The sequence below is a fragment of the Euphorbia lathyris genome, chromosome 2 (genome assembly GCF_963576675.1).
Source record: "Euphorbia lathyris chromosome 2, ddEupLath1.1, whole genome shotgun sequence".
In the NCBI taxonomy this organism is placed as follows: domain Eukaryota; kingdom Viridiplantae; phylum Streptophyta; class Magnoliopsida; order Malpighiales; family Euphorbiaceae; genus Euphorbia; species Euphorbia lathyris.
In genome coordinates this window covers 69,784,212-69,856,300 of record NC_088911.1, presented here as the reverse complement: position 1 = coordinate 69,856,300, position 72,089 = coordinate 69,784,212, and the positions used below count along the sequence as shown (strand labels likewise).

Here is a 72,089-nt window from a genome sequence, read left to right as displayed (position 1 = left end):
ATGGCTTGCAAACCTCTCTTATAGAGCTTGCAAATATGCTCGAGATAGTCGAGCCCAATATGAAGGAAAACGAGGGAATACCGGCCCTTGCTATTGAAGGATCAAAGAAGAGGAAAGGGAACTTCCCCAATCCAATCCATCCTGAGAAAGGCAAGGGAGCCATGCTCGCCGAAACAAAGGGAAAGGAAGTAAAGAAGCCCAAAGGAGAGTGCCACTATTGTGGTGAAGATGGGCATTGGAAAAGAAACTGTTTGGTATACCTAGCTGCCCTCAAGAAGGGAAAAGCCGGGACTTCAACATCTGGTATGTTTTATATTAAAATAAATACAAGTTCACAGTCTGAATCTTGGGTATTAGATACCGGATGTGGATCTCATATTTGTATGAACATTCAGGGACTCAGACGGACTAAGAAATTAAAGAAAGGAAGCATGAACTTGCGAGTAGGAAATGGAGCAAGAGTTGCCGCCCTCGCTGTTGGAGATTATGTTTTAAGTTTGCCCTCTGGGCTTGTAATAGAATTAGGGAACTGTTTGTATGTTCCAGAAATGTCCAGAAACATTATTTCTATTAGCCGTCTTGTTGACGACGGTTTTCATATTTCAATAAAAGACAAACATTGCGAGTTTAATAGAGATGTGATTTTCTATTTTTCAGGAATATCACAAAATGGGATTTATGTGCTAGATGACAAAATTTCTGTATTCGCAATTGATACCAAAAGACATAAGCTAGATAATTCGACTTACTTGTGGCATTGTCGTTTAGGCCATATAAACAAAAGACGCATGCTTAAGCTACACCAAGATGGGCTTATAGATTCAATTGATTTTGAAACATTGGAAACATGCGAAGCATGTTTAAAAGGTAAAATGACAAAGACACCCTTTAGCAATAAAGGTGAGCGTGTATCAGACACTCTAGGATTAATACATTCAGATGTATGCGGTCCTATGTCAGTCCAAGCGAGAGGAGGATTCAGATACTTCATAAGCTTCATAGACGACCATTCTAGATATGGTTATGTTTACTTAATGAAGCACAAGTCCGAAGCATTTGAGAAATTCAAATGCTTCAAGAATGAAGTGGAAAATCAATTAGGAAAGAAAATAAAGATACTTCGATCCGATCGAGGTGGCGAATATCTTTCAGATGATTTTCTGAATTATCTAACTGGATGTGGGATATGCTCACAATGGACACCTCCCTATACACCGCAACACAATGGTGTATCCGAAAGGAGGAACCGTACCTTACTAGATATGGCACTATCTATGATGAGCATAGCATTACTTCCAAAGACATTCTGGGGCTATGCCTTAGAAACTGCCCTCTTCACCCTAAATCGAGTACCAACTAAATCCGCTAGTTCCACACCATATGAATTGTTCGTTGGTAGGAAACCCACATTCTCATTCATGAGAGTATGGGGTTGTTCATCATTTGTCAAACGCATAGCGTCAGACAAACTAGATTCTAAATCTGATAAGTGTTTCTTCATTGGATACCCTAAGGAAACTATGGGGTATTACTTCTATCATCCAGATGATCAGAAAGTAATAGTATCCAAGCACGCAACCTTCTTAGAGAAAGAGTTTCTCGAAGAAACAGAAAAGGGAAGCATGATTGAACTTGATGAAGTTCAAGAACAAGAAACACCGACTGAAACAACAGAGGCAGTTGAGGAACCCGAAGCAGTCCCATTAGATGAGACTCTAGTGCCACCCATTCATAGATCACAAAGAGTTCGTGAACTCCCAATTAGATATGGTTTTCTAGTGGGAGATAATGATGAGGTTCCCGTGTTAGACGATGAACCCGAAAACTATGAATAGGCTCTTTGATGGTTGTCGAATCCACCAAAAATAAATATAACTTCACAGCCCTTAGGCTTGCACAAGGGTAAGCAAAGGTCGTACCCAAAGGACTAATACTGATCTAATTTGTAAATATAACCAAACAAATGAATAAAAAGTAAAAAGGGGGGATTGGAATAGATGATTGCTAAATTAACAAAAGTAATGAAGTTGAGTTGAAATTGAATAAAATGATTAATTAGAATTTCAGCTAAGGGATTCTTAGGCAAGGAATTTAGTTAGTCTTGATCATTGACAGAAATGATATTTCTTCTAAATTGCATATCAGACTAGTTTGGTATATTCTTCCTAAATAATAAATTAACCAAGTAAGACTGTAGTTAACTCCTAATTAACGAATAACCTTACCTCAGCGGCTAAGATTCAACCCGTTAACAACGTTAGGAATTAGAAGAACCTAATCTAAGCCAACCGATTCTCAGCGATATCGATTCAGAAACTTAATTACTCATTCACTTGATGTGATAAAGTCGAAAATAGATGTATTAATGTCATATGGAGAGTTCTCAATTGTCAATATGATTATCCCCAAATACAATCTAGATTTCAACTTTATAGCATCAATTGCTACTAACTCAGATTCAACTAAATAATGACTCGTTGATTATCTAGTTTAATCAGACAGCTATATGCCAGTTTAGTCAAATGAACAATCGGCCATATCATTCAAAAGCAAACTAACAATTGAGATAAAATCCCTAAACACAGTGAATAAACAAATGATATGAATAAAGAAAAAATACTAGAAGAGATACGATCTCACAATACTTGAAGATTCATGCCTTTGAATTATCCCTTAACCGAAATAAAGGGTTTAGCTATGAATAGCCATAAAGAACAAAATAAATGTTTCTGAGTTTTCCAGTCTGAAGAACGATACGTTCTCTGCCAAAAATGTAAAAAGTCTAAGAGAGAAGAGAGAGAGATAATCTAATCTAAAACCTAATATTTTGTAGAGAAAATATATCCCTAAAAATTAGCTAAGAAAATAATATCTTTCCCAATCACAAATCTTTTCTAATCTTCTCATATCCCTTATTTTCTGCCTTCTTCTTTGAGTAGGAAAGAGTCCTGATCAATCTAAACATCATCAGTTCGGAGGTCTTAGTCTTGGGCAAGACTAACTCCAGTTCGTTTCAGCTCTTTTGATTCAGCTCATCTTGGGCAAGACTAACTCCAATTTCGTTTCAAGTCCAAAGTTTCTTCAAATTAAGTCCAATTCTGCTCCTTTTAATCATTTGAGTCCTGTGAAGACAAATCATACCAAAACAAGCAATAATATCCGAAATAACACTAAATTAATTAAATAACCTAGCACTAAAGTGGTCATTTGAACGTTGAATTGGACACTTATCAAAACACCCCACATTTACCCAATGCTTGTCCCTAAGCATATCAGATCATGTCAACAGCTCTTTACTCTTATGATTTCGTGTTTACCAACCTTTCCCGATCCCCCCTCATAATGTAAAGATTATCAACCATCAACTCTCAAAGCCAATACATTATTCATGTTTAAACATACAATGTAACCACTTGAAAAATCTCGGCAAACAAGCTTTTGACCATGTACATAAGGTATGAATTAAAATCAACAACACCCTCACAAAAATCAATCATTGCACTCAAGTGTTTAGGCTATAATTAATTTCAAGAAATCACTCAAGTCACAACCTAGAATGAAATTACCATAAGCTTGCCAATATATCAAATCCCCACCACTTAGTATGAATTCAAGACACTAAATCAAAGGGACTTAAAACATGGTGTAGCGTAGGCTGGGGTTAAGGTTTGGAAAGGAAATGAGGAAGAAAGGGAAATCGAGAGTAATAAAAATGTACATTTACTCTGAAAATGGCCAAAATGGAATCAAGACACGATTATTTACAAACGACTCACAATTCTTAAACTTCTGAATGAATGAATGAATGTTTAAGACAAACTTAAACAACTATAGACATACTGAAATGAATAAGTTAACGAAACATTTTTTTCTTTTTGCTTCTGTTTTTTTTTTCTTTTTTTTTTGTGCCTTTGATTTTTTTCTTTTTCTCTTTTTTTTTCTTTGAGGTTTTTTTTTCTTTCTTTTTTTTTCTAAAGATAATATTTCAAACTAGAATAAGAAAACTACTACTTTCCAAGCTAATGTCCATTTAGACACCTTTTGAAGTACAACCACATATAAGCAAAAGGCTTGTGCTAAATCCTCATACTTTGATGAGCTTGTGGTTAATTCGAATATGGAGATTGCTTAAAGCAATAGCTAAACACATAAATAAGCGAGAGAATGTACAGACTCTGATGGCTAGAACATCCCTGGCCAAGGGATTTGAATAGGGGTATGTCAAGAATGGGGAAAGGCTCAAATGTGGCTAACTAAGGGCTGGTACTGTTATTTTTTTGTTAGTCCTGGACAAGACTAAGGGTGCAAAGTTTATTTTGAAATGGCTAACAGAAAAAAAAAAACCTACTGCCCTTATCATTTTTAATACTCGAATAGATCAATGTGGTCTCGAAATGCATAACATGGCAAGTTCTAGAATTTCAAACTAGAATTGGACAACACTCAGAAAAATATAGAACAAAGTGTAATATTTTGTTCTTGCATTTAGGCTCAAAATCTTTCCAAAAATTGGGGTGAAGTTGGTGTTGTTTCATTCAAAACGGCTGTCATGTAATGGGAAATTAGTTAAGTGGTTCATATGCATGCTCAAGACAATTGTGCAACCCTGACCTTTTGAAATCGACAGCTTTACTGAAAACAAGACTTAGAGGTTTCACTACTAAGTTGGCAACCTAGTTTCAACCGAGTGCAAAACTGAGAGCTAGCATTGTTATTTCTAGGGACAAAACAAAGGGTGGACACCCCACACTATTGCAGACAAAAATAGACAGAAATTCTGGAAAGAACAGGCATAAAATGAGGCAATGTAACAGTATATCTCCATGAAAGTTAGACAAAATCAAAACAAACAAACAAAACACACTTCTATATCAAAAACCCCTCCCCCACTTTCTCCTCGCACTGTCTCAGTGCGAAATTCACAAAATTAGGGGCGAAGGGCAGCAAACAGGAGAAAAATAAAGTGAAAGAGAAATTGTGCTTACTGTCCTTTTTGGAGGAGGTATTGTATGGCTTTCTGGTACGGCTGAAGTTTCTGCCGGTGTAACAACAGAGGAGTTCGATGGTGCTTGTGGCTATGGTGTTGTAAGCGGTGGCGCTGTATGCAATTGAAGTGGGAAATTGAAGGAAGTGGGTGGTGTTGTGGTGAAGAAAAGAATTAATAAAATCAAAAATCAAAAATTGAAGGAAGTGAAAGTGGAAGGTGGTGATGGTAGGAAAGAAATTGAAATTGAAAAAGTGGGTATTCAAATTTTTGAAAGAAAAGAAAAATAAAAAGATGAAGGAAGGAAGTAGTGAGTGGGTCGAATTTGTAAGAAGGAAGAGGAAAGTGGGAAATTGAAGGAAGTTGTGAGGGAGAAGAGAAAAGAAAACAAATAAACAAATAAAAATTGAGGAAGTGGATGTAGATAGGAGAGAGTGGTGGTGGTGCTCATGGTTCTAATTTGTGAGAAATTGAAGGGAGGAAGTGGAAGAAAAGCGGTGATGCTGTGAAGAAAGCGGAACAACGGCAGTGTGAGAGAGTGAAATTGAAGTCGAAATTGAGTGGTGAGGGGTGGGTTCGAATTTTTAAGGAGAAGGAAAGTGGAGTGAGTGGTGGCTGGTGATTGAAGTTGAAGAAAATTGGTGAGGGCTGTCGTAGTCTCAATCCGGCACTTCATAGAAGGTCTTTTCATGGTATTCCTTCCTCACGGGTATTCTGTGAGTTGGCGGAATGAAGTGGAGCTAGGGTAAAAATTGTGATTTAACAAAAATTGAAAAATTAAAACAATTGTCAAATCATTTTTTTCCTTTTTAACCCCTCTTATTCAACGTATTGGGTCATTCTTCTTCTTTTTTCACTTCCTTGGGCTTCTATTCCTCCATTCTTTCTTTCCTTCACACCTGTAAATCAAAACCTAGAAATTTAAGCCATTTGGAGAAGATGATGTTAGTTAAGTTAGTTATTGCACATAAAAACAAATCAAATGAAAATGAAATCATGAACATTAGCCTTGGGCAAGACAAAAAATGGGCTGCCTTCCAATAGCGCCTCTAGTTAGCATCTATGGCCAGACGTTCTTGAGCTCTAAGGCTAGTCTCCTGGGTCAAGATATTGCACTTCTTCGAGGACTCCAATTGGGATATTCTCATAAAACGGCTTAAGTCGATGGTCGTTTACTTTTTGCACATTCACATTCTCCGAGCTCTGAGTTTCCACTGCACCATCAATATTCATGTCACACTGCTTAATCGACCATAAGGCTCTGTGTTCTGGTTTTGGTGCCTGCAAAATGGAAGGTGAAAGGCGTTGAGTGGTGCATGAAATTGTCTTAACATTAGAATTCTTCGGTTTTAATTTCAGAGCTGTCATCTCTTGCATAACTTCCTGCACATCTTCTCTAAGCTCCACGCCCTTCTTCTTTATTTTGCTGTTCATATCTAAGCTTTCTTCCATCACTACCGGCAACTTGTCTTCCCTACATACTTCAAAAGCTTGTTGTGTTATTGGTTCGATAACATCTATGCCATAAACAAAATGCACTTCATTAGGAAATTTCATGGTATTATAAACATCAAATTGAACAATTTTACCATCAAACTCCATAGTCAGTGTTCCTTTGTGAACATCGATTTTTGTTCGAGCTGTTGTTGGGAATGGTCTACCTAACAGGATTTCTGATGAATCTGAAGGGTGATCTTCATCTTCCATGTCAATAACAAAGAAGTCAGCTGGAAAAATTAATCCATCAACATGCACTAAAACATCTTCCAACAGCCCTTCAGGGTAAATAATAGATCGATTAGAAAGTTGAAGTACTACTCCTATTTCCTCAAGAGGTCCAGCATTTAAAGACAAATAAATAGACATAGGCATGATATTTATAGAAGCTCCTAAATCACACATTGCCCTCTTAATACTAGTGTTCCCAATTTGACAAGAAATAGCAAACATACCTTTATCCTTACACTTTTGGGGCATTTTCCCTTGGAGTACAGCAGACACATTCTCACCTATGGTAATCTTTTCATACCCAATTTTTTTAATCTTGTTAGCACATAATTCTTTAAGGAATTTAGCATATCGAGGTATTTGTCTAATAACATCAAGCAATGGAATATTTACCTCAACCTTATGAAATACCTCAAAGATGTCTTTCTCCTCCTTTTCTTTCTTTGATTTGGCTAAACGACCAGGGAAAGGTGGTCTAATTACCAAAGGTGTGTGTTGATTTGTGGCTTTCTCTCCAGATGACTTACCAGCTGAACCTTCTGTCTCATTTTCGAATACCTCCTCTTTGCTTACAAATTTCTCTAACACAGGCTGTTCTAATTCGGAAGTAGATTTAGTCTTGGGAAAGACTAATTATTTTCCGCTACGAAGCGAGATTGCACTCATATTTTGCCTCGGATTCGTCTCAGTTTGCGAAGGTAACTTCCCCTGGGACTGTATTGCACTCAGAGTGGTTGCTATCTGACTCATTTGTTTTTCTAAGTTTTGGAAGTTTGCTTGAACATTGGCATTGACCTTGCCTTGTTCTTCCTGAAATTTCAACAAGTTAGACACAACAGACTGATCAATAAAACTAGACGCCATACCTGAATTTAGATCCGTTTGAACGGGACTATATTGTTGAGGTCTTTGGTACTGTTGGGGAATATTCGGTTGAAGCACATTATTTTGCTGCTTGTAGCTGAGGTATGGATGATCCCGCAGTCCAGGATTATATGTATTCGAGTATGGATCATACTTCCTTGGGGGATGTCCCTGATATCCGAGGACGACATTGATCTGTTCCGGTGTACCTTCATGCAATGTGGGACATTCATCTGTGGCATGTCCAGTAACTATACAGATCCCGCATGCCTTAGCTTGAACCGCTATCCCTACAACCAAATTTTGAACAAGAGACGTCAAAGCATTTAGTTTTTCCTCAATGGAAGAAGTACTTACCTCATAAGTTTTCCTTCGAGCATCTTGTTGCTTCCCAAATTGTTGGGAAGTTGCTGCCATACTTTTGATCAGCTCTTTAGCTGCAGTTGTTGTTTTATCAAAGAGGCTTCCCCCACTAGCAGCATCTATCATCTTTCTTTCCATGCCTAACATTCCCTCATAAAAATATTGAATAAGAGAATGTTCAGTTATCCCATGTTGGGGACAGCTTGCACACAGTCTCTTAAACCTCTCCCAATAGTCATGGAGTGTCTCAATATCCTTCTGCCTTATACCACTGATCTCCCTACAGATCATTGCTGCACGTGAGGCTGGAAAATACTTTTCTAAGAATGCTTCAGCCATGCCGGTCCATGTTGTGATGGATCCAGAGGGTGGGTTGAGAAACCAGTCTTTAGCTGCATCCTGCAAAGAAAAAGGAAAAGCTCTCAATTTAACTTGTTCCTCAGTAATTCCTTGTGGGCTCATACCTAAACAGACAGCATGAAACTCTTTTAGATGATTGTGTGGGTTTTCACATTCCATCCCATGGAATTTAGGCAAGTAATGGATCAGCCCTGACTTAAGTTCGAATGCCGCATCTAGGTTTGGATATGTGACGCACAAGGGTTGCTGATCAGCTTGAGGTGCATGAAGTTGCCTCAATGTTCGTTCCGCCATCATTTCTACTTCGGATGATTCACTTTCCTCACTGGAAATTTCCTCTTCTTCACTAGAACTGGAAGTTTCAGCACCTTGTAATTTTTGCAACCTCACTTCTTTACGAAGTCTTCTTGCTAGCAATTCTAGTTCTAATTCAAAAAGCAGTTGTTTTGAAATTTCAGACCTGGTCATAAATGGCTTTAAATCAAGTTAGATTAGTCCCCGGCAACGGCGCCAAAATTTGATGGTTGTCGAATCCACCAAAAATAAATATAACTTCACAGCCCTTAGGCTTGCACAAGGGTAAGCAAAGGTCGTACCCAAAGGACTAATACTGATCTAATTTGTAAATATAACCAAACAAATGAATAAAAAGTAAAAAGGGGGGATTGGAATAGATGATTGCTAAATTAACAAAAGTAATGAAGTTGAGTTGAAATTGAATAAAATGATTAATTAGAATTTCAGCTAAGGGATTCTCAGGCAAGGAATTTAGTTAGTCTTGATCATTGACAGAAATGATATTTCTTCTAAATTGCATATCAGACTAGTTTGGTATATTCTTCCTAAATAATGAATTAACCAAGTAAGACTGTAGTTAACTCCTAATTAACGAATAACCTTACCTCAGCGGCTAAGATTCAACCCGTTAACAACGTTAGGAATTAGAAGAACCTAATCTAAGCCAACCGATTCTCAGCGATATCGATTCAGAAACTTAATTACTCATTCACTTGATGTGATAAAGTCGAAAATAGATGTATTAATGTCATATGGAGAGTTCTCAATTGTCAATATGATTATCCCCAAATACAATCTAGATTTCAACTTTATAGCATCAATTGCTACTAACTCAGATTCAACTAAATAATGACTCGTTGATTATCTAGTTTAATCAGACAGCTATATGCTAGTTTAATCAAATGAACAATCGGCCGTATCATTCAAAAGCATACTAACAATTGAGATAAAATCCCTAAACACAGTGAATAAACAAATGATATGAATAAAGAAAAAATACTAGAAGAGATACGATCTCACAATACTTGAAGATTCCTGCCTTTGAATTATCCCTTAACCGAAATAAAGGGTTTAGCTATGAATAGCCATAAAGAACAAAATAAATGTTTCTGAGTCTTCCAATCACAAATTAGCTAACAAAATAATATCGTTCCCAATCACAAATCTTTTCTAATCTTCTCATATCCCTTATTTTCTGCCTTCTTCTTTAAGTAGGAAAGAGTCCTGATCAATCTAAACATCATCAGTTCGGAGGTCTTAGTCTTGGGCAAGACTAACTCCAATTCGTTTCAGCTCTTTTGATTTAGCTCATCTTGGGCAAGACTAACTCCAATTTCGTTTCAAGTCCAAAGTTTCTTCAAATTAAGTCCAGTTCTGCTCCTTTTAATCATTTGAGTCCTGTGGAGACAAATCATACCAAAACAAGCAATAATATCTGAAATAACACTAAATTAATTAAATAACCTAGCACTAAAGTGGACATTTGAACATTGAATTGGACACTTATCACTCTTACCAGTCCAGATTCTAAAGCATGGCTCGAGGCCATGGATTCTGAAATGGATTCCATGTACACCAACCAAGTTTGGACTTTGGTTGATCCACCCGAAGGGATAAAACCCATTGGGTGCAGGTGGATCTTCAAAAAGAAGACTGATATGGATGGAAAGCTTAGCACCTAAAAATCTAGGTTAGTTGCGAAAGGATATCGTCAGAAACAAGGAATTGATTATGACGAAACTTTCTCTCATGTGGCTATGTCCAAATCAATCAGAATAATGCTCACTATTGCCGCTCACTACGATTACGAGATTTGGCAAATGGATGTGAAAACAGTTTTCCTAAATGGAAACCTGCTTGAGGATGTATATATGATGCAACCTGAAGGTTTCATATCAAAGGATGCAAACAAGGTTTGCAAACTTCAGAGATCCATTTATGGACTCAAGCAAGCATCAAGAAGCTGGAACAAGCGTTTTGACGAAACCATAAAACAATTTGGTTTCGAACAGAATTGCGAAGAAGCTTGCATTTACAAGAAAGCAAGTGGGAGCTCAGTAGAATTTCTAATATTATATATGGATGATATATTATTAATGGGAAATGACATAGCTCTACTACAGTCGGTAAAAGTATGGTTATCAGTTAACTTCTCCATAAAAGACCTTGGTGAAGCAGCTTATATACTTGGTATAAAGATTTACAGAGATAGATCAAGAAGACTGCTTGGTCTTTCACAGGCTACATACATTGAAAAGGTGCTAAAGCGGTTTAGCATGCTTGAATCGAAACGAGGTAACTTACCCATGGTACATGGAGTAAAGTTAAGCAATCATCAATGTCCTAAAACCGAAGATGATAAGAAGCGCATGGCTGTAATCCCGTACGCCAGCGCAATCGGTTCGATTATGTATGCTATGCTTTGCACTAGACCTGACGTAGCGTTCACGTTAAGTATAACGAGTCGTTATCAAGGTAATCCAGGAGACGAGCACTGGAATGCCGTCAAGAACATTCTTAAGTACTTGAGAAGGACTAAAGACATGTTCCTAGTGTACAGAGAAGGGGATCTGAAAATAGAAGGATTTTCAGACGCCAGTCATCTCACAGATGAGAACGATTTTAGATCCCAATCAGGATACGTCTTTATCTTGAATGGGGGCGCGGTCAGTTGGAAGAGTTCCAAGCAGGGAAGCATAGCTTTCTCTATGACCGAGTCAGAGTACATCGCTGCTGTGGAAGCAGTAAAGGAAGCAGTTTGGATTAAGAAGTTCATTTCTGAACTTGGTGTGGTGCCTGACATTGTAAATCCTATTACACTGTACTGTGATAACAATGGAGCCATTGCGCAAGCAAAGGAACCACAGTCTCATAATGCATCCAAGCATTACCTAAAGCGATACCACATTGTAAGAGAGATTGTGGCAAGAGGAGATGTGAGAATAGAAAGGGTACCTACTGAGGACAACGTTGCAGATCCGTTGACAAAGCCCTTAGCCCAGAAAGTACATGATCGTCATCTAACTTCTACTGGGATAAGTTGTAGAAACAATTGGCTTTAGTCCAAGTGGGAGTATGTTGGGGTTTAGTGTCCTATAGACAATTGTTCTAGGATATAAACTAAATATGAATGAAGTGTTCTTTATGTCATTTGTTTTAATAAGATATGGTGTCATAACTATATAAAGGCAAACCCCTTTTAAAGAACTAAATAAGTCTAATAAAAGGAAATCCCTAAGTTTGTTTAAAGTGATTGTAAAGTGTTCATACAAGCATGAAGTGAGACGAAACTTTATAATAAACTAATAAACTTAAAACCACCCCAAGTCAAGTAATATGTTTAGGATTGACATATCACTGTTGAGACTTGCATGTAACAATGTCTTCTGTCAAGATAAAGAGCTGATCTCACAAGCTTCAGATATACAAATAATCTGGACAGTTGCATGGATCCAATGAAAGGGAGTTCATTAGGATTGGGGACCCGACTTGAGATAACAGGATGGGTAGATTCATCCTTGTCACTTGTTCATCTCATTGGTATTAATAGGTATAAGTAATCCTCAGACTCAAAGGAATGTTAATTGGTGATTCTGGATTATGGAATGTGATGCTTTGATCCTGTTGTAACACGATCCATAACAGAGATGACTTTGGGGTGTGAACGGCAGACGTTGGGTATCACAGGAAGTAATTGCAGGATAATTATACATTGGATTGAGCATTTGTCACTCCCGATAAATGGGAGATACGTCCAAGGATCGCTTGTGGAAGACTTGACTCTAAATCCTTGCAAGGTGATAGCTTAAGACTTGAAATATAGATTTCACTTAACCTATCTAATTGGAGTTGACTCGGCCTATACAAGTAAAACGAACGTCTCGCTATATGTGACTTGACATTATCCATAGTCATAAGATTCAGTTCAAAGATGTAGTTGATAAAGGATCGAATTATACTGTAACTAATACGGAAAGGTCAACGACAGAATCAACCTGTCTTCTTATAGCTCTGGGGGAATGTTTCAGATTTGCTAATCACATTTCGCGTACTCATTCCGTTATGCAAAGATTAAATATAATTCTTTGAAAATTAATTTAATAGTTGCATACGGCTAGAAGCAATAAGAACCTAATGGGTCACACATAAGACTTGGAGCCCAAAAGAGAAACATATGTTAATTAATTGATGGAAGCCCAACTGAGTCCACTAAGGCCCAGTTAGTGGGGGGCGATTTTTATGTATGATAAATACATAAATATTTAATTTGATTTTAACAATTCTAATTAGATTCTAATTGTGAATTAAATTAATTAAAGGATAAATAAGTTAGGAGTTTTAATGAGATTAAATTGCTCCTATTATTATCCTATAAGGTTATTATTATTATCTGTATATTTAAGATATAATTGTAAATAATAAATAAGAATTATATTCCGAATTAAATTCTTATTCAGTAACCTAATTCTATCTAACTAGGGTTTAGATACAAAAGAATATAAATACCTCCCTACATGTAATTTTCGAGATATACATACACAACCCAGGAGAGAGAATTTTCGACCCACAGTATTGAGGACGAGATTATCCACCGCTTTCTTCCGTTCAATTGATTTTCATCTCTTTCTCTTATTCCTTGATCTTGTGTTGATTTATTAGAGACAATCTATTCTTGATTGTTTTATACGGTTGATATCTAATTTGATTTTGGATTGTGTTTTTGTCTTGTGCTCGGGAACTCGAAGTAAGAGTTGTGGGCACTTCGATTGCAATAGTAGATAGAACATCAAAAGGTATTTCCTTCTATCCCTTTTTATATGAAATAACGATTAACGGATCTTGGGTTAATGGAAAAAGGTTAAAATTTTTATATTTCCGCTGCCAAACGTTTGCCTATTTTCCTTCAAGATGTTGGGCCCAATTTGGGTTCAGTTTCGGCATGTTCCTGGGAGCCAGAAACAGAGGCTTGTTTTTCCTTGCCATGTTGTTGAGTAGATTCAATTAGACTTGTGAAAAGTTTGAAGTCCAAATTCGTTAGGTCAACAATGGGGTCTCGAAGCGGTGAGTCATCCAGAATATCAAACATTTGTGGTTTGTATGACTTTCGCTTGAACCTCTTTTCACTACTCCCCTTTTGATGTTTGGTTTTCTTAGAAGGGCCAGTAGGAATAGGGTCAGTTGAAGGATGGGAAGCATCCAGCTGGATGTTCTCATTGGGCTCCTCAGCAACCACTTCAGCTTCCTTTACTGGAGAATCAACTCCTTGCTCATCAGCTGGCACTCTAGTACCCTCAGCGTCAATCTGCTCCTCAGCAGAAATTGATTTCTCTTGTTGGTCAGTGGTGGAGGGAATAGAGGAGGCAACTGGTGTCTCTTGTTGCTGACCAGCTGAGGTAGAAACACCTCTTGCCTGGAGAAAGAACGCATTTTCTGGAACGGTGAAACTTATAGGAGTTGCATCCTTCACTTTAAGTTTAATGGTTGGCCTCTTCCTTAGTGGCTGTTCATCCACTTCTTCAACTTCGTCAGCATCAGGGGGCTGGTCTCTTCTGTGGCAACTCAGCAGGTTTAGTTGTGGGCTGAGTGGAAGATACCCTGACCTTCTTTGCAACTTTCTTTGGTACTGAAGCAGGCTACTCAGCAGTCTTTCTCTTCTTGCCCTTGCTGGGCAGGTCAGTTTCATCTTCAGTCTCTTGGACTGCCTTACCCTTCTTGGCCTTAGTTTTGAAGGGCAAGCTGTGTGTTAGGCTGTTGAGGATCACCGAAGTGATTTCAGTCCTTATCTCCTTTCTTTCCTTGGCCAAGCTGACATTGTGATCCTTTAGGATGGCAGTGATGAGGGATCCCAACCTGAGTACTCCGGTACTCCTCTGAAATGCCCTGATTAAAAAGACGGGCATGTTTAGTGGCTTTGCCTCCAACATATGCCATATGAAGCATTGCTCGAAGTTAGAGGCAGATGATGTTGAGTTGACTTTTGGGAAGAGGAAGTTGGTCAATATGTAGTGCGCATGACGATGAGGTTGGGCAAGTGAGGTGGTTAAGACCTCCCCTACAAATCCTTTGGGCTTGCAGTACTCAGTTTCATACTTAATTCGTTTTACATCTTTTGTCTTCCCCATCTTGGTTCCTTTTGCCTTCAGCTTTAGGAGATTCTCAAGGTATAAGGGATTGATGATAATCTGGGTGCCTTTTACCGAGGTCACTATGTAGTCAATGTCGTCATCCGTTATAGTCAGGTTCTGGTAGAACTTGTAGGAAAATAGACAAGTCTAGGCATAGCGCAATAATAAAATTTTATCTATTTTATCTATTTCCCTTTTCCAAGATCTGTTAATTGTTATTTCATATAAAGAGGGATAGATAGTAATACCTTTACTGATGAACTATCTACCGTTGCAAACGAAGTGCCCACAACTTGTTATTATCAACTCGTGAACCACGAACGTTTGATTAAACACGAAACAAAAGATAATCAGTGATCAACCTTCAATGAATAGCAATCGCAATGATTGCCTCTAACAGAAATCGATACGAGATCAAAGAGGGAGTAAGAAATAAAGTAAATTAGCCGAGACGAAAGACGGAACGATTCCTCCTCTCCCTTTTTTGTGTTGGTCGAATTTTAGGGGTTAGGGAGTCTATTTATAGACTTTTCTTAACCCTAATCCCAGTTGTGTTAGGTAATTAAATAATTGGAATCTTATTCGGAATAGGATTCCTAATTAGATAATTAAATAAACACTTTACTATTATCTAAATAATAACTAATTATATCTAGATAATTATTATTAATCAAATTAATAATTAATTAATGTTAGGGATAATTAATTAGAGTTTCAATCACATAAAACTTCTAATTAATATTATCAGATAATCTTTTAATTTAATTGATAACCATAATCAAATTATAATTATTAATCAAATTAATTTATCCCTAAATTAATACAAATTTCGGCCCATATGTGTATGTCCCACTAATTACATTTTCGTCCTCCGATTCCAAGTCCCATATGCGACCCATTAGGTTCTTTATTGCCACTAGCCGTATATATCATTTGAAATTATTCATTACGATTAATTCCAACATATATATAACGGAATACCGTCGAGAGCTGTTACTAGCAGAACCTATGATATTCCCCAGAGCAATTAAGAAGTCAGGTTGATAAATGACATTAACCTTTCTGTATTAGGTACAGTAAAATATGATCCTTCATCAACTATATCCTATCGGTCAATTCCTTATAACCATGGAATGTGTCAAGGTTACATATAACGAAGAGTCCGATTTTACTTGTACAGGTTGAATTCACTCTGAAAGATAAGTTAAGTGAAATGTTTATTTCTACTCTTAACTGTATCACCTTGCAAGGATTTCAGTCAATTCACCACAAGCGGCCCTTTGGATATATCTCCCATTTATCGGGAGTGACGAATGCTCAATCTGACATTAACCATTCTGTAATTACTTCGCGTGATACCCAACCCTGCTCTCACACACCCTAGGCTCTCACCTATTGGATCGTGCTCGCATAGAATCAAAGTATCAGACTCCGCAATCCAGAATTACTAATTAATGAATGTTTGAGTCTGAGGATTAGTTATACCTACTAATACCGATGAGATGAACAATTGACACATTAGATAAATCACTCCATTCTGTTACCTCAAGTCGGGTCCCAATCCTAATGAACTCCTTCATCAGATCCATATAACTGTCTAGATATCAGAATATCTAAAGCTTGTGAGATCAGCTTTCTGTCTTGACAGAAAACACTGTTACATGCAAGTCTCAACAGCAATATGTCAATCCCTATAACATATTACTTGACTTGGGTTTAGTTTAAGTCTATCAGTCTATTATAAAGTATAGTCTCACTTCATGCTTGTATGAACACTTTATAACTACTTGAATAAACTTAGGATCACTTCCTTTGCGAAAGATTTGTGACTTTATATATAGTTACATATTAATGATATATATCTCATTAAACAAATGACCAAATAAACAATTTATTCATTAATATTAATATCCAAAACAATTGTATTTAGGACATTAAATTCCAACAGAACTCAGTGACCACCTCCGGGTAAGTTTCTCCAGGTAGGGAGAACAACGTTGTCCATCCATTGTCCGAAATCCACTTACAAAAGGGTTCCTCAGCTTCTACGAAGTCCTTGGAGAACCATCATGAGATGTTGATTTTAGGATTGGTAAGCTTCTTATAGGCAGCAGAGAAGGTTCTTTCCCTGGGTTCTTTGTTCTTCTTCTTCTTTTTTTTTCTTAGAAGGAGTAGAGGTCTCAACATGGGGATCCTGGCCTACGATGCTGAGTTCAGCCATATCCTGGTCATGCTGACCATGAGCTGGCTGTTCGGATTCAGTGGAGGAAGTATCAATGTACTCCTGTTCTTCACTTCTTGAGAGGAAGGGTCAATGTCTGAGTTTCGGTCCTCGTAGTGGTCATTTTTTTCAGAAGAGTTCTGAGAATCTCCAGACATGGTGTTCTTGAGGAAATGCAGAATGATTTAGAGTTTGAGAGAGAGAGAGAGATTTTGTGCGAGTATCAAGCGTAGAAGAGAGTGTTAAGCTTTGGTACTCAGGAAAGGATAAGGGTAGAAATGGAGTAGGTATTCTTATTGATAGGGAGTATATTGATGAGGTAGTAGCGGTGTCTAGGAAGAGCGATAGAATTATGAGTGTTAAGCTAGTGATAGGGGATGAGGTTGTGAATGTCATTAGTGCATATGCGCCACAAATAGGATTAGATGTGTCTATAAGACAAGCTTTTTGGGATGACTTAGAGGAAGTGGTGCAACAGGTTCCTAGGGATGAAAAAATGGTACTAGGGGGTGATCTCAATGGACACGTGGGTTCTAGGCGAGATGGGTTTGAGAGTGTTCATGGAGGGTATGGTTTTGGAGATAAGAATGAAGCAGGAAATGATATTTTGGAATTCGCATCAGCCTATGACTTGAGTATCATGAACACATGGTTTATGAAGAGAACATCCCACTTAGTGACTTATCGGAGTGGCGGTAATGCGAGCCAAATTGACTTCTTCTTAGTAAGGAGTGCTTGGAGAAAGAGTTATATTGATTGTAAGGTGATCCCTGGTGAGAGTACGACAACCCAACATAGAGTAGTGGTGCTAGATTTTCGAAGTAGGAAATGTATAAGAAAACAAACACCTCAAGTAGAGACTAAGATTAAGTGGTGGAAATTGCAAGGGGAGAATCAACAAAAATTTGTGGATGAGATGACCAAAAAAGATATTTGGACTTGCAATATGGATTCAGATATAGATTCAATATGGAATAAGATGGAGCATAGTATAAGGGAAGTAGCGAAGGAAGTTCTAGGGGAATCTAAAGGTAGCATGCCACCGGGTAAGGACACATCTTGGTGGACAGAAGAAGTACGACAAGCAGTAAAGAGTAAGAGAGAATCCTATAAACTATTGGGGAAATGTAGGAGTGACGAGAACTACGAAAAATACAAAGAGGCTAAAAGGGAAGTAAAGAAGGTCATACGAGATGCTAGAGCAAAGGTGAATCGGGATCTGTATACAAGATTGGATACGAAAGAAGGGGAAAGAGACATATATAGAATTGCTCGGATGAGAGATAGGAAGACGCGAGATCTCGGAAAAGTTAAATGTGTGAAGGATGTGGACCAGAAAGTCCTAGTTGGAGATAAGGATATCAAGGAACGATGGAGGTCCTATTTTGATGACTTATTTAATGGAGATCGCCAACAAGATGTTGGAGATATAAGTATCCATCACGATATGATAAATCATGAATGCCTGCGGAGAATTCAAAAGGGTGAAGTCAAAATGGCATTAAGTAAGATGAAGTTGAAGAAAGCAGTAGGACCTGATGGCATCCCTATTGAGATTTGGAGATGTTTGGGAGAAAGAGGAATCGAATGGTTGACGACGTTCTTCAACAAAATTTGGAGAAACAATAAGATGCCATCAGAATGGAGGAAAAGTACCTTAATCCCTTTGTATAAGAACAAAGGCGATGTCCAAGATTGTGCCAACTATCGGGGAATCAAATTAATGAGTCACACTATGAAACTTTGGGAGCGAGTGATTGAACAAAGGCTAAGGAGGACGGTGAAGATCTCGGAAAACCAGTTTGGCTTTATGCCGGGAAGATCAACTATGGAAGCCATCCATCTAATGAGACAATTAATGGAGCACTATCGAAATAAGAAGAAAGACTTGCATATGGTTTTCATTGACTTGGAGAAAGCATATGATAAGGTACCAAGGGAAGTACTTTGGTGGGCCTTGATAAGGAAAGGCATTTCGCGGAAATATATTGACATCATAAAGGACATGTATGAGGGAGTATGCACGAGTGTACGTACTAGTGTTGGGAAAACTGAAGAGTTTCCTATTACGATTGGAGTGCATCAAGGTTCCGCACTAAGCCCATTTCTTTTTGCCATCGTTATGGATGAACTAACAAGTTCACTTCAAGATGGTATACCATGGTGCATGCTGTTTGCAGATGATATTGTGTTGGTTGATGAGACGAAAGAAGGAGTGGAGATGAAGTTGGAACTATGGAGGCAAACTCTAGAATCTAGAGGCTTTAAGTTGAGTCGAAGTAAGACAGAATATTTGGAGTGTAAGTTTAGCGGCCGTAGGAGTAGGGAGGCAGGGACAATCACCCTAGATGGGAGAGTTGTTCAGGCCTCGGATTGCTTCCGGTATTTAGGATCTATTATCCAAACGGATGGAGAAGTAGATGGAGATGTTGCCCATAGGATTAAAGCTGGTTGGTCGAAGTGGAAGAGTGCTACGGGTTTCCTTTGTGATCCCGGCATGCCTAATAGATTGAAGGGAAAATTCTACCGGACGGCAATTAGACCAGCATTGTTATATGGTACGGAGTGTTGGGCAGTGAAACACTGCCACATCCATAAGATGTCGGTGGCGGAGATGCGTATGTTGAGATGGATGTGTGGTCACACGAGAAAGGACCGGGTGCGTAATGAAATAATTAGGACAAAAGTAGGGGTTACATCTATTGAGAATAAAATGAGAGAAAACCGACTAAGGTGGTTTGGCCATGTGAGACGTAGAGCGCTTGATGCGCCGGTTAGGAGAACCGAAGAGTGGCAAAGGGATGTAGTGGTGAGGGGTAGGGGAAGACCTAAGCAAACTTGGAGGAGGGTGATCGAGAGTGATATGAGTTTATTGGGAATTGAGGAAAATATGGTAGTGGATAGGACGGAGTGGAGGGAGCGAATCTGTGTCGCTGACACGACTTGATTTTCACGGTTTTATATGATGGTTCATGTTAGCCGACCCCGAATCATTTCGGGACTAAGGCTTTGTTGTTGTTGTTGTTGTTGATCAAGCGTAGAAGATAAACAGTGAAAAACTTTCACTATTTATGGCCGAAAGGAGGTAATTCGATAGGTCAATGAAATGGTGGGAATTTGAACCACTCAGTGTCATTTAAGTCTGTCATTAATAACAGATTATGGCGCATGGTTTTACTAATGATGACGCTTACGTCATCCTAGTGGCTACTTAAATACGCGTGCAAACCCTAGTTGTGCAAGTTGATTTACTCAGTAATTGAGATACTCAGTAGTTAATGTACTGAGTAGGCTAGACAGTTTACAACTCAGCATATAAGTTCACTCAGCATGCAAAATCATTTAACACATATTATACATATAATTTATTGAAGAGGATTGAACATACCTATGGCTTCTCTCAGTATACTAAACTGCTCACAAGCCAGCGGCTTCGTGAAGATATCGGCAAGCTGCTCATCCGTTGGGACGTAGGTCAGCTTGATCTCACCTTTGAGTACATGGTCTTTGATGAAGTGATGCCTTATGCTGACATGCTTCATCCTGCTGTGCTGGATTGGATTCTTTGATAGGTCAATGACACTTTTGTTATCACATTTGACTTCAATCATTTTAGTTTGAACTCCATAATCATCCAGCTGCTGCTTAATCTAGAGGACTTGGGCAACACAGCTTCCAGCAGCAATGTACTCAGCTTCAGTGGTTGACAAGGCTACTAACGACTGCTTCTTACTGAACCAAGACACAAGATAGCTTCCAAAGAAATGACATCCTCCTGAAGTGATTTTCCGCTCAAGCTTGTCTCGTCCATAATCAGCGTTAGTGTATCCAAGAAGTGTGAAATCATCAGTTTTGGGATACCATAAACCTGCATTCACTGAGCCTTGCAAATATCTAAGGATTCTTTTTACAGCTACGTAATGAGACTCCTTACGGTTAGATTGATATCTTTCACAGTAACATACTGAGAACTGAATATCTGGCCTACTTGCCGTTAGATAGAGTAGAGAACCAATCATACCTCGGTACAATTTGCTGTCCACTGACTTACCATTTTCGTCAGCACAGAGGATCGTGTCAGTGCCCATTGGTGTAGATATTGACTTACAGTTGTCCATCTCATATTTCTTCAATATCTCCTTTGCATACTTAGTCTGACTGATGAATATGCCATTCTTTCCTTGTTTAATTTGAAGTCCATGGAAGAAGTTGAGTTCTCCCATTATTGACATTTCAAACTCAGTTTGCATCTGCTTGCTAAATTCCTTGCACATAGATTCATTAGTAGCACCAAATATGATGTCATCAACATAAATTTGTGCCAGCAGGGTATCTTTACCCTTTTTCTTAATGAATAAGGTTGTATCAGCTTTTCCCCTGATATAATTTCTAGTCAGTAGAAAGCTTGTTAGTCTTTCATACCAAGCACACGGTGCTTGCTTCAGACCATACAAAGCCTTTTTGAGCTTATAAACGTGGTTTGGGAACTTAGGATCCTCAAAACCTGGAGGCTGATTAACATAGACCTCCTCGTTTATAACTCCATTTAGAAATGCACTCTTGACATCCATTTGAAACAATTTAAAATTCATAAAGCTTACGTAAACACATAGTATTCTAATTGCTTCAAGCCTTACCACTGGGGCAAAGGTCTCACCGTAGTCAATACCTTCCTGCTGACTGTAGCCTTGAGCTACGAGTCTGGCTTTGTTTCTGACTACGTTCCCTTGTTCGTCCAGCTTGTTGCGAAAGTCCCATCTCGTTCTATGGTCTTCTGGCTTTTTGGATTTGGCACTAAGTCCCATACTTCATTCTTTTTAAACTGGTCAAGTTCCTCTTGCATTGCACCCATTCAGAACTCATCGTTCTCAGCTTCTGAAAAATTCTTTGGTTCCAGAACTGAGACGAATGCCATATTGCTGAGGTATCTCCTGAGTTGATTCCTTGTCATCAGGGTATTCTTAGCAGCATCGAGAATGTTGCTTTTAGAGTGTCCTCTTGGGATTCTGATTTCTCTCGGTAGAGTAATGTCCTCAGTGGTGCTTTGTCCAACTGATAGCTCCCATTTATATAGTGCTTTTAGGATTAATTTAGCTTGTTTTAATTAGCTTCTAGTTAAGTTTTTGTATTAATTTGATAGTTTTTAGTTAAATTTAGTATTTTCCATTATTTATGGCATTTAAGCATTTTCGAACCAGACCCAAGCCTATTGGAGCTTTTCCGGATTATTCAGGGACCGTTAGAGCACTTTTGGAATTCATTAAGGACCATTAGAGCACTTTTCGGAAGCCCAGTGACCTAAACAGATAAAAGCCGGAGCAAATCGCCCCATTTAGGACCTGTCTCGTCGAGACAATACCTGTCTCGTTGAGACAGGCCCTCATCTCGTCGAGACACTCCTTGTCTCGATGAGACGAGGCGGAGAAAGGCGCACTAGTGCCTTCCCCCTTGCTGGAATGCACGGATCGGGCCCTAAAGCCCATTAAAAACACTATGTAAATGTCTTTTTCACCCTTGATGCATTAGGGTTTCTCCCTAACTCTATAAATAGGGAGCTAATCTTACTTTTTGAGGGGAGATTAGATTTTTAATAATCTAGAGAGCCGCTAGGGCTTCATCTTCTCCATAATGTAGATTTATATTTTTGTTTAGATTAGATTTTCCTGCTTTCTATATTAGGTTTATTTTCAATTTTTATTTCTTTCAAGAACGATTGATAGGAGAAGCTCCTCATCTTCTATTTCTGTAATCGGAATCGACAAGCGGATTTTGGATTTCTATCTCTCACTCTTCTCTTTTACTTTTATATGTAATTGAAGCTTTTTTCCATTATTCCTATTGTCCTATTGCTATGATTGGTTTGTCTATGAACTGATCCCCATCCAATTTGGGATGGGAATGAAATTGATTGTATGAATATGTATGATTAGGGATCTAGGGCCTTTTGATTGATCAGTTATGCATGCTTAATGCCTAGAAATTGTCAGGAATAGGATTATTGCTAGAATGAGAATCGATGATGATCAACTATCCTTTTTAATGTAAATAATGTGCCTAATGCCTATAAACCTGACAAAGATAGGATTATAGATAGATAAGAACCTGACCATGGAATTATCTATGCTGAATCTGTGTAAACCTGGCCTCGCTAGAGACCACTAGGAGTGCAGCTTCGTGGCTGGGCTACGGCTTTAGCCTTAGTTGCTAAAGAACCTAATGCTTTGCATGACCTAGGGTATATGCCTAATCAAGCCGTCACCCGAATGCATGTGAATAGGTTAGATGGATCTTGATCACATTTGTCTTTCTTATTAGGGCGATTACCGTCAATCACTGGTAAAACATAAATCTGAACTCCCTAAACCCATACATAGGATTTAATAAGAGGATTCCTCAACCTAGATTGTGTCATCCATTAATTCACCTTCTACCCTGTCAATTGTTCACTTTAGTTTGTTATTTCAATTCATTTAATTCAATTAGTTAATTATCAAAAACCCAAACATTTATCCAACCCTCTAAACAATTAGATCACTCTAGGTAGATTTACTAATTATAACAAATAGTCTTTGTGGTTCGATCTCGTGCTTAGCACAATATTACTTGTTGCGATAGGATACACTTGTCCTATTAAATGCTATATACTTTACGAGCATCAAGTTTTTGGCGCCATTGCCGGGGACTATTTTGTTTATAATTAGATTAAATTTGTCGAGAACTATTTCGTTTATAATTAGATTAAATCTATAAATACCCGACAACACCACCATCAAGTTTTGGTGGCGTTGCCGGGGACTATTTCGATTATAATCTGTGTAAATTGAATAGGTTGAAATAATTGTTTAGATTTGTATATATATAAAAAGATATATATTTTTTTTCGGGTTTTTCGTGTCGTCTCGTCAAGACACCTAGCTGTCTCGAAGAGACGTAAAAAAAATAATAAAAAAAAATTTCCATCTCGTCTCGGCGAGACACTGTTCATCTCGCTGAGACGGAATAAAAAAAAGTTTTCGTTTTTTTTATATATATAAAAAAAATCTCACATCGTCTCGTCGAGACACTGTTCATCTCGACGAGACGGACTAAAAAAAATTAAAAAAATTAAACTTTTTTCTTTTTCTTTTGCTTTCTCTATTCTTATGTTTGTTTTCCTTTTTTTTCTATTGGCAGAACCATCTAATCGGAATACTCACCGACGCCGGATTGATTTCCAGGACTAGGGATGGCAACGGGTACTCTATCCGCGGGTATCCGGCACTACCCGACCCTAATAGGACTACCCGTACACTGTATAAAAGGGTATGGGACGGGTATGGGATCAAAACCATTACCCATTAGGGTAATGGGACGGGTATGGGAAGACCCCCTATGGTACCCGTTACCCGTCATAAATTTTTTATATATTAAAAAATATTAGGGTTAATTACAAATAACTACCCTGTGGTTTGGCCGATTTGCGATGTGGTACCTGTGGTATTTTGTTTTTGCAAACACAACCCTATGGCTGCAAAATTTTACATGTTTTTTTTACTTTGCCAAATTTGGCCGATAACGACTTCGAAATAAAAAATTTCAAGAATTAAACTTGTTTGGTATCATATTTACTATGGAACCATATTCTTAATTTTTCAAAATCATCATTTTTAGAGTTTTCTCTCTCTAAACATTATCTTTCTCTCTCATAAAAAACAACACCTAAATGATCTTAAACCTAAAAAATTGAAGAATTAAAGTTGCTTAAAATATCATTTAGCTCTTGAAATGTTTTATTTCGAAGTCGTTATCGGTCAAATTTGGCAAAGTAAAAAAAACATGTAAAATTTTGCAACCATGGGGTTGTGTTTGTAAAAAAAAATACCACAGGTACCACATCGCAAATCGGTCAAACCACAGGGTAGTTATTTGTAATTAACCCAAAATATTATTGTGTTTTAGATGTAAAATATGAGATTTGAATACTAACCTTTTGTTTTTTAACCATATACCACTAAATTATTTTATTTTTATTGATTAAGGTTCAATTTGTTCAATTTTTAAATCGATGATTTATTAAATTTTACTTTGTTAAATTTGTAATATTTTTTATTTTATTTATTGATTCTTAACAGGTAAAGGTACCCGCGGGTACCCGTGAATTAAATGGGAAGGGCATGGGATGCAAAACACATACCCGTTAGGGTAATGGGAAGGGTACGGGTAATTAAAAAATAAAAGAGTAAGGGGTTGGGATTGGCACTACCCGCGGGTACCCTACCCGTTGCCATCCCTATCCAGGACATCCGCTTGGTTTGAACAATTTAGCATCAGATATTCGGGGTTGGATTGACAGCCACCCCTGAGGGAGTTTTTCTATCCTATTTCTTTTATGCACTTTATGTTTTGCTTTTATGCATTGTTGGAAGTAAATGCATGTTATAAGTGTGGGGAGGAGGTAATAGGATAGGATGATTTTTTATTCTTCCATTTGCATGTTTTTAATTGTTTTATTTAAAAAAATTTCTATATTAGGTTGCATGTTTTTGTTTTAATTTTAGGATTTCGTTCTTTATGTTTTTGTTTGCTTTTTATTTTGATTCTAGGAATAAAAAGAATCCTAGGCAGTTGAATTTGATACATTTAGCTAACTCGACAATACAGTTGACAATACGCTTAAAAATTTGCACATTCTAAATGAAATTGATGCATGAGAAAAATTTTGAACAACGTTTGAGTCTCCAAAGAGTATTGTTGCCTAAAATTGACATGGAACGGAATGTTAATTGAGGCTAGGATTGATACAAATACCCTTAAATTGTGAGTTAGAGCCAGAAAGATCAATATTTTTCGACTCATATTTAGGAACAATTGATCTCTTAGGTGTGGGATTACATTTATTGTCATTGTGCTCATAGGAATTGCATCCAATAGTGGTTGAATTTTGTGTTTCTATTAAACTTGAAATGATTAGGCAACCTAAGTATAGCCCTTTGTGAATTTAGCCTATTCTTTGTTTAGCCAAAATCCCTTAACAATTCCACTAGATAAGCCCATTTGAGCCTATATTTCCCACTTTCTTTGATTAACCCTGTTACAAAGCTTAGCCTTCTTAAATACCCTTTCTCACCCAAGTTAGTTGACTCAATTTGGTTTTGATAAATCCTTAGACACACATATCCTTCAAATTCCCGCTAGCAATCATTAAAAGGTTGTAATTTGAATAGAAGAAGCAACCTTTACCCATTTGAATTTCACTCTTTTTTCCCTCTATTCAAAAGAAAAAAAAATTGGTTAAAAAAATTATAGAGGAAAGGATAAAAGACGTGTTTATATTTTTAGTTGCTTCCCGAATACATCATTGAATCACAAAAACAACCTTGAGCTTAAACCTTCTTATACATAGTGGAAAACGTGTCCCTTTTAGATTCTGACTTGCTTGAGGACAAGCAAGATTTAAGTGTGGGGAGGTGGTTGATAGCTCCCTAATTTAGTGTCCTTTTTGCAAAAATCTTAACTATTTGAGTCATTTAACTTTTTGCCTAAAGTTCCCTTTTTCCTACCCCAACCTTTAACCCATGTTACAACCCTTTAAAGACCTATGATTTTGTTTAATTTTAATGCATTAATTTTGACCGGATGGATGATGCAATCCCAACGTGACCATTTTGTGCAATAAAATGTAGAGAGTTTACAAATAAATTTTTTACCCAAACACTTGAGTGTTAGAGTGACCACTTGTGAGCTATCAATTTTAGTTCTCTTCTTTCGTTTTCATGAAGTCTTGATTGATAAAACCAATTAATCAGTTTTGGAGACTCGTCTGAGGTTCATTATGTTTTTAATTGCAAAATGAGTAGTCTGAACTGTTGTGGATAATAAAGTGTAGTAGATTCTTGTTTTTGTAAGGGAGCTATTTGTTGATTTTTCTCTATTTTGAATTCTGTCTTGCTTGAGGACAAGCAAGATTCAAGTGTGGGGATGTTGATAGCTCCCATTTATATAGTGTTTTTAGGATTAATTTAGATTGTTTTAATTAGCTTCTAGTTAAGTTTTTGTATTAATTTGATAGTTTTTAGTTAAATTTAGTATATTCCATTATTTATGGCATTTTCGGCGTTTTCAGGGTTTTTCAGGGTGCTTTGTCCAACCAAGATGCTTTTTATCCCAATAATACCTCAAGCAAGTGGATTAGAGACAATTGTGTTTTCTATTTTCACAAATTTTTATCTTTTTCCTTGTTTGGTCAGGTAGAAAGTTCTAAGGTTCAAAGTAGGGATTTGTTCGTGCTTGATAGCATTTTTAAGGGTCTTCAAATTGATAGCATTGGCATGCTATTCGAAAATTTGCAACGTGACGCTGCTTCCCACACTAGGCAAGTGCCTATGGGTAATTTAATTACCGGGATTGTTTTAGGTGCACGTGGTGAATTGGCAGATTATCAAAACCTCACTTACCATGGAAATTTACCTCTTTTGGATGTTTCGGCTCTTCTTCGAGCCAATTTATTGCGTAAAGAAGGTCCCCCCGTGTTTATATCTTATGAAGAACGTGTTAAGCATCTTGTTGCTCGCACGGGTGGAGGAGCTTCTAGCTCTCAAGGGTTAGGTACCGAAGAGGGTGGTGATGATGAAGACGAAGAAGGTGAGGAGGAGGAGCATGTTGAAGCCCAAGCACAGGCACAAGAGCATGTTGAAGGAGAACACAATGTTGATGATCAAATTGATTTGCAACGAATTTTGAACCAAATGAATGCCCACAATTGTCAAATGAATTTGCGGTTAGATGATATTATTGAGAACAATCAAGAGATGAGTTCGAGGATTACCGCGGTGGATGCAAACATCCATACTTTGAGGAGAGAGCACACGTCAACCCGACGCCGGTTGTTATCATTTTTCCATCGTCAAGGCGTCGTGACCACACCGTCTCCACCGGGTTCACCTTCACAAGAATAAATTTTATCTTATCTTTTCTCAACTCATTTATCTCTTCTGTTATTTTTAATTAAGTTTGGTACAATGCTTTTATTATTTAGTTTGGTACAATTTCAATTTTATTCTATTATCGCTACACTATAGATGGTCTGTTGCAACACTAAATGCATGTGTTGCAATTTATATGCTTTAATTTGATCAACTGCAACACAGTTTATAAAGTGTTGCAATTTATATGTTAAACATACTTAACTCTTATATTTTGGAACACTATTTATAAAGTGTTGCAATTGATGTGCGAAAATTGAAACACTTTTTATGCAATTCATTTGTTTTTTTCTCAAAAAGTAATACATTTGTTCTAATTTTAATCGTAAAAATTAAAAAAAAAAGATAAATGCTTGGTAAATAATTTATCAGTCCTTATATTATTAGCTAACACACTATTTTTCAATAATACATTAAAATACCTTAAGTTTTATTATAGTCAACATATAGTGCTCTAATTCATGTAAATGACATATTTGCCCTTACTTATTTACATTTGAATTTTAGATACCTAAACTTTAGCATGTTTATATTTGATACCTGAAATTTATTTTTACACTTAAAAACTATTATTTTAAATATTAAAAATACACTTTTATATTTTTTATTTTTTTTAAAATGAAAAAATTATTTTCGATATGTCTTTCTCTCTCTTCTCTTCTCTTTCCTATTCAATTTTAATAAAAGATATTCAAATATTTTAATATATGAAAATAAAAATAATAAAATATATAAAAATATTATTCTCAGTCACTTTGTATCTAAATTTAAATTTTAGACTTAATAATTCTATTATTTTAAATATTAAAAATATATTTTTATATATTTAATATTTTTATTTTTCATGACATCTTGTTTTTATTTTTATATATTAATATTTTTATTAAAATTAGATAGGAGATTGAGGAGAGAGAAAGAGATGCAGAAAACATATTTTTTAATAAAAAGAAAAAGGAGAAAAGTAGAATATAAGAGTGTATTTTAAATTTTTAACTACAGTAAAACTTTCATAAATTAATACTCGATAAATTAATAACCTCTTTAAAATAATAATTTCTTATGGTCCCAATTTGGGCCAGTTTAGTAAATTTATACTCGATCATTAGGAGACAGAGGAATAGGATTGATGCTATCAAGGACGCTAGTGGCGAGTGGATTTTTGAGGAGGAAGACATTCGTCGCTCAGCCCTTGATTTCTACAAGGACCTGTTTAGAGAGGAAGCTGTGGACTTGGAGAGTGCCCACTCTGGTATTTCCTTTCCTCGTTTGGGGGAGGAGGCTATTAAAGATGCTTTCCATCCTATTGACCTTAAAGAGATTGATATGGCCTTCTCTAGCATAGGGTCCACTAAGGCTCCTGGGATTGATGGTATCCCCGCTAGTTTCTATCATAAACACTGGGATACTGTTAAGGAGGGCATATACAGTTTTGTGTTAGGTGTTTTTGGTGGCTCTAACGATATCAGGTCGGTTAATAAAACCCTCATTGTCTTGATTCCTAAGGTTGTTAAGCCTTCCTCCTTCCTCCAGATGAGACCCATCAGTCTTTGTAATGTTTTGTATAAAGCTATTACTAAGATTGTGGCTAATAGAATCCGGAAGATCCTTCCGGATATAATTAGCCAGAACCAAGGGAGCTTTGTTCCTGGTAGACAATTGATGGATAACGTTGTTATTGCCCAGGAGGTTGTCCATTCTATGAAGATTAAGAAAGGTAAGAAAGGGATTGTGGCCCTCAAACTGGATCTGGAGAAAGCCTATGATAGATTGAACTGGAGCTTTCTTCTGGATAGTTTAGCCAAAGCTGGCATCCCGGAGAACTGGAGGATTTTGATTGAGAAGTGTATCTCCTCTCCTGTTTTCCAGGTCATGATCAATGGGGACATGTCGGATGAGTTTTCTCCCTCCAGAGGAATTCGTCAAGGAGATCCTATGAGTCCCTTCCTCTTTGTTATTTCCATGGAAAGACTGTCTCACCTGATCCAAGAGGCGGTGTGCAAAGGGACTCTCCACCCTGTTTCTATCAACAGACATTGCCCTCTTATTACCCATTTACTCTTTGCTGATGACGTCATGCTTTTCGTTGAGGGTAATGAGGAGCAAATTAAAACAGTTATGGATATCCTTGATTGTTTTTGCGAGGCTTCTGGCCAGAAGGTTAACATCCAAAAGTCCCGTATGCTTTGTTCCAAAAATATGGACAATAGCTTGTGTAGAAGACTGAGTGAGCTCTCTGGCATACCTCTGACGAACTCTTTGGGGAAGTATCTTGGGGTTCCTCTTCACAGTGACAGGGTTTCCAAAGCCTCTTTCAAGGATATTTTGGACAAAACTAATGGTTTGTGTGCTAGCTGGAAAGCTAATTCTCTTTCCCTTGCAGGTCGCCTTACCTTGATCCAGTCAGTTAACTGCGCTGCTCCGAACCACATCATGCAGGCCTGTAAGCTTCCTGAGCCTGTCCTTAGTGACCTGGATAAGATAAATCGGCGTTTCCTGTGGGGTGAGTCTGGAGATGGGAGAAAGGTTCACCTGGTCCCGTGGAAGGAAGCTTGCCAGCCTAAAAACAGGGGGGTCTTGGTATTAGGCAGGCAAAGGACAATAATAAAGTCCTGTTAATGAAACTTCTTTGGAGAATGTGGCAATGCCCCTCCTCTCTTTGGGTCCGTCTCTTGTGCGGGAAGTATCGGAAAGATAGAATCTTTGGTGGCCCGAAGGAGAGGGTTGTTAGCTGTTCCTTCCTCTGGAAAGGGCTCAGTGCCGTGTTTGCTGAATTCTATACGGGGATTGGCCTGGAGGTGGGTAATGGTAGATCTATTAGCTTCTGGTATGACACCTGGATTGGTGATAAACCGCTGATTGATGTGTGTAATGCCCCTCCGTCGGCTGATCTCCTTTCCTGGAAAATTGCTGATGTGGTGGACTCGGAGGGAGACTGGATCTGGTCAAAGTTCGACTCTTTCTTTAGTCTGGAGACCCTTCTTAACATTAGAGGAGTGAAGATTAGCAATCAAGAGGAGGATAAGGATAGACATTGTTGGGCCTTGACGAATAATGGTACTTATTCTTGTAAATCGGCCTATGAAGCTTTTACCCCTAATAGGGCTGATCCTCCCTTAGAGATTTGGAAGTCCATATGGTCCTTCAAGATCCCTTACCGTATCAGGAGCTTCCTTTGGCTGGGTATCAAAGACAGGCTCCTTACGAATGCGGATAGGCACAGAAGGCACTTGACTGAGTCTAGTGCCTGTAGTAGATGCAGAGGCAATGTGGAAACCTTGTGCCATGCCTTGAGGGATTGCCCAAATAGTAAGAAGATCTGGGAAGGGATCCTCCCTCATCACATCCTCCCTTCCTTCATGGCCTTTTCTGAAGGGGACTGGTTCTCTCAAGGAGCCAAAGGGGAACTTGCTGGCCAACATGGAGCACGGTGCCATCCTCTTTGCTATTACTTGTCACCAAATCTGGAAGTGGAGGAATGAAGAATTATTTGCGGGTAAGGCTGTCCTTATTCCTGATTTACTGTTTTTCTTCTCGAAGAAGCTCTTTGTTATTACTAAAAGCTTTGAAAGAGATTCCCTTGTTCGCCCCTCCCCGGATAAAGAGATCCTGCTAGTTGGCTGGAGTAAGCCTAGAGAAGGGTTTGCTAAGTTGAATACTGATGGCTCCTGCCTTAGCAATGGCAGAATTGCTGCTGGAGGAGTTCTTCGGGATGCTGGTGGCAATTGGATGGCGGGGTTTACCCATAACTTGGGGACGGGCTCCTCCTTTTCTGCGGAGCTCTGGGGTATCTTGTCAGGTATTAAACTCGCCATTCGCATGGGTGTTAAAAAGCTCTCGGTGGAATCTGATAATCTGGAGGCTATTAACAGGATTTCAGATAGCCAGGCTGTTTGTCTGAAGAGCCAGAATCTCATCAAAGCTATTTTGAGGCTTCGTCCTGCCTTTGAGTATCTTAATTTCTCCCATATTTTTAGGGAGCAAAACCGCGTGGCGGATCGCTTAGCAGCTGCTGGGCATGGGAGAATGTTAGGTGTTTCTACCCTATCTGTTCCTCCTTCTTTTCTTTTGCCTTCTCTCCTAGAGGATAGGATTGGAGTCAGCCTTCCTAGACTGATCCCGGTGTAGGTTTTTTGTTGGTTTTGTTTTTTTTCCTTTCCTTTCTTACCAAAAAAAAAATAACCTCTTTAAAATAATAATTTCTTATGGTCCCAATTTGGGCCAGTTTAGTAAATTTATACTCGATAAATTGATATTTCTGTAAATTAATAAAATTTCATGGTCCCAATATTATTAATTTATAGAGGTTTTACTGTAATAGTTCTTAAGTGAAAAATAAAATTCAGGTACTAAAAATGTAAACATGTTAATATTTTAGGTATAAAAATGTAATTTTGTTATAATAAGTAAAGGATAAATCAATAAATTAAATAGATATATGGATTAAATTGTTGAATAAAATAAAAAAATAAAAATCTTATAATCAATAATTATTAAAAATACTCTCATACATTATTTACAAAAGGGAACAGTTTTTGGGTGATAAATTTTGGGGGAACATAAACTTTATTTCCCCCCATTTCAACCCTTATTCTGAAATTTTGGTTTCCAAAGCTTATTCCTGTAGATCGAAAATTTTGGTTTAACCCATGCCAACATTATCAACCTAAAATTAACTATTTTCTCTCTCAACAATCTGCTCCCTCAACGCCGCTCATAGTCCGTCTGTGCTGACGAGCCCAGATCGTTCTGATCAGTCTGTCTGTGTTGACGAGGCCGTTCCGGTCATTCAATCTGTGCTACCTCCCTCATCAAGCTACTCTCCATCCTAGCTCCGCTCTTATATTCTTCATTTTAGGTAAGCGTTTGTTATTTCATCGCCCTTTTTGTGATTATATCTTCAAATGTCAATTAATTATAAAATTGAAGACCTAAATCTATGTATTGTCCTGTTTGGGTTGCTTGCCATTAGCCAAATGAGGTTAAATTTCTGCGTTGTGTTCCGTCAGCTAATGGGGTGAAGAAATTAAATTAAAATCCCATCGATTGAAATAGGGATGAAGAAGAGGGAAACTGCTAGATTTTTCCCATTAATTTTACTCTGTACTACTCTAATTATTTTTGACTTTGATCATGATACTAAAGCTTGGACAAGTCCTTTTCAATTATGTTTCTAATTTATATATTTTTTAGTTTGGTAGTTATAATTAAAACTTGTGTAAGGGATCAGCTTTTTTCTTCTTAATTTTGTGTCTATGCAATGGCTGATAAGTTGAGTCCCCACTTTGTATTCTTCTTGAAGGTTTGGACAAGTAGGTTCAAGAAACTCATTTCCTATTAGAATATCTACCATTAAGTTTTTCAATTTGACCTCCCTTTTTCATGGTCACACCAATGATATTACCTTTTTCAATCGGGAGCAAGTTAGCATTTAGGACAAACCACAAGGGATTATTTTTATCAGAAGGACAACTTTTTCCTTATTTTCTAAATTAATTGGTTTGTCCTTCTGTTTATAGTTTCAACAACTGTCATGTATGATAAACCAATTAAGGCAATCAAGGTGAAGGTGTCAGATTTAGATGATTAGTTTCTTTTTCCACCGTGCAACAATATAAGTTGGGTGCTAAATTATTGAACTCTTATAGAATTGGTAGAGATGTTGAGTGCATTGGGGAACATGTTGAGAATCATTTGAGCATAATGTTTTTAAAATGTGCTTTGAAGAACTTGAAGGCGTTATCAGTTTTACAACAAAGAAATGACTTCTAATTGGTTATTCATGAAGATTTGTTCCGAGTATAGACTAGATTCAGCGAGCAAATAGGATCATAAATTCAAGAAGAAGATTCAGTTTTATGCTAATTATATAAACTAATATTAGTACATATTATGTGATCTATATATTAGACATTATTCTATATGATGAGACAAAAATGATATTCATGTCAAGCAATTCTATATGATGAGACAAATGATATTCATGTTAAGCATGTCGTTTTATGTAGGTATCTACAAATCATGTTATCGTTTTATTGGATGAGTATTTCGAGAGCCCCATATAGGTACCCATCAAATACAAACTTAACTAAAAAGGCATCCTAGTAGAATCAGTTTGAAGACGGGGTTATAGAATATAAAAGGAGATATGAACTCGTTTATTTTCAAACCACTCTATGACAGTGTTCACGAGATTGAAACCAAGGAACCCTCGGCTTTCTTTGTGGAGTTTGAATAGGAGATAAATAACAAGAGTGCTATGTCAGTTTAAGAGATATAATGATCCAAACAAGGATACCAGTAGCTTGTAGGCAGACACTTCTGCTCAATCTGTGGCTTCTATGTTCATCTCCTGTGCTGCCATGTTGAAGCCTTCGAACTAGATTTCGTCATCTGAAAAAAATCCAGCATCAAAGGCACCAAGGTACGATCTCCTTTGATTTGTGTATTCTTTACTTTTCCGCCTGTAGTGTATTTATTTTGGTTTCATGGTGTTAACAATAAAAAAAATTTGTTTCCAGGGATGATTATGAAGAAGAACAGCTTGAAATCACACACAACCTTCATTATTTGAAAAACAATTGCAGCAGAGAAAGGTTAGGCTGTATGCATAAAAATTAAATTAAGGCAAGTTTGGGCAGGTACAACATAGGATATTTGTGTATGTTGAATGAAAATTGTAACTATGCATATGAAGAAAAAAGTTTTTGACAAATGGGTACAATAAAAGCAACACCTATATAAACCAAAAACTCAAGACCTGTACAGTTTCATTATTGAACTATGTAAAAAAATTCATATGCAAGATTTTGAAATTTTAAGAGACCCCACCATGTTGCTATAGTACTACTGATCTATTTATCGATTGAATAATTATATTTGATTGGTATATATGCCTGTTTTGATTATTGTCAAGTTTGACAATGTTTGAACTTAGTGTGTTGATCTTCAAGGAAATGAATAAATAATTAAAATGCTGAGTTCCTAATCTTTTTTATTTTTATAGGTAACCTTTCAATTTAACACATTGACTTCTCGATCAACAATTTAAGATATTTGTTCATCTGAAGCAAACAATGAAAGCGTTGAGGCATTTGTTTGTGGTGACATAGCACATAGATCCTCTTGGCTTGGTGGCAAACATGCAGTACTTAGAAAATTGAAGGAACAGCCAGCTGGGAATATTCTGATTCCTATGTAGAGGAATTGACAATAATGAGAAGAAACCAATTTTCTATGTAATTTAAGACACGTGCAACACATCTTTCGAATGCAGCTTACTGTTTTTTTTGCAACTGAGTAAGTGATTTCATTTTAAGCGGAGGAAGCTATCAGAACATTTAAAACAACTTGATGGGCTATCGAGATAATTTGAAATTTCAGGACGTCAATCAAGCTTTTGGAACAAGTTCAGGGGTCAGATGATGTACTAAGCTTATATTTTTCGTTTTTTTTATCTAATGACAATGTTAAATTCTATTGTTCATACATTGACCTTTTATGGTTGTGATTAAGGATATTGTTATGCTATTATTTAAATTAAAATGACTTCAAATCTTTTTCTGTTGCATAAGCTAAAGAATGTGTTGCGTATATTAAGGTGTTATATTAAAAAGTGTTGTGAAGAATATCATATGTACATAAAAATGTGTTGCAATTGAATTGTTTGGAATAAAAAAGTAGCATTAAAAAGTGTTACAATTGTGTATGAAAGAGTTGCTAAATGTGTTGCATTAAAAGTGTTGCAAAATATACAAACGTGTTGCTAATATTTTTTCGAACAATAGTGTTACATATTCTAAGAAATGGCAACACTTATATTAGAGTTGCCTTTGATATTTAAAGTGTTGCTATTGGTATAAATGGTAACACTTATGTTGATGTTGCTCTTGCTATGGTAAAGTGTTGCTATTGATATCAATAGCAACATGCATTTAAGCAACACTATTTTATGGTCCAAAGTGTTGCCTTTTCGTTAATGGCAACATTTTTACAGCCTATGCCATATGGGTGTTACAGTAGACCATAGTGTATGTTGGGTGATTTAATTTTATATTTTTTTCTATCTTATTTCGTATGATTTATTTCCGTACAATTTTTCGTGTTTTATCAATTTTTGCACCAATGAGGACATGGACCAAATTAAGTGTGGAAAGAGATATTGCATATATCATTTTATTTTTAGTACGAATGAATGCAATGAATAAGAATGAATGACATTTGAATCAGACTCAAGTAAAGAAGCAGACTTAGTCACAAGTTGACTAAGCTTGTGTCTTGAATCTACTTAGTGACGCTGTGTAAACCTTTTCATAAGAAAAGAAGTCAGCCTTAACGGAAAAAATTTTAAATAGTTCCTATCCTCCCCCCTTTGGAACTAACTTGTCACGTTATAAAGGACCAACAAACGGCACCTCACAGGGACATTATCCGGTGTAAAGAAATCAACGTGATATCAGTAGATCTGTTGATTCCCTTTATGTCTGTAATGGTCCATCCAATTACCTCTTTATGCTCTTGTAAAACTTGTATTAGGAGTTCTTCTTCAGTCGGGCTTAGCTTGTTGGATATTATAACTGAAAGTGTATTGCCGCTGCCTAAGTAAGCATACTTTAAGTGACAGGGCAACACCTTTAATTCCAGTTTTGGGGCCTGTAAAACGGAAGGTAATAGACGTTGGTTAGAATCACGTAATTGGATATTATCGGAGTCATTTACCTTGGTTTTTAAGGCTGCCATTTCCAACACTATTTCATGTATTTCATCTCCATATTACCACCCTTCTTCATCATTGATACTTTCGTCTAAGGTGACTTGCAATTCGTCTTCTCTTCCCAACTCGAACATATACTAGGTTATTCACTACGCCAAATAGCCTTTCAGATGATGGTTAAAAACCGTCGTCCTGCAAGAAAAAAAACTGTCACGGGGTTCGCTGCCGTCTGATAGACCTTCAGACGACGGTTGTGTTATGTCATATGAAATGGCATGTTAAATATGGTCTTCTAGTAAGTGTACTAGGTTAGTTGTAGTTGGATAAAGCCAAGTGTCATTTCCACAAGGATTGAGCTCAAAGTTTAAGAACAATTACCTTAAAAGCTAGAATCAATAATTTGAGATTGTTTTAGTAATCATGCATAAACACATAAAGACAAGATTTGCAAGAAGATAAATATCAGATTTGAACTGATACAGGTCTAGCACTACACCAAACAGGCAACTGCAAGCACAACTATTCCATACAATGAAGAATTACTAAGTTTCCTAGTTGAGTATCTCTCTCTAATCTCACTAAGATCCGGTGTCCCATTTCCAAAGATTCTAAGAATAGAGTTTAACCAAGTGTCCTTACATTAAGGGTGTTCCATCATTAAGTAACAGAGAACATTCACAAGTGAAACCTCAATATATGGTCATTTTCGTGTTCGTCCACAACAATATATATCAAATGGTTGTTTCCATAACTTTGGAGCACTGTCATGTCATCCATTATTACTAACACATAGACTTGATCTTAATCTAAGGATTCACACATACCATTGATAACTATTCAGAGATAAAAATGCTTCATTGATGAAAAAGTAATACTTATAATCACCATTTATGGCTGGCTAGACCGGCAAAAGATAACTACTCACTCATATCCATGAGTGAACAGGATGTTCAGACCAAAATATATCTAAAAACAGAAACTTTAAAAGATAGTAATATAAGGTGGTTGAAGGAAAGAAGATCCCTTCACCAACCACAAAATGAGATATTTATAGGACACCAGTTAAACAGTAAGGGCAAAATAGTAACTAGTTACAAAATCAAATAAAACAAGTGAATCACAACCCTTCATTGGCATGATGGTGGAAGAAAGTTGTCACCCACGTTTCACTCTCTCATTCGTCCTGCTTGACCCACGCGTAAATCCGTAACTCGTCTGTTTGACCCGTTTCTGCTGCTGATAATGTTGTTCTTCCCTTCATCGTAGCTGTTAGAGAGGAATCCTTGGCTATTTCTCCCATAATTGGTCGAAAACTTAATCTTTGAAGCTCTTTTCCATGAACGTTTTGCCTCGCAATCTTGTCCAAGTTGACCAGGGGACAAGCCGTCTGGAGCTTCTACTTCTTTCCTTATTTAGTGATGCAATTGCCAGTGGTCCAAAGTCAACGTTTGATCTTGTCTCTAATGCCTTGATCTTCTGTCTTCCGGAATCAGTCTCCATTTAAGCATCGTGAAGTGATGCAACCGACATAATTTACTGAAAAGACAATTTTAGGTTTATTAATCGTAACACCCTTAATTTGTTTAAGTCATTTGCTTTATCCTCAGTAGAGTCGCCACTGTGAACGGATGCGGAACCCGATTACCCTATTCGGAAGGTTTCGGCAAATGGGATTCCGTTTTTACAACTGTCACTTAACGTTTTAAGGACGATGCTTAGCATGTCCCTTCCGGTGTATGCATTCAAATTTATTTACTAACCTGTTTATCATGTTTTCGAATTATTTTAATTATTTCAGAGTCGTCACCCGAGTTTTAATGTACGGGAACATGTGAAATATTAGATGGCAGACGGGCTCACAACGTGCCACCTCTTCAGATTTAGGTCTGTGACTTAAACATTTAAAGAGTCTGATTAATAAACACGTAGACTTGTCTTTTATTAAAATATCATTTATATTCTAATCAGATTTCGTTTAATTATCGAATCACGTTCAAAAGCAATAAATAAATACTGAAATGATAAAATATATTACATCACAATACGAATGGCGCAAGAGCCCTATTACGTCAATTTTAGTCCTAAGAAATAAAGCTATTAAACTTGCAAAACAATAATCATTAGCCGCAAAACATTGGGACATGTTTTTCGGATTTAACTATGACGCCGGACTCGATCAATTAGGACTCAATCAAGCCTAAGATCTAACACAAAGCATGCAGTTAAGCCACAACCTAGTTTAAAATTCTAATCGGTTTAATATCTTTAAAAAGACCAAAATACCCTTATTATCCCGTAATTGATTTTATGTCGTATAAACAAAAATATTAAATTTACCGAAATGAACTAGAATCTATCATACTCGAATCAAGATAGAATTCTATCTATCTGATTCATGTGGCCGATCTATCACAGGGTGCCCGATCGGGGGACAGGGATCACCGATCGGGGACCTACCTCAGACGATAGATTTCCTTCTTTAAGCATAGAACCCAAAAAAACACGAAAATGAAAATAAACAGATTGCAAATTTAGGGAAAAGGCTTTTTAAACCCTTTAGAAGTTACCTTTTGAAAGCTTTCCTAGTTTGTTGTGCGTGGTAGGCCAACATAACACAAAGCAGGAATCTGAAGCAGCAATCTGAACCCGAGTAATAGTGACTTGGAAAGATCAGAAATTATGATTTCAAATGTACTTGGACCAAACTGCACCAAATATGAAAGTTTTGGACCCAAAATCTCAATTCTTAGAAGTGTAATAACTTAAAGAATTGATGTATAGTGAAACAGTTCGTAGAAAACGGATTTCAACTATATAAAACAAGATTTGTGTTTGGTTTGGATGTTTGCACTCTCAAATTTGATAGAAATTGGTAGAATTTGTTTATAATCTCACTTTCACTCTCTTTTCACTCCTTTCTTTCACAAAAACTTTCCTTTTGCTTGCTGTCCTTCGGACGGTTTTCCAACAAAAATATATCAGTTTTTGAGGCAAAAACCATCTGATTTGAATTAAAAACTGCCTAGAAACTACCAATGGTCGCCGGTCGGAAAAGTTCAAATATCGTGGAATAGATGCAAGGATAACAAGACCCTCGTGTAATTAGCATAACTACACTATTGAAAATATGGTTCAAAATGAACCCCCAAAAAGCCAAGTTGAGTGAAATAATCTTATTTGCATAGAGTTTGAGTTTTTGAAAGAGCTTCTCAGTTAGAAGATGTGAGTTTTGTAGAGGGTAGTCCTATTTTATATAACTCTAGAAATTGTAGATATGTCATTTTATAGTAGAAGAATAATTCTCAAGATTCATGGTGGAGTACGCCAAAATCAAAAGTGAACCACGCTAAATTATATCAGTTATGATATATATATTCAAAAGTATTGATCTTTGGTATTTAGCTATTGTTGTTCTCAGTTGGAGAGGTCTCAAATTGATTGTTAATCAAAGATGAGTTAAGTATGTAATATGGCATCAGTAGGCTTGTAGCTGTTGGTTCTCTACTAAACCAGATACTGCTGGTACTTTTTACATATGCAACCAAAACTCTTATGGATTCAACTATTCACTAAACATATTTACATTTTCATTGCATTTCCAACAAAACATATCCATTTGACAAAATTAATTTACTTACTGCAATTGCATCATTTCTATCGAAACGCCTTCATCTCTGTGACATTGTCCAGTGAAAGACTAAGACAGCAGTTCAATTTAATTTAAGGGGGATGCTACTGATCAAAAAAGCACAGCGAATGTCCTTCTGAAGCCTTATCTGTCACTCAACTTTTGAACCCTTCCATCCCATTGTCTTCAGATCAGATTGTTTTAGTTCAACATGCTTCCCAATCCTGAGATTTACATAATTACTTACTTTCAGCTCCACAACTGGGATCCAGAGAAATTGTATAAAGTATAATTCAGTCAAGATACTTGTACAAGTTTCGTAAGCAAAACGAGGTTATTCTAACAAAAGCACTCCTTTAATTATGCAAAGTTCAGCATGGAACCAAAAAGAGACAATATCTTTTTTGTTAAGGAAGGGAACTTCTTTTTGCATTCCGTCTCAGCTTTATTATTAAGGTTAGTATTTTCATTTTTGCATACACGTACATTTCAACCTAAAAGAAATATTCTATTGTATAGTGATGAAGAACAAACACAAGGGAATCTATAATAGTCTCAAAAACAAATAATCAAAGAATTACCCAAGATCTGATGGAAGCCTATAACCACCAATTCGTACACGCTTCAACGAGTAAACCTGAAAAGAATAACTAAGATATTGCTGATAACCATAAATTATGAATTGCGCAGCTAGAAATGTTCATAATATGGACTTCAGCAGAATGCATATACTCAATATTTTACAACAATGGTAGCGGCTTAAACTTAGATAGACATTTTAGTTTTTTTTTAATTAAAAAGACATCAATTAGAGGTGAAAGAATAAATGTTTCTGTAAAGCATTTACAAAGTTTATCATTTTAAAATATTACTAACAACGACTGAATATGAAACTATGATTATTGTTGTGAAGACCTTGCTCTCTTATATATCTATATCACATGTATTGTTATAATCTTCCATCACACGAAAGTGGTATTAGCAGTAAAGCAAAACTGACCTCTAATCCAGCATTCTTTACAAGTTCTCGAACTTCATGGTTCCTCCCTTCATGAACCTGCACAACTAGTTTAAGCACGTTAGTAAATCCATATTAATCAATTGATAAAAAGGAAACTCAATTCTAAGAAGAGAAAGAGCATAGTACATAAATTAAGAGCCTCTGGACTCCTTTGTTAAGCTCTTAAATTAAATTTTGAGGAGTTTCTGTCAAATCCAACTCCAAGAGCCTCTTAGATGTCGTTTGGTTCATGAAATGGAATAGCATAGCTATTACTAAGGATTAGAATAGAAGAGAATATAATATAATATGTATTCTCTAAAAATGAGTATTCCTATGTTTGGCTGATGGAATGAAATAAGATGGAACCTTAAGTGTTTTTTTTATTTTAAAATTTTAATTATTACCATCAATTGCTCAAATGTTTAATGTATATTATATTATGTAAAGAAAAACATGAAAAAAGTAAAATCAGAAAAACACGGAAAAACATTTGAAATGTGAAAACGGTAAAAACACGAAAAAAATGCAAAAAATGGAAAAAACGTGAAAACGAGAAAAACTAAAAATAATGAAAACATAAATAAAATGGTAAAAACGCAAAAAAAAATATACAAGAAAAACACAAAAAAGGTAAAAAAGCAAATGAATTAGTTAAAAACTTTAGTTTTTTACATGACGAATTCAAGGTTCAAAAGCTAAAATCTGCTTGAAATATCAAAAGGTACTTGCTAATTTAGAACACTTCAGATGAACAAACTAATTTAAATCCAATGTCCAGGATCGTAACAGTTTCATTTTTAGGTAAAGCTTCCCTTCTCTCACCATTTTTGTGCAGTGTATGTCTGTAGATTCCAAGCAATTCACACGTAAGGCCTCGTCTATTGTTGTGTAAATTCTTTTATCATCTGCATGCGGATTTCGTGGAATTATATTTAGGTTACTGGAGTTTTTATTTGCTTCCGTTTATTTGATTCTGTTCAGTGATCCGTTTTTGACGATACCCGGTGTTATTGTTTCTTTGTCTTCAAGAACTATTTCGAAAATTCATGAAGTTTGCTTCAGTGCTTGATGTTTTTGTTATATCTAGATGTTAATGTGCTTATGAAGTGTAACATTTGGTTTAATGGATGCTATGTGAAATGCAACCTCCAATTGATATGCAATGAGTATATTAATGATTCGTTTGGTAAGTTCAAATTTCTTTTGCAATGGTGGGCATTTGGATGCATAATGTCATTTGTTACTGTTTTATTCAATTGATTTTAGAGAGAGAAATTAACAAAGAGGAGAGAGAAGAAAGAAAAAGAAAAAGAAAAATAAGAAATTAAAGAGTGATGGAAAAGAGGGTGTATTTGATTTTTATTTTTTATTTTGGGGTTTGTTTGTGATAATTAGATAATAAAGGGTCAATTTATAAAAATAAATAAATATAAGGACCAAATTAACTCTTTTCCTTTTGACTTTTAACACCGTTAGTCAATTTGGTATGTGTTTGCTAACGGAATGAAGTAAATGGTACTACTTTGCAAACTTTTAAACCACATGAGTGTTGTTCGAAAATGGGTGTAACCACAAGGTTTATTTTTGTACTTTTCCCTATAATTTATTATAATTTATATAATTTATAATTTAGTATTATTTATATATAAATTCATCATTATTTATTATAATTATAATTACTTATATATAATTTACAATTTATTATATATATAATATATAATTTTTATTATATTTTTTATATATAATATATCATTTATCATTATATATATATATAATTTATCATTATTTATTGTAATTATAATTATTTATATATAAAATATATCATTATATATATAATTTATTATAATTATAATTATTTTGTGCAATTCAATTCAGTAGCATTCAGTTCAGTTAATTTCAGTAAAAAAGAACAAGACCTAACTCCACAAACTTAAGTGAGAGAATACTAAAGTTTACATATTTGCAAACTGCGTGTAATTTAAATTACATTATAATAAACTTGTTAAATATTTCACATCCTTAATTAGAGAGTTATATGACTTCTTATATACGCAAGGCAAACCTACCTTTTAGAGGTATCTTTTGGTGTAAGTCATGCCTTCATTTACATGGTATCAGAGCCTTGTATTTAATGTTGGGTCGCCCGTGGATATTTTGTTTCACGCTCCAAATGGTTTTGAGCATGAAGGGTGTTAAATATTTCACATTGTTTAATTAGGGAGAGATACGACTCCTTATGTATGAGGCAATCCTCCCTTTTAGAGGATACCTTTTGAAGTGAGTTACGCCTTTACTTACACAACTCAATCTCATTAAATTCAAGGATAATAGTAATTGCCCATGATGAGCTCAATTAGGCCCAAATCCATAGAATAAGAAAGTGAAAAGTTCCAGCAAATCAATGGAACAACAAAGCACTGTAACAATAGTGGAACAAATAAAGAAAAACATAATAATTTGTACAAGATTGAAACAGATAGGAAGTACCACTATACGAAGGCGAGCTCTTGAAACATCTGCCTGTCGTGGAAGTAGCTCTACAGAATCTGGAGTGCAATGGACACCTTCAACAACAGTTCCGTCACTAAGGGCTATCAAATGCCGCTTGCTTACTGAGCCCTCCACGGCTGCAATGTATCTACAATCACGATAACAAACCAATTCTTCAAATTCATACATGACTCCAGCTTCTAAATTATGTTCCAATTAAAAAAAAAAAAACAATAACAACAACCTCTACTAATGCAATTTCATTAAGCAAATCTTTAGAACACCTAGGCCTAATTAAGAAAGTTGGTAACGGTACAAGAAAACAGATGAATCCTTACTCCTTTGTTAGTCTAAATGAGGGATGTGCAAGAGCTTGAGCAAAATCTCCTGAAACATAAAGCAGTAAGATAGTTTCAAAACAACTTGCTTAATTTAATACATATATGTATCTGTGTAACATTTAGACACAAAATTGCACAGATGGATAAATGCAAACCATCATTAGTCACAATAATCAATCCAGTCGTGGCAACATCAAGTCGTCCAACAGTAAATAATCGAGGTTTAGGCAGTCCTGAATTTCTTTGATTCTAGAAACAGAAAAAAAAAATATTAAGTCACCAATTTGCGGAGGTAAAAGAAATATAGTCAAAAAGCATATACTAGTACTCCTGAATTTAATCATTATTTTGTTTTTCAAAATAAAAGACTAACTTCAGCACTGCCTATTCAAGTTTGTAATGTGCACCTACCCAGCTCTTCAAAAAGTCATCAAATAGGCTCATCACAGACTTAGATTCTTCCTTCCCAGATGAACAAATGTACCTGACTCAATCAAATAACATCAATTCTTAATTTTAAAAATAAAAAGCCTAAAGGTGATCAAATAATCAACAGAACCAACAGCAGTGCCAAAACGTTTATCCCTCGAAGACGGTTGCAATTGCTAAGTACTAACCCTTTTGGCTTGTTGAGAGCAAGATACACTTTCGGAGGCAATTTCTTGGGAAGGCGATTTCCATTGACATAAATGACATCCCTTGCAGGATCAACTCTAGTCTGAACATCATTTAAATTACTAAAAGGCATTGAGATTTTAACTTTAAAAGGTACTGGAACAAAAATTACTTGAAGAAAATCACAAAAATCCAGCTCACCTGAGGAGTGTTGCACACAGAACCATTAACAGTCACTTTACCTTCGAAAATAAGCTCTTCGCAATTCCTTCTTGACGCAACTGATTAAATTTGAAAGAAAGCCCCCATTTTAACCACACCAAGTTCATACATATATAAGTTGGTATAGAATATGGGTCTATTATTACCTCCAGAGGCGGCGAGAACCTTGCTGAGACGCTGCGGCAGCTCCCTAAAATTCTCATTGTAAAACCTCCGGGCAGCCTTGGACAGATTCCGTTCAGGACCCGCAGTGGTTGCTCCACCCGGGTACTTTACACTGACAGCATTTTCCCTGGTCTTCTTCTTCTTCGGCTCCGTTTTGGCATCAGCGAGAGCGTGAATGAGACGCGCAGGCGGATGGGACTGGAGTTTAAAATTGCCATCCTCATCGCGAACAATCCACGGAATGAAGAGCTGAGCAGAGCCGTCATTGTCTAAGGCGGAGAGTTGAGACGGAGGTAGTTTGGGTTTGGGTTTGGGTTTTGGAGGGGCAAAGGAGATATTGAATTCAAGAGAAGGAGAGGAAGATGATGACAAAGAGCAATATATGCGGGGGAGTAGACGGAAAGATTTGAGAAGAGAAAGAGAGGAATTGGAGAAGGCGAAGTGGTGGATGTGGAGAGAAGATGAAAATGCTGCAACTACTACCATTTTTCCTTCAGTTGGATTCCATGAACTAACACTGGATTATAGGTTGGTGCAGATTTGGGTTTCGGGTTTCTCGTCCCAAAATATATATATATATATTTTTCATCCAAATACAACAAAAAAAAATAATAATAATTGATATTTACCACCCCCATTTTACTAGTTACTACCTCATATTGACATTTTTACTCTTTTCATATTTTTTTTTTCAAAAATTGTGAATAGTTTCTTTCTTCCGATCAAAACTGAAGTTTTGAAAATAACTAATGAGTTACAACCCGAAAATCCCGGAAATAGATGATTATAAAAAAAAATTGAAAATTTACGTTATTTCCCATGGACGATCAAGTGGTCATGCGTTTTTCTTGACCGCCTGGACATTCTCCATCCCATCTCCGGTGAAAGGGTTACTGACTTGGCAATCCTTCCCTTGGTGATCACCGCCACAATGCACACAGAAAGGAGGCCGTGTGGGCTGTCTAAGCTTAGCCATAAGAACATCCATCTTCTTGCTCAACTCTGCTACAACTGAGTTCAATTATTGGTTTTCCACAGTAAATACTCGTTGCCTAGATGGACCAGGAAGCTTCTCATCTTGCCACTGCACGCTCTTCCGGGCCAGTTCATTGATCATCTCATATGTTGCAGTAGCTGACTTCCTAAAGAGATCTCCACCTGCAGCGGAGTCTACAGTAGCTCGATTAGTAGGCGTCAACCCATGGTAGAAGATGCTTACTAAAGAGTGCTTCGGAATGTCATGGTGCGGGCACATGTAGAGCATTTTCATGAATCGGGTCCAAGATGTGTGGAGTGCTTCATGCTCGGGCTGGTGGAACGAGGTGATCTCACTCCTCAGCATCGTCGTCTTTGAAGGTGGGAAGTAGTAAGACAGAAATTCCTTCTCCAAGTCTGCCCTGTTGAAACACCTTTCCACAAGATTTTGATTTGACAAAATAATTCATGATTAAGGGACAATTAAATTTAAGTGCTTTATTTTAATTGTACTAATTCGTTTGTTCAATGTTGAGTATAAATATAAATAAAGATAAACATAAAAAGCAAGACAGGACGAAGTCAGCATGAGATGAACAAAACAAGCTAAGTGGAATGAAGGTCAGCATAGAAGTCTAAAGCATCAAGCTGAGTGGAATCAAACGTAGCATCAAAAGACTAAGACATAAACGCCCAACAAAGAGAAGCGAAATAAAGCTCAGCATAAGAAGCCGCAACAACAATTGTCTTACGAAGCTGAGCTGACTAAAAATACTCAGCTTAGAAATTGCCGAAGACAAAGACTTACGCAGTAGAAGCTGAGTGTTTCCTCAAGACAGCATAAAAGAGTCGTTTGCTACAAGACAAAGACTGCCACCCATCTGCACCAATAATTGAAACCTTGGAAATACACAAAAGACACATTCCGAGATGTATGGGTCAATGGATTATTGGTAAAAGACAACTGGCACAAAAAGACAAGCCAGACGCAAGAAGACAAGCCTGACGTCTGAAGGAAACCAGAGGAAGGGAATGGCCGGAACAGTCTGAAGCCGACCAGAATATGTCCCCTAAAAGAGCCGTTTTAACATTAACGGCTAAATCATTTCAAAGTGATCCAACACAGATTTTCCCCTATATAAGGACAATCAAACTTCTTGGATCATTGCTGATTTTGACAAAAACAAAAGTACAAGAGAGAAAAGATACAAAAGCACTTATGTACAAAAAGATCTTACACCCATCTTCCATTCTTTGTGTAAATGCTAGAGTGATTACTTGTAATCTTCTAAAGTGTTCTTTATTTGAAAAGGAACAAGTGTTTATCAATTGTAACATTGAGAGCATTGTGATGAGTGTTTGGTTGTAAACATTCAGTGGTAGAGAAATCTAGGTGTTGGATTGTAGCACTTAGTAGGAGTTGAGTAGACGAATAGAGGAAGGCACTCTTGCATATTCAACTGCCTTGTAATCGGTTTGTGCTCTACCTTTAAAGAGCTCAGTATTAGATTCTAAAAGCCCGGAGGACTCTAGGGACTGGACGTAGGCGGAGAGGCCGAACCAGGATAAGTGACACTGAGTAATCTCTAACCCTCTCTCAATATATATATATATTTGCATGTGATGTGTGTGAAGTTTACTCAGCATATAAAATTGTTTAAAGCTGTCTCTGAGTAATTTCAAGTGCCAAGTTAGAAGTTGACCTCCAAGAGTGTCAATATCTAACTTACAAATAAAACAGCATTAGTCAATATCCGACCAAAGCTGTCTTGTAACATATCTGGTCAAGCTGACCAAAAGCTGAGTTGACAAACTCACCAAATAACTAAGTCAGCATATTAATTAAACGAAAAAAGTTATATTAGTTCCTAACCCCCCCTTGGAACTAATCACACGGGACCAACAAGTGGTATCAGAGCATAAGCTCACTACTCAAAGATATAACTATCTTGAGCGGATCCCCATAAATGGCTGAGAACAGCACTCGTTTCCTTCCAGGGAACCAAACAACACAGATACTCCCTGAGGGATTATCAATCACTAGACCTCCCCTATTCTTTGGATCCAATTATACATTCTGGAAGAATAGGATGAAAAACTTTATTCAAGCCACAAACATGAGTGCATGGCTTGCAATTGTTCAAGGTCCACATGTGCCATATAAAACTGTTAATAATGAGAAAATTGTTAAAAACGAAGCTGAGTGGACAGAGGATGACCTCAGAAAATTACAAAATAATGCTTCGGCTATAAATATGCTTCACTGTGCTTTAGATGCTGCAGAATACAATAAGATTTCAGGATGTGAGTCAGCACAGGAGATTTGGAAGAAGTTGGAAGTGACTTATGAAGGCACAAGTAAGGTTAAGAAGTCCAAAGTCAATCAGCATATGAGACTCTACGAGCTGTTCGAAATGAACGAGAACGAAGACATCTCAGAAATGAACTCAAGATTCACCAACATCATAAATGAGCTCAAAAGACTTGGAAAGAACTTCACTGAAGAGGAACAGGTGAAGAAAATCCTGAGAAGTCTACCTAAGAGCTGGCAAGCAAAGAAAACAGCTGTGGAAGAAGCTCGGGACTTGACTACCTACAAATATGATGAGCTGATCGGATCCTTGCTGACCCACGAAATCTCTATGAAAAACTTTGAAGCTAAAGAAAAGTCCGAAGATAAGAAACAGAAATCGCTAGTGATGAAAGCTGACTCCACAGAAGCTGAGTCAACTGATGATGAGGAAATGGCTATGTTTACTAGAAAGATGAAGAAGCTGTTCAGAAGAAATGTCAGAAATAGCAAACGGCCATACAAGAGAGGTGATAGGTACAAAGCTGAGTCCAGTGACAAATATAAGAAGGACAGCTCCAAGTCCGTCACATGTTTTGAGTGTCACCAAAATGGTAACATCAAGTCAAGCTGTCCAAACCTAAAAAGAGATCAGAAGGGAAACAAGAAGGCAATGGTAGCAACATGGAGTGACAGTGACGAGTCAACATCATCCGAAGCTGATGCAAATGAAACGGCAAACATATGCTTCATGGCCGATGATGCTGATCACTCTCAATCTGAGCAAGCTGACCTCTCTGATGAAACTGACCAGGAGGAACACAACAATGAGGTAACATCCCTACTTTTGCTTAGAAACGAAATGGTAAATGCCTTGAGTGATTTATATACACTAACTAAAAAGTGTAACAAGAGAATCAAATCACTCAGCAGGCGGTGTGACGAGATTGAAGAGGTCAAGCTGAGTGACCTCAGATATCTCCTCCAAGACAATGCAGATTTACATAGCAACATTCAAATAATGCATAAGTTTGTCACGGAGGTTCAATCTGAGTCAAAGAAACTTAGAAAGGACGTTACAACCCTACAAAGTCAAATAAAAGGCTCAAATAAACATAAATCCCATGCTGAGTACTCAAGTACTAGTCAGCATAAACAATTCACCCAGTGTGACTGTTGCGGGAAAAGGGGACACACAAAAGATGTGTGTTGGTTCAACAAGCGAATTGTCCAATGCGACTTCTGCAGAAGAAAAGGACATACCACTAAAGTATGTTGGCATGCTCAACATAACAATGCTGACCACACTCAGCATCACCCTCAAAGAGTAAGTTATTGTGACTTCTGTGGTAAAAATGGCCACACTATAAAAGTGTGTCGTCACAAACTGAAATATGACTTTGCACCTGTTTATACTAACAAGAAAGGACCCAAAAAGAATTGGGTACCTAAAGATGAATAGTTTAAAATGCAGGCCAGCTTGACATGCGTGGAGAAGTCAAAACTTTGGTACATAGACAGCGCATGCTCAAGACACATGACAGGTGATGAAACACAATTCATCACACTAGAGCTTAAATGAGGTGGAAGTGTAAGCTTCGGAGACAATAAGAAGGGTAAGATAGTCGGCTCAGGTACTATCGGAGGTAACCCAACTATTGAGTCTGTCTCCTTAGTCAACGGTCTCAAATACAATCTACTGAGTGTAGCTCAGCTTTGCAAGAGCGGTAGAAAGGTTGTATTCGATGATACTAAGTGTCAAATACTCGAGGGGAACACAAATGAATTAATTTTAACTGCCCCTCATGTAGATAATGTATACATGCTAAACTTAGAAAAACAGTTTTCTAAAAACATATGCTTAGTGTCTAAAGAGGATAACTCCTGGCTATGGCATAGAAGACTTGGGCATGTCAGCATGGACCTTCTTGCCAAATTAGCTAGAAAGCAATTAGTTGAGGGATTACCTAAATTAAAATTTGAAAAAGATCAACTGTGTAAAGCTTGTCAGCAAGGCAAACAAACTAAAAAGTCATTTCATAGTAAAAATATTGTCTCAACCAAGAGACCATTGGAATTACTACATTTGGATCTTTTCGGACCTATCCAGCCACTCAGCTTGGGAGGTAAGAAATTCTCATTAGTCATTGTAGATGATTTCTCTCGGTACACTTGGATCATCTTGCTGAGTAGCAAGGATGAAACTTTTGAGATGTTTACTACACTTATTAGAAAACTTGAAATTGACAAAGACCTAAAAGTAGCTCATATTAGAAGCGACAACGGTGGAGAATTCAAAAACCAACAGTTTGATGAATTCTGTGAAACTAGTGGTATTGACCACAATTTCTCTGCTCCTAGAACGCCTCAACAGAATGGGGTTGTTGAAAGGAAGAACAGAACAATTGTCGAAATCGCTAGAACCATGCTGAGTGAAAATAGGCTTCCAAAGTACTTCTGGGGTGAAGCTGTCCACACAGCATGCTATATACTGAATAGGGCTCTAGTAAGACCTATACTTAAGAAAACCCCATATGAACTTTGGAAAGGACGAAAGCCCAACATTGGTTACTTTCGTGCCTTTGGGTGTAAATGTTTCGTACTCAATACAAAGGACAATCTTGCAAAATTTGATGCTAAAGCTGACGAAGCGATCTTCTTAGGGTACTCAGCAAACAGTAAAGCATATAGAGTCTATAATAAACGAACTCAGGTTGTAGAAGAGTCTGTTCATGTTGAGTTCGATGAAGCTGACCCTGTAGGAAAAAGAACTCAGCTCACTGAAGATGAACCAAGCTCAACTTCCGCTGATCAAAATGGAGCCTCTGTGTCATCTATACAAGGGCTGACCAAAGGTAAGCAAGAAGTTGAAATAACATTTACTGACTAATCTATTCCTGTAGAGATTGTAGAAACACCTATCCCAAATGACTCAATATTGCCCAAAGAAATAAAAATCCCAAGAGGACATTCAGAAAAGTCCATTCTTGATGCTGCTGACAACAAGCTGATGACCAGAGATCAGCTTTGGAAATACCTCAACAATGTTGCATTCGTCTCAATGCATGAACCAAAGAACTTTGCTGATGCTGAGCACGATGAATATTGGATCAATGCCATGCAAGAAGAGCTTGACCAATTCACCAGAAATGAGGTATGGGATCTAGTGCCTAAACCTAGAAATCAAAAGCCCATAGGAACTAAGTGGGTCTTTAGAAACAAACTAGATGAGCATGGAAATGTAATAAGAAACAAAGCTCGACTTGTAGCCCAAGGCTATAGTCAGCAAGAGGGTATTGACTATGGAGAAACGTTTGCACTAGTTGCTAGGCTAGAAGCTATACGTATACTGTGTGCCTATGCTAGTTTTATGAATTTTAAATTATACCAAATGGATGTCAAAAGTGCATTTCTTAATGGTGTTATAAACGAAGAGGTATATGTTAATCAACCTCCTGGGTTCGAAGATCCAAAATATCCGAACCACGTTTATAAACTCAAGAAGGCCTTGTACGGCCTGAAGCAAGCTCCAAGAGCTTGGTATGAGAGGTTGACCAACTTCCTGCTAACCAGGAACTATGTCAGAGGAAAAGCTGATACAACCTTGTTTATTAAGAAAAAGGGTAAACATACCCTACTTGCACAAATATATGTAGATGATATAATATTTGGTGCTACTGACGAATCTTTGTGCAAAGAATTTAGCAAACAGATGCAAACTGAATTCGAGATGTCCATGATGGGGGAAATCAACTTCTTCCTTAGACTCCAAATCAAGCAAGGTAAGAATGGCATCTTCATAAGTCAGTCCAAGTACACCAAAGAGATGTTAAAGAAATTCGATATGATGGACTGCAAACCCATATCAACCCCTATGGGTACTGATACTGTCCTATGCAAAGATGAGAAAAGTAAGTCAATAGATAGTAAACTCTATCGAGGTATGATAGGTTCCCTACTTTATCTCACAGCTAGTAGACCTGATATACAGTACTCAGTATGTTATTGTGCGAGATATCAAGCTGACCCTAGAGAATCTCATCTAACGGCTATAAAAAGAATTTTTAGATATTTGCAGGGCTCAATTGATGCAGGTCTATGGTGTTGGTCCCTAGTAATTAGTTCCAAGGGGGGGTAGGAACTAATGTAACTTTTTTCGCTTTTAATTATGCTGACTTAATGTTATTTTAAGAGTTTGATAACTCAGCGTGTTGGTCAGCACGGCCGATTGATTAGTCAGACAGTTTTAGTTCTATGCTGACTAAGACTGCTTGACTTGAGAGTTGGGAATTGACACTTGAAAGGTCAGCTTCCAACTCAGCACTCAGATTTACTCAGTTTCAGTTTTAACAATTTATAAGATGAGTAAATATAACAAGCAACACATGCACATATATATATATATAAATATATATATATATATATATATATATATATATATATATATTGAGAGAAAGAGTTTAGAAGTTACTCAGCACGACTTATCCTGGTTCGGCCTCTCTGCCTACGTCCAGTCCCCAGTTCCTCCTGGGATTTTCAATCCAATACTGAGCTCTTTCAATGTAGAGCACAAACCCTTTACAAGGCAGTGAGTATGCAAGAGTACGTCCTCTATTCGTCTACTCAGCTCCTACTAAGTACTACAACCCAGCACTTAGATTTTTCTACCACTGAATACTTACAACCAAGTACTCAGCTCAACACTCTCAATATTCCTATTGATTACACACTTGTTCTTTTTCAAGTAAAGAACACCTTAGATGATTACAAAACAATCAATCTAGCATTTACACAGAGAATAGAAATGTTGGTGTAAGATTTTTTGTATTTGAGTGCTTTGAAGATTTTCTCTCTTGTATTTTTCTTTTAATACTTCGGCAATGATCCAAGGTTCTTGATTGTCCTTATATAGAAGAAAATCTGGAATTGGATCATTTGAATTGTTTTAGCCGTTAACACCAAAACGGCTCTTTTGGGGAACATCTTCTGGTCAGCTTCAGACTGTTCCGCCATTCCCTTCCTCTGTTTTCTTCAGGCATCAGGTTTTGTCTTCTTGCATCAGACTTGTCTTTTTGTGCCAGTTGTCTTTTACCAATAATCCATTGACCCATGTTTCTTGGAATTAGTCTTCTGTGTATTTTCGAGGCTTCAATTATTGATGCAGAAGATTGGCAGACTTTGTCCTTTAGTGAACGGATCCTTCATGCTGTCCTGACTGTTACTCAACTTCATTCGTTATCTTCGAATGTTCAACTTCCATGCTGAGTTCCTTTTTAGTCAGCTCCGTTCTGTTTGTATAATTCTAAAAGAGTCTTCTAATTTAGTCAGCTTCGTTCTGGCAACTTTGAAGAAGACTTCTGACACTGAGTTCTACTCCACTCAGCTTTTATTCTTTCATGCTGAGTTCCGTTCCACTCAGCTTTGGCTTATGCTGACTTTTAACCTGTCTAACTTTATATATATATTTTTGCACTCAATATTGAACAAACACATTAGTACATAAATCAAAGCATTTAAATTTAATTGCCTCTTAATCATGGATGATTTTGTCAAATCAAAATCTTGTGGAAAGGTGTTTCAACAAACTCCCCCATTTTGATGTTGGCAAAATACATAATTATGGAACTCAGTTATAAGTTACCCCATGATTGATTTATTTTTGAAATAACTCCCCCGTAAGGGTTGCACATAGTGTCTTAACTTAATTCTAAACCTTCCAAGATTTAATTGAATTAACCTTAAGACATTTGTGTATACTGACTTAGTTTAATGTTAGATTTTTCAAGAACTGAGCTAATTGGATTTAAGTCAGCTTTCAAAAATATTAGAAGTATGTTGTTACTCAGTTTATTACATAAGTATTTTGGTGTTAATGTATACTGAGCATATTTTACTTCTTAATTTGTTTGTTCAATTTTATCGACCAATTTTGAGGAAATAGTACTTGTCATAGATTAAACAAAAAAACATATGAGGAAGGAAAGATCCTATGCTAAGTTCTAAACTTTGACTAGACTATATCTAGTTTTTCTTTTTCTTTTCCTTCAGATGGTCAGCTTGATCAGCTTGATATACTCCTTTGCCTTTATCCTTACTTCCTGAGGCATTACCTGCAAGCTGAGTTCCTCCGTGGCTCTGAGTTCCCTCTTGGCTTTTCTCCCCCGTTTTGCCATCATCGGGTTTATAAAGGAAGGTATCGTTGTGAGCATGGGTGGAGAGGTGAGTTGAGTAGCGCTAGAGCCTCTTTGTGCTTTCACGCAAGCCATCAATGATAGGAACACTGTCATCTTGGACATGGCGAGGAACCCGCAGAAAACTGCTAATCATGCTGAGGAGGCATTCATGTGATTTGCTAAGCCAGGTGTGCGCGCTGGTGAGCTGACCAAAAGATTGGTGGTACATCTTAAGCAAGGCAGAGTCATAAAACATGCGCTGAGCATTGTTGATGCGCATTGCCTTCATAATCGCCTGGGAAAAGCTCAAGAGTTCACTATTGGAGACTGGATCAACATCCATCTGTGCTTTGTTGATGTTGAGTAGGCTGACTGCTTCAATCAGTTGGTCAATTGTACACTGAGAGGAGGAAGATACTAAGTTCAGGTGGTTCACCATTGTGAGAACCAATTCAGTAAGCTTTGCTATTTGGTCTTGGCTTGGTTGCTGAGTTTGAACAATTGTTATAATACTTACCAGATCCTTGAGTCCTCTTAGTTCATTGAGAAGCTGAGTGATGTCAGATAGGTGGGAGGACTCAGCATGAGACGATCTGGTAGCATTAGCTTGAGAAGGGTTCAAATCTTGAAGCAAGGACTGAGCAGAGGCAATGATTCGTCGGCCTGACTCAGTAGCATTCAAGTATTGGAATTTGGCAGCATTTGTCTCAGAGGCTGGAATTGAGCTTGATGGTGGAGGAGTTGGCTGTTTGCCAGATTGATCACCTTGATTGGTGACTGGACTTTGATGCAGATTAGCTTCAAGAGCTGAGTTGTCAACATGCTGAGTTGGAGGTGGAGTTTGGTTAATCATGTTGACCTGCTCATCCTGAGTGGGTGAAGTTGAAGCAGGATTTGTTCCATCTTGAGCAGTTTTTGAATTCTCTGGAGTCTTGGCTTGTTCCTCAATATGAGTAACAGAGGCTTGGTTTTGCATGAGATCCGTTGGAGGAGACTCAGGCTCAGCATCATGAGAGAAATATTTGAATTGAATTTTGGACATTTCAGCATCAATATCTTGAGGAGGAGAGTCTGCAAGGAGATCAATAACTTGAGTTTTATGGGCTTTCTTCTTGAGCCGCTTGAACTTTGTTTCTTTAGTAGGAGATGGGTCAGCATGAATGTTCTCCTCGTCAGTATCAATTGTCTCCTCTTCCTCAGTTTGATTCACATGTTGCTCAACATGATCCTTAACAGCAACATTTTCTCCTTCCTCAACTCTTTGCTCTGCATCACCCTGAGGTTGCTCAACATCAACAGGTTCTTCCTGCTCAGTATGGACGTCTTCCTCAACAAAAGTTTCTTTGTCAGCTTCCCTTTCTACTTCAACATTTGTTTTCTCAGCTTTTTGCTCAGTTTCTTTCTCAGCTTCCTTTTCTAGGTCATTTCCATGACCTTTGGACGATACAACCCAATCTAGGGGATCAGTTTCAACTGTCTTTAAGGTATTAACCTTCTTCCTTTTCATCAAGGGGGATTCTGGAGTTCCCTCTTCTTCATCCTCAGGCTCTTCTGGCCTCTTTCTCTTCTCTGTCGACTCAGCTTTCTCCTTAGCCTGGTCAGCTTTAACTTTTTCTTGAGACACTAGTCTCACTTTCTTTGGGACAGCATTGATGTCTTTGGAGCATGTTTCAATGGCCTTTCTCTTCTTTTTCTTCTTTTCCTTAGGGGACTCAGCAGGAGCCTCCACTTCTTTCTCAGGCTCATTTTCAGGCTCAACTTCTAGCTCAGCTTCACCATTTTCCTCAGCATCTTCAACTTCTTCATATCCTTTCAACGGTTGATTGTATAATAATCCAACCAGTAGAGTTGCTGTGATCTCACTTCCCAAAGTGTCAGTTTCATTTATGGTCTCAATCTGCTTATCCTCCAGAATTTTTGTGATTACAGAGCCCAATCGAAGTTTCTTACCTCCTCGTTGAAGAGCTCCAACTAGAAAGACTGGAAGGTTGAGAGGAGTGTAGGTCAGCATGTGCCATATGAAGCACTGCTCAAAGTTGGAAGCGGATAAGGCTGAGTTGAGTTTGGGGAATATGAAGTTGGTCAGTATGTAGTGTGCCATCTTCTGGTCTTGCCCTATACACGTGCTGGGTATTTCTCCCTTGTGATCTTTGGGTTTGCAGAACCCCTTGATCTTGTCAAGCTTTTCCTTTGGTACCTTCTCTTTTGTTGTCCTAAATTTTATTCCTTCGTTTGGTAAATTTAGCAACGTAGCTAGATAGGCAGGGGTTATGGTGATTTTCTGACCTTTGACTGTAGTCTCCAAATAGTCAGCATCCTCTTCATCAACAAACATGTTGGAATAAAATTCTCTGACCAGTCTAGGGTATGTTTTTCCGGCGAGTGAGAAGAGACCGATCCATTTGTTCTTCTCGATCCAGTCACAGAACGGTTTCTCAGAAGTGACGAATCCTGGAGAGAACCATCTGCATTTCAGAACTTCCAAGTTGTTGACCTTTTTATGGACCTTGATCATATTCCTTTCTATTTGCTTCGAAGAACCAGCGGGGTCAGCTTGAGTAGGTTTGCCAGAGGTTTGGCCAAGCTGAGTGGTGAGGTTAGGGATTTCGTTTTTGCCGGAAGCCATTGTTACAGATGAAGGTTTTAAGTTTTAGGGAGAGAGAAGAATTCGATTTCAGAAGATTTTTAAGCGTAAAGAGCAATAAGTGGGGATCCTTCCACTACTTATAGAGTTTTGAGTCATTAATGAACTAGCCGTATTCATCTTGGGACTTTAATCGACAAAGATTCTGCCATTTATGACAGGTTCGACGCATGGGTATTCATTATTACTTGCGTTTTTCTAGGTATGATTTGTTACACGTGTCATTGTTTATCGGTGCAAGTGGGCATTTACTCAGTTTGCCAGAATATGAGTCGTTTATGATACTGAGTATTTAATTTTATGTAGATGGATTTCTTATCTCTTAGTAACTCAACATACGTTAATCACACAGCATGTACATCTACTCAGCATACGGTGATTACTCAATATGTCTATCTACTCAGCACAGAATATTTACTCAACATTTGTATCTACTCAGCATAGACTATTAAGCTCAATGTGTAGTAGTTACTAGATTGATATCAGTCAGCATGACAATCACTCAACATTTATTCAAATACTTAGAATCATTGAAGAGGATTAGACATACCGATAGCTTCCCTTAGTATGTTAAATTGCTCACGAGCCAAAGGCTTGGTGAAGATATCTGCAAGCTGTTCATTTGTTGGCACATAGGTCAGCTTGATCTCACCCTTTAGTACGTGATCTCTGATGAAGTGATGTCTTATGCTGACATGCTTTATCCTGCTGTGTTGGATATGATTCTTGGATAGATCAATGGCACTTTTGTTGTCACATTTTATCTCTATTGTTTCAGTTCTTACTCCATAATCCTCAAACTGTTGCTTTATCCATAGGACTTGAGCTACACATGTAACCCCCTCATTTGGATCACATGATATCTCACACAATATCAGTCATAGACATGTTTTCAATTCTCAATCATATAAACTTCAATCTCATATAAATTTTACATATTATACATAAGAGAAAGCATTTATAATTTACAATACACGTTTAAGTCATTATCCTACACAGAGGATTTACAAAACAAAAGTACATTCACAAGACTCCAAAATGCCTAGATGAGAATGGACTGACACTGCTGGTGTGACCTTAAGCAAGAAGAACTCCACATAACCTGTAAAATCTGTTGGCAAGGGGTGAGCTGCCTACTCAATAAACATATTACACATATATGTATATACAAGTAATGTAAAGAGCACAAACCAAAATAGGTCATCAGTACCAAGTTAGAATTTATTCATTTAGAATAGTAATATTGATTTTAGAAAGGCCTTGCTATACTTAGACAATATATATAAAATGGTCCTTGGGCCCAATCTGTATTCCGGCTCACTAAATTCGGAATACAATCATCTGTGCTACGGAGGAGTTACACTCACTCACGTACTCATATATCTCAATACATGTGCTTCCGGCTCACAATATTCGGATAGCACTCTCAACTTGGACCATTTCACATATCCATCTAAGCAAGCTCATATTCATTTATAATCCAACCATTATTCAGTTCCAGTATGTGCACAAGGCTTAACATGCCGTATTTACGCATAACACTGCAACATACTCAATCATAACACTTTCTTATCAATCATGACGTATCATAAACACTCAAACATTATCCACATCATTCACATCAGATTCAACCACATCTCACACTCAACAAGTCACAAGGCACAATACATTCATACACATATATAAGCAATATGCTTACCGTCGCACTTGGTTCGATCTATTCAACACGATCGGGTGTGCGTTCAATTGCACCTTGCCCTCCTAATGTCACATAACATTGATACAATTAGACTTAACATAAACTTAATGAAAATAGAAACTAAGGAATGCTATATGATTTACAAGACACTAATGCCACAAAGTTCATGCAATCTAATCCTTTTGTCTTAGATCATCACATGACCTACTTGCACACATTCTGCCATAACTTTCTCTATATTAATCCAAATACCCTGATTATTGAACCTACTGAAACTAGACATATATGGGTATAACATATCCAAAATTCACTTTAATATCACTTCTACACAATATATGGCATGCAAAATGATTCGGTCCTGTTTCCAGCCAAGAAACAGACTATTCAGATTTGCATCTACCATAATTCACTCAACCTAGCTCACAATAAATACAATGGATTGCCAAATCCTTTTACAGACATATACTTCAAGTATTTAGGAACACTTTTGTATAAAGAAACTTTCTCCAATTCGGACTTTAAGATCCTCAAAATGCTACATCAACATGGCTGCCTCACATGACATTCAATTTCGAGGCAGTCATGATCCATCTAGGTTTTCTTCCTCTATATATGGAATTAAAGTCCCATATTTTACAGAGGGTTTCATAACACATATAGGAACATATGTTATTCTTTATGTATCTTCAAATTCGAACAATATCAATATGAAAAATAGGCTCCAAAATGACTGAAAGCAGTACCCTAGATTTCTGTTTAGGGCACTTGATACATATCTTTCATTTGGACAGCCTAAAACCAATGAAAACAACACCAAAACTCAACAAGCTCAATCACAACTCATCCACAACAAATCTTATGATCATACCTAGGTTTTTTAGAATCTCCAACTCATAGAAAACAAGCTAAAACAGCATACTAACCTTCAACTTGTGTCTATCACCTAGTATGCTTCCTAACTTGACCTGTTTGGCTTGAAAATGGAAGAAATTGGAAGAGTTTTGTTTGGAGGATGTTAGGGTATATCAAAGGAAGGTTTGCTGAAGTTTTGGTCGAAATTGTGGCTGGAAATGAGGAGAAATGAGTTGTATCAATCATTGTTAAAACAAAGAGGCATACTTTGTCTTACTTGAGTGACACCTCGTGCTTGCTCACAAACCTCCAATCCAGCCCTCCACAAATGTAAGTTAATCAATTTAGGACATATGAATTCATTAATTCATTCATTTAAGTCCTAACTCAATTAACCAATCGTTACATCTTAACGACACACTAATCGCCTACTAATCGCACGATAATCGCATTATGCATACAAAACTTCTACTGACAATGAGATGAATCTAAAATGTATGTATTCAATCATGAAAATATATATGAATGTGGGAAGACTCATATGTTAGGGTTTTGGGGATGTTACAACACAGCTTCCAGCAGCAACGTACTCAGCTTCAGTTGTAGACAGAGCAACTGATGACTGCTTCTTGCTGAACCAAGATACTAGACAGCTTCCAAGGAAATGGCATCCTCCTGAAGTACTCTTACGTTCTAGCTTATCCCGTCCATAGTCAGCATCAGTGTATCCTATGAGTGTGAAGTCATTTGAGGCTGGATACCACAAACCTGCATCAACTGAGCTCTGCAAATATCTAAAAATTCTTTTTACAGCAATTAAGTGAGATTCCCTTGGGTCAGCTTGATATCTTGCACAATAACATACCGAGTACTGTATATTAGGTCTACTAGCAGTGAGATAAAGTAAGGAGCCTATCATACCTCGATAAAGTTTACTATCTATTGACTTACTTTTCTTATCTTTGCATAGGACAGTATCAGTACCCATAGGGGTTGATATGGGCTTACAATCTTCCATATCAAATTTCTTTAACATCTCCTTGGTGTATTTGGACTGACTAATGAAGATGCCGTTCTTACCTTGCTTGATCTGAAGTCCAAGGAAGAAGCTGAGTTCTCCCATCATAGACATTTCGAACTCAGTCTGCATCTGTTTGCTAAACTCTTGACACAAGGATTCGTCAGTAGCACCAAATATTATGTCATCTACATAGATTTGTGCAAGTAGGGTATGTTTACCCTTTTTCTTAATGAACAAGGTTGTGTCAGCTTTTCCTCTGACATAATTCCTGGTCAGCAGGAAGTTGGTCAACATTTCATACCAAGCTCTTGGAGCTTGCTTCAGGCCATATAAGGCCTTCTTGAGTTTATAAACGTGGTTTGGAAATTTTGGATCTTCAAAACCGGGAGGTTGATTAACATATACCTCTTCGTTTATAAAACCATTAAGAAATGCACTTTTGACATCCATTTGGTACAGTTTAAAGTTCATGAAACTAGCATATGCACACAATATACGTATAGCTTCTAACCTAGCAACCGGTGCAAAGGTTTCACCATAATCAATGCCCTCTTGCTGACTATAGCCTTGGGCTACAAGTCGAGCTTTGTTCCTGATTACATTTCCATGCTCATCTAGTTTGTTTCTAAAACCCACTTAGTTCCTATGGATTTTTGATTCCTAGGTTTAGGTACTAAATCCCATACCTCATTTCTCGTGAATTGGTCAAGCTCTTCTTGCATAGCATTGATCCAATACTCATCATGCTCAGCATCAGCAAAGTTCTTTGGTTCATGAACTGATACAAAAGCAATGTTGCTAAGGAATTTCCTAAGCTGGTCTCTTGTCATTACTTTGTTGTTTGCATCATCAAGGATGGATTTTTCTGAATGTCCTCTTGGAATTTTTATCTCCTTGGGTAATGTTGAGTTGTTTGGAACAGGTGTTTCTACAATCTCTGCAGGGACAAATTGGTCAGCAAAGGTAATTCCAGTTTCAATTTTACCTTTGGTCAGTTCTTGTGCTGATGACTCAACATGTCCATTCTGGTCAGCAGAAGCTGAGTTGGGTTCTTCCTATGTGTGTTGAGTTGTTCTTCCTGCAGGGTCAGTTTCATCGAAATCTACATGGACTGACTCTTCTACTACCCGAGTCCTTTTATTATAAATTCTATATGCTTTACTGTTTGTTGAGTATCCCAAAAAGATCGCTTCGTCAGCTTTGGCATCAAACTTTGCCAGATTATCCTTCGTGTTGAGTATAAAACATTTACACCCAAAGGCACGAAAGTATCCAATATTGGGCTTTCGTCCTTTCCAAAGTTCATAAGGGGTTTTCTTTAATATAGGTCTTACCAAGGCCCTATTCAATATATGACATGTTGTATTGATAGCTTCTCCCCAAAAATACTTTGGAAGCCTATTTTCACTCAGCATTGTCCTAGCAATTTCTACTATTGTCCTATTCTTCCTTTCAACAACTTCATTCTGTTGAGGAGTTCTAGGGGCAGAGAAATTATGGTCAATACCATTAGTTTCACAGAATTCATCAAACAATTGGTTTTTGAATTCTCCACCATTATCACTTCTAATGTGAGCTACTTTTAGGTCTTTGTCATTTTCAAGCTTTTTGACTAATGTGGTAAACATCTCAAATGTCTCATCTTTGCTACTCAGCAAGATGACCCAAGTATACCTAGAGAAATCATCCACAATAACTAAGGAAAATTTCTTACCTCCCATGCTGAGTGGTTGGATAGGTCCGAAAAGATCCAAATGTAGTAATTCCAATGGTCTTTTGGTTGAGACAACCTTTTTGCTATGAAATGACTTTTTAATTTGTTTACCTTGCTGACAAGCATTACATAATTGATCTTTTTCATATTTTAGTTTGGGTAATCCTTCAACTAGTTGCTTTTTAGCTAATTTGGCTAGGAGGTCCATGCTGACATGCCCAAGTCTCCTATGCCATAGCCAGGATTTGTCCTCTTTAGACACCAAGCATATACTTTTTGAAAATTGTTTTTCCAAACTCAACATGTAAACATTTTCTACACGAGGGGCTGTTAAAATCAAATCATTTGTTTTTCCCTCGAGTATTTGACACTTAGTATCATCAAATATAACATTCCTTCCACTCTTGCAAAGCTGAGCTACGCTTAGAAGATTATATTTGAGACCTTTAACTAAGGAGTCTTACTCAATTTTAGGGTTACCTCCGATAGTTCCTAAGCCAACTATCTTGCCCTTCTTGTTGTCTCCAAAGCTTACACTACCTCCTCGTTTAAGCTCTAGTGTGATGAACTGAGTTTTATCACCTGTCATGTGTCTTGAGCATGCGCTGTCTATATACCAAAGTTTTGATTTCTCCACGCATGTCAAGCTGACCTGCATTTTAAACTATTCGTTTTTAGGTACCCAATTCTTTTTGGGTCCTTTCTTGTTAGCTTAAATAGGTGCAAAGTCATATTTCAACTTGTGACGACATACTTTTATAGTGTGGCCAGGCTTACCACAGAAGTCACAAAAAGGTACCCTTTGAGGGTTGTACTGAGTATGGTCAGCATTGGTGTGTTGGGCGTGCCAACATACTTTTGTGGAATGCCCTTTTCTTCCGCAGAAGTCACATTGGACAATCCGTTTGTTATCCCAACACACATCTTTTGTGTGCCCCTTTTTTCCACAACACTCACATTGAGTTAATTGCTTATGCTGACTAGTACTTGCGTACTCAGCATGGGGTTTATTTCTACTTGAGCCTTTCACTTGACTCTGCAAGGTTGTGACATCCTTTCTAAGTTTTTTTGACTCAGATTGAACCTCCGTGACAAACTTATGCAAGATTTGCATGTTGGTATGTAAATCTGAGTTGTCCTGGAGGAGATATCGGAGGTCACTCAGTTTGACCTCCTCAATCTCGTCACAGCGCCTGCTGAGTGCCTTAATCTTTTTGTTACACTTCTTAGTTAGTGTATATAAGTCACTCAGGGCATTTACCATTTCGTTTCTAAGCAAAAGTAAGGATGTTACCTCATTGTTGTTTTCCTCCTGCTCAGAATCTCCAGAGAGGGCAGCTTGCTCAGATTGAGATTGGTCAGCTCCATCATCTGCCATGAAACATATGTTGGCTGTTTCATTTTGCTCAGCTTCAGATGATGTCGACTCATCACTGTCACTCCACGTGGCCACCATTGCCTTTTTGCTTCCATTCTTATCTTTCTTCAGATTAGGACAGTGATAACTTGTGGAAAAATCCTTGATCGGAGCACGTCCCTGTGAGGCGCCGTTGGGATCGGCCGGGGACACTCCGATGCCAAAGTCAGTAAGGAAGATCAAGAGAGCAAACTGAATTGACAAAGGTTGTGAGAATGTGTACCTTGATAGCCTAGGGATGTAGGCTATATATAGCTAGGAAGTCGTAACCTTCAGCAACTAGAAGGTCTCCATTAATGCTCCATTAATGGCGGTTACTGGTTACCTTTAAGCTGGCGGTTACTGGTTACCTTTAACCTGGCGGTTAGCTAATTGATAGCTCATTAATGGTCTTTATGGCCGAGTCGGCGGTTAGCCGTTACTGTGATGAAAGAGGAGATTCGCCTCATAGGTTCGCCAACGGATCTCACTGAGCTGAACCGTGGAGATCCGCCGTCCGGTTCTTCTTGCGGCGTTCTCAAGGTGAATATCCCTTTTGGTCCTTAGGATAATACTCTGTCAGTAAGATGAATATCCCTTTTCGTATTCTTTGATCCGTCAAGGCGTATGTACGCTCTCCTTGAGATCTATGGCGGGTCTCCGCTACTCGCTCTCTTCGGGCGTATCTCGTTATGGCGTATCTCGCCATGGTCCACGTGGCGTGGCATAATGCTAGAGACTTCTTCCTTTTCCTCATTATTTGCATATTCTCCCCTGCATTAATTATCATTAATTCCACATTAATCATGTATAAATATCTCTTTTAGAAGAAATAATGGTTTGCCATTATTTCTATTAATTTTCCCTTATTCCTTATTCAAGAATAATTTGGGTTGTTATCAGACAGCTTGACTTAATATGCCCAGTTTGATGACACTCATAACATGTGACAGGCTTGGAGCTGTCCTTTTTGTATCTGGTGTCACTGGACTCAGCTTTATATCTGTCTCCTCTTTTGTATGGCCGTTTACTATTTCTTTCATTTCTTCTGAACAACTTTTTCATTTTTCTAGTAAACATGGCCATTTCCTCATCATCAGTTGACTCAGCTTCTGTGGAGTCAGCTTTCATCACTAGTGATTTCTGTTTCTTGTCCTCAGATTTTTCTTTAGCTTCAAAGTTTTTCATGGAAATTTCATGGGTCAGCAAGGAACCGATCAGCTCATCATATTTGTATGTGGTCAGGTCATGAGCTTCCTCTATAGCTGTCTTCTTAGCTTGCCAGCTTTTGGGAAGACTTCGTAAGATCTTCTTTACTTGTTCTTCTTCAGTGAAATTCTTACCGAGTCTTTTAAGCTCATTTATTATGTTGGTGAACCTGGCATTCATTGCTGAGATGTCCTCATTGTCAGTCATCTCGAACAGCTCATACAATCGCATGTGTTGGTTCACTTTGGATTCCTTGACCTTGCAGGTGCCTTCATAAGTCACTTCCAGCTTTTTCCAGATCTCTTGTGCTGACTCACAACCTGAAATCTTATTGTATTCTGCAACATCTAGAGCACAGTGAAGCATATTGATAGCCGAAGCATTATTTTGTAATTTTCTGAGGTCATCCTCTGTCCACTCAGCTTCACTTTTAACAATTTTCTCATTGTTAACAGTTTTGAATGGCACATGTGGACCTTGAACAATTGCAAGCCATGCACTCATGTTTGTGGCTTGAATAAAGTTCTTCATCCTATTCTTCCAGAATGTATAATTTGACCCAAAGAATAGGGGAGGTCTAGTGATTGATAATCCCTCAGGGAGTATCTGTGTTGTTTGGTTTCCTAGGAGGAAACGAGTGCTATTCTCACCCATTTTTCGGGATCAGCTCAAGATTGTTAGATCTTTGAGTAGTGAGCTTAGGCTCTGATACCACTTGTTGGTCCCTAGTAATTAGTTCCAAGGGGGGGTTAGGAACTAATGTAACTTTTTTCTCTTTTAATTATGCTGACTTAATGTTATTTTAAGAGTTTGATAACTCAGCGTGTTGGTCAGCACGTCCGATTGATTAGTCAGACAGTTTTAGTTCTATGCTGACTAAGACTGCTTGACTTGAGAGTTGGGAATTGACACTTGAAAGGTCAGCTTCCAACTCAGCACTCAGATTTACTCAGTTTCAGTTTTAACAATTTATAAGCTGAGTAAATATAACAAGCAACACATGCACATATATATATATATTGAGAGAAAGAGTTTAGAAGTTACTCAGCACGACTTATCCTGGTTCGGCCTCTCTGCCTACGTCCAGTCCCCAGTTCCTCCTGGGATTTTCAATCCAATACTGAGCTCTTTCAAGGTAGAGCACAAACCCTTTACAAGGCAGTGAGTATGCAAGAGTACGTCCTCTATTCGTCTACTCAGCTCCTACTAAGTACTACAACCCAGCACTTAGATTTTTCTACCACTGAATACTTACAACCAAGTACTCAGCTCAACACTCTCAATATTCCTATTGATTACACACTTGTTCCTTTTCAAGTAAAGAACACCTTAGATGATTACAAAACAATCAATCTAGCATTTACACAGAGAATAGAAATGTTGGTGTAAGATCTTTTTGTATTTGAGTGCTTTGAAGATTTTCTCTCTTGTATTTTTCTTTTGATACTTCGGCAATGATCCAAGTTCTTGATTGTCCTTATATAGAAGAAAATCTGGAATTGGATCATTTGAATTGTTTTAGCCGTTAACACCAAAACGGCTCTTTTGGGGAACATCTTCTGGCCAGCTTCAGACTGTTCCGCCATTCCCTTCCTCTGTTTTCTTCAGGCGTCAGGTTTTGTCTTCTTGCATCAGACTTGTCTTTTTGTGCCAGTTGTCTTTTACCAATAATCCATTGACCCATGTTTCTTGGAATTAGTCTTCTGTGTATTTTCGAGGCTTCAATTATTGGTGCAGAAGATTGGCAGACTTTGTCCTTTAGTGAACGGATCCTTCATGCTGTCCTGATTGTTACTCAGCTTCATTCGTTATCTTCGAATGTTCAACTTCCATGCTGAGTTCCTTTTTAGTCAGCTCCGTTCTGTTTGTATAATTCTGAAAGAGTCTTCTAATTTAGTCAGATTCATTCTGGCAACTTTGAAGAAGACTTCTGACACTGAGTTCTACTCCACTTAGCTTTTATTCTTTCATGCTGAGTTCCGTTCCACTCAGCTTTGGCTTATGCTGACTTTTAACCTGTCTAACTTTATATATATATTTTTGCACTCAATATTGAACAAACACATTAGTACAATTAAATCAAAGCATTTAAATTTAATTGCCTCTTAATTATGGATGATTTTGTCAAATCAAAATCTTGTGGAAAGGTGTTTCAACATATGGTATCCAACTTCAAATGACTTCACCCTCATTGGATATACTGATGCTGACTATGGAAGAGATAAGCTAGAACGTAGAGCACTTTGGGAGGATGTCATTTCCTTGGAAGCTGTCTAGTATCTTGGTTCAGCAAGAAGCAATCATCTGTAGCCCTGTCTACAACTGAAGCTGAGTATGTGGCTACTGGAAGCTGTGTTGCTCAAGTTCTATGGATAAAGCAACAGCTTGAGGATTATGGAGTGAAGACTGAAACAATAGAGATCAAATGTGACAACAAGAGTGCCATTGATCTGTCCAAAAATCCAATCCAACATAGCAGGATGAAACATGTCAGCATAAGGCATCACTTCATCAGAGATCACGTACTAAAAGATGAGATCAAGCTGACCTATGTGCCAACAAATGAACAGCTTGCAGATATCTTCACCAAGCCCTTGGCACGTGAACAATTCAACATACTAAGGGAAGCTATCGGTATGTCTAATCCCCTTCAATAATTCTCTAGTGAATGTTGAGTGATTGCCATGTTGAGTGAAAATTTGAACATTGTGCAAATGCCATGCTGAGTAAATCAAGTAACTACTACGTACTGAGCCTGAAATGTAGAAAAATCACCCCATACTGAGTTGACATACATATTGTGTGATTATCCTGAGTAGGTACATATACTGAGCAATTATCATATACTAAGTTGCTTAGAGATAGGAAATTCACCTTGATAGAACTAGGTTCTCAGTATCACAAACGGTTCACTTTCTAGGAAAACTGCGCTAAAACCCACTTGCACCATTAAATGCCAACACGTGTAATAAATAGCACCTGGAAAAGGCAAACAATTATGAGACAACCCATGCGCCGAAAATGTCATAAATGATAGAATCTCTGTCGGTTGAACGCCCCAAGGAAAAACGGCTAGTTCAATAAATAGGACCGTTTTAGATCTATATAAATCATGGAAGAGTTACTCCTCAAATCTCCTCACGTGTAAATCCTTTGGTATTCAGTATCTCTCTCTCTCTCTCTCAAATCTTCCACAAAAATCTCTGAAAATGTCCAACACTCAAAACATCTCCGGTGAAAATTCCGGCAAATTGATCACCGATGAAAGCCCCAGAACTATTCCTCAATCTAACCTAACTCCGAGCAAACGCCGTCAAGCTGACCCAGCAAGCTCCTCAAAACAAAAGAAACCCAAGGCTAGAACCATGGTAAAGGTTCACACGAAAGTCAACAACCTGAAAGTACTAAAATGCCGCTGGTTCTCTCCCAGCTTCATCACCGCCGAAAAGCCATTCTGTGAATGGATTGAGAAGAACGAGTGGACATGCCTCTTCTCTCTCCCCGGAACCACCTACCCTCGAATGGTTAGGGAATTCTACTCCGGTCTCCATGTTGATAAGGACGATGCTGACTATCTGGAGACGCACGTTAAGGGTCACAAGGTCGTAATCACTCCGTCCTACTTGGCAACCTTACTCAACTTGCCTAACAAAGGAACCGAGTTTAGAACAACAAAGGAAAAGGTATCAACGGAACAGCTTGACCAGATGAAGGGATTCTGCAAACCCAAAAATCACAAAGGAGAAATACTCAGCACTAGTATGGGGCAAAACCAGAAGATGGCGCACTACATATTGACCAACTTCATCTTCCCTAAACTCAACTCAGCCTCGTCTGCTTCCAACTTCGAGCAGTGCTTTATATGGCACATGCTAACCTATATCCCACTTAATATGCCTGTGTTTCTCGTTGGTGCACTTCAATGTGGAGGTAAGAAACTTCGACTAGGTTCTCTAATCACCAAGATCCTTGAAGATCACAAGATCGAGACAATCACTGAGACTAAGAGTTTGGGAACAGAAATAACCGCGGCTCTGCTATTTGGGTTGTTATTCAACCAACCTTTAAAGGGAGTTGAAGATGTTGAGGAAGATGAGGAAGAAAACGATGCTGAACAAGAAATCGAAACTGAGCAAGAAGCAGATGATGCTGAACCAGAAGTTGAACCAAAGGAAGTTCCTGCTGAGTCCCCTAAGGCAAAGAAGAAGAGAAAAGCACTTGCAACATGTGCAAAGGATATTGAAATTGTGCCCAGGAAGAAGCGGGCTATGACCAGAGGAAAGAATGTTGATGCTGACCAACCTCAGGTTACACCTAAGTCAGCAGAGAAAAGGAAAGGGCAAGCTGAGCCCGAAGGATCCCCAGAACAACCTCTAAGGAAGAAAAGTCGAAGTTCTGGATTAAAAATTGTTGAAGCTGACCCCATTGATTGGGTTGTGACACCCAAATCTCACTGCACTCAGAACATTGGGATTGATCTTGAGAAAACTCCAGTTGAGCAAGCTGATGAAGGGGAAGAACAAAGACAGGATAATACTCAACCTATTGTTGAAGAAAAAGATCATGCTGAGTTGGATGATGTTGAGCAACATCAGGAGGTACATGCTGACCAAGAAGGAGAAGATAAGCAAAGTGAGGATCCGGATGTTGAAGCCGAGGTTGAGGATCTAAATGATCAAACTAACCTTTCACCTCCAACAACTAAGTCCCTTAAAAGACTGAAAAAGAAAGCTTTTAAAGCTCCTCATATTGATCTCTTTGCAGATTCTCCACCTCTGGAGCAACTTACGAATCTATCCGATATCCAGTTCGAGTATTTCTCCCACCATGTTGAGTCTCCTCCTAAGGAACCGGAGCAAAATCAAACCTCTGTTACTCGTACTGAGGAACATGCCAAGACTCCACAGAATCCAAATCCTGCCGAGCAAGAGCTCGAAGATCCAGCCACTCAACACAGGGAGAAAACTATGGATCCACCTACTCAATTTCAACCTCATGAAGAACACTCAGCTCCTGGTACTGACCCACATCAAGAACCAATTACTCAAGCTAATAAGCAGCCAACTCCACCACCATCCAGCTCCACCTCCATTCCTGTGTCTGAGCCAAATTCCACTGGTCAATTTGCATATTTTAGTGCAACTCAGTCTGGTCGTCGAATCATTGAAACTGCTCAATCTCTTCTCCAGGAGCTCACCACTTCTGATGCTGCTGGGTCTGCTCATCCTGAGTCACCAAATGTCTCTGCCATCACTCAGCTTCTTACTGAAATTAAGGGACTCAAGGATCTTATCAGTGTCATGACCTCCGTCCAAACACAGCAACCTGATGCGCCTTCGGTGAAGAAGACTCACTAAGGGATAAGTGTACCCCGTCGTTATCAAGTAATAAATCTGGAAATTCCAGGTATCGAATCCACAGGACTTATTTACCACAAGTATCGAATTACTTGGTCTCATGTGTTATCTAGGCTTAGGGGGTTTTGAGTTTGTTTTCTTAAGTTAATCTACTCCTAGATTGAATTACGCTACTCCTAGCTAAGTTATACTAGTTCTAACTAAGTTATTTTACGCCTAATTAAGTTAAGCTACTCCTAATTAAGTTAAACTACTAGTAATTGATCTTTCACTAATGCAATTACCCGAAGGAACATGGTATGAACGATAATAATGAAGTTAGGTTATTAGGTCTATTGGTTAAAAACCTAATCTAAGTCACTTGTATTCAAGGCGATTAACACTACTTACCCTCCTGAAGTTCCTAGTGCGTGATTCCCTTGTAAGGCCGAAACTAGGTCTAAGGCTCAGCAATTTGGGCTTAATCAACTAAGAGGTCGTCAATCTCCTAGGCTCTGACTAGGTCAGATTCAGCTCACAATATGTGCCTACTCGATTTTGGGGCTTTTGAATGAGTTAAACCAATTGAATAAAGCGTAAGACAAAGATTAAACAATTAAACATAGAACAAAATAAGAGCTAAAATATTATTAAAGATGAATGATAATGTCACAGGATACAATTAGCATAGGATTCATAGACTGTATCAAAGAGTACAAACAAGGAAAGGTAAAAGGAGATACGAAAATCCCTTTCAAGGAACCTGTCTACTCTGCAATCGGCTTCCTAGGTCTTAAGGATGGACCTTGAATATTCCTCGAGAACAGCTTTGAAGGAGCTTCAATGGATGTCGAAGAATATGGAGGAGATGGAGAGGAAATTCAAGGGGAAAGCTAAAGTAATTTACAAATAATGAAAGATGTCTAATTTACATTGGAAAAACTCTATTTATAGGCGCGGCTCGGGCCCTTTTCTTGACCTATTTCGTGTCCTTATGCAAGTAGGAAGTCGTGGGGCCGATCGTGAAGTCGTGGGGGCGGAATTGGTCTTTTTGGCCAATTCCCGCAGGTCTGCTCGCCGAGCAGGGCGAGCTGCTCGGCGAGCAGGCACTGCTCGTCGCGAGCAGGCCACCAGAGGGCCTGCTCGACGAGCAGGCACAGTGCCTGGGCAGTGCCTGGGCGGTGCCTGGGCAGTGCCTGGGCGGTGCCTGGGCAGTGCCTGTGCTGTGCCTGGGCTGCTCACCGATGCTCAATTCGCCGAGCGACTGCCGGGGGTCCCCGAGACACGATTTTTGCCTGAAATTAATCATGTTTTAACCTGCACACGCATATAAACTCCAAACAACATTAGTCCAAAGGCTAAATTGACCCGCCAATCGCTTATTTGAGCAAACGCTTCGTTTGGTGCGACTTTTGATGGATCAATTAGCTTCAAAAGATAACGGAATTATAATATGCATGCCATTTTGGCCGTATTTGCCTAAATTGATCATAAAATGAGCCTAAACAACGAAAAGTAAATAAAACATTTCCAATTTCTAACTAACTCACACAAAAGCATTTAAATGCGAGAATTGCTCGCTTATTAACTAAATAACGCTAAAAACTGTACTAAAACTGTACCCAAAGATAGGGGTTTTTGACCCCTATCAAACCTCCTCGCACTTAAAACTTTACTTGTCCCCAAGTAAACTAAAAAAACTA

The 72,089-nt window shown here is 37.8% G+C and overlaps 1 protein-coding gene and 1 long non-coding RNA gene across 3 annotated transcripts; one reads left to right on the top strand and one right to left on the bottom strand.

Moving 5' to 3' along the window:
• Positions 1–32,464: 32,464 nt before the first annotated feature.
• LOC136218548 (uncharacterized) lies at positions 32,465–35,457 on the top strand. Its single transcript, XR_010683834.1, has 4 exons — positions 32,465–32,758; positions 33,909–34,324; positions 34,422–34,496; positions 34,907–35,457. It is a non-coding gene; the product is annotated as an uncharacterized lncRNA (long non-coding RNA).
• A 2,073-nt stretch (positions 35,458–37,530) lies between these two features.
• LOC136218547 (putative ribosomal large subunit pseudouridine synthase SVR1, chloroplastic) lies at positions 37,531–45,616 on the bottom strand. Of its 2 annotated transcripts, XR_010683833.1 has the most exons (12): positions 45,059–45,616; positions 44,892–44,971; positions 44,693–44,793; positions 44,487–44,559; positions 44,231–44,324; positions 44,073–44,121; positions 43,732–43,882; positions 41,242–41,298; positions 40,823–40,878; positions 40,252–40,465; positions 39,181–39,318; positions 37,531–38,149 (listed from the first exon to the last, which is right to left on the bottom strand). XR_010683833.1 is itself a non-coding variant. In XM_066005491.1 (10 exons), exons 1-10 carry the CDS (start codon positions 45,561–45,563, stop codon positions 40,393–40,395), a joined length of 1,239 nt encoding a protein of 412 aa, XP_065861563.1. In that variant the 5' UTR covers positions 45,564–45,616; the 3' UTR covers positions 40,032–40,392. The 2 variants fall into 2 exon arrangements, 1 of the variants encoding a protein (XP_065861563.1); XM_066005491.1 differs by lacking the exons at positions 37,531–38,149; positions 39,181–39,318 and having other exon boundaries at positions 40,032–40,465.
• Positions 45,617–72,089: the final 26,473 nt, after the last annotated feature.

What these genes read in the sequence shown, in the direction of transcription:
- LOC136218547 (XM_066005491.1), bottom strand. Translation starts at nt 45,563, where the DNA reads ATGGTAGTAGTTGCAGCATTTTCATCTTCTCTCCACATCCACCACTTC. An exon ending in CTGTGTGCAACACTCCTCAG is followed by an intron (nt 44,794 to 44,891) that starts GTGAGCTGGATT and finishes AATGATGTTCAG; the next exon opens with ACTAGAGTTGATCCTGCAAG. An exon ending in TCATTTAGACTAACAAAGGA is followed by an intron (nt 43,883 to 44,072) that starts GTAAGGATTCAT and finishes TCGTGATTGTAG; the next exon opens with ATACATTGCAGCCGTGGAGG.